This window comes from Peromyscus eremicus, chromosome 14, assembly GCF_949786415.1.
Source record: "Peromyscus eremicus chromosome 14, PerEre_H2_v1, whole genome shotgun sequence".
Classification (NCBI taxonomy): domain Eukaryota; kingdom Metazoa; phylum Chordata; class Mammalia; order Rodentia; family Cricetidae; genus Peromyscus; species Peromyscus eremicus.
Window position 1 is genome coordinate 51,804,604 of NC_081430.1, and position 60,948 is coordinate 51,865,551.

The 60,948-nt window shown below is 46.0% G+C and overlaps 4 protein-coding genes across 4 annotated transcripts; all 4 read left to right on the plus strand.

Annotated features, from left to right (window-relative positions):
- The first annotated feature begins 65 nt into the window (after positions 1-65).
- Positions 66-5,360, plus strand: LOC131924239 (serine protease inhibitor A3N-like). Its single transcript, XM_059279500.1, has 4 exons — positions 66-702; positions 2,876-3,149; positions 4,072-4,222; positions 5,135-5,360. Exons 1-4 carry the CDS (start codon positions 66-68, stop codon positions 5,333-5,335), a joined length of 1,263 nt encoding a protein of 420 aa, XP_059135483.1. The 3' UTR covers positions 5,336-5,360.
- A 10,500-nt stretch (positions 5,361-15,860) lies between these two features.
- Positions 15,861-21,700, plus strand: LOC131924189 (serine protease inhibitor A3N-like). Its single transcript, XM_059279422.1, has 4 exons — positions 15,861-16,507; positions 18,768-19,041; positions 20,141-20,291; positions 21,247-21,700. Exons 1-4 carry the CDS (start codon positions 15,871-15,873, stop codon positions 21,445-21,447), a joined length of 1,263 nt encoding a protein of 420 aa, XP_059135405.1. The 5' UTR covers positions 15,861-15,870; the 3' UTR covers positions 21,448-21,700.
- Positions 21,701-33,522: 11,822 nt separating this feature from the next.
- LOC131924240 (serine protease inhibitor A3N-like) lies at positions 33,523-43,131 on the plus strand. Its single transcript, XM_059279501.1, has 4 exons — positions 33,523-34,159; positions 40,277-40,550; positions 41,480-41,630; positions 42,576-43,131. The coding sequence occupies exons 1-4, from the start codon at positions 33,523-33,525 to the stop codon at positions 42,774-42,776; spliced, it is 1,263 nt and encodes a 420-aa protein (XP_059135484.1). The 3' UTR covers positions 42,777-43,131.
- A 2,151-nt stretch (positions 43,132-45,282) lies between these two features.
- Positions 45,283-58,288, plus strand: LOC131924104 (serine protease inhibitor A3N-like). Its single transcript, XM_059279327.1, has 6 exons — positions 45,283-45,383; positions 50,523-50,609; positions 52,360-53,013; positions 54,781-55,054; positions 56,263-56,413; positions 57,356-58,288. Exons 2-6 carry the CDS (start codon positions 50,555-50,557, stop codon positions 57,554-57,556), a joined length of 1,335 nt encoding a protein of 444 aa, XP_059135310.1. The 5' UTR covers positions 45,283-45,383; positions 50,523-50,554; the 3' UTR covers positions 57,557-58,288.
- The last annotated feature ends 2,660 nt before the right edge of the window (positions 58,289-60,948 follow it).

Consider the following 60,948-nt stretch of genomic DNA (forward strand, 5'->3'; position numbering starts at 1 on the left):
TCAGGTTATCACCTGACCCTCCCAGACTCAAAAGATCTTTCTTTTCAGGCAGGAGAGCAGAGAAGATGGCCCTCCTTGTAGCTCTTGGGCTCTGGATGGCTGGGTTCTGCCCTGCTGTTGTCTGTGAACCAGATGGTACATTGGGAAGAAACACTGAAGTCCAGGAAGACCAAAACAAAGGCACACAAATGGACAGTCTGACACTGGCCTCCATCAACACTGACTTTGCCTTCAGCCTGTACAAAGAGTTGGCTTTGAAGAATCCAGATAAAAATGTTGTCTTCTCCCCACTCAGCATCTCAGCTGCATTGGCCTTCTTGTCCTTGGGAGCCAGCAACAATACCCTGGAAGAGATTCTAGAAGGTCTCAAGTTCAATCTCACAGAGATCCCTGAGGCAGACATCCACCGGGGCTTTGGGCAACTCCTCCACATGCTCAGTCAGCCCGATGACCAGGTGAAGATCAGCATAGGCAGCATGATGTTTGTTGAAAAGCGCCTGCAGATCCTGGCAGAGTTCAAGGAGAAGGCAAGGGTGGTGTACCAGGCTGAGGCCTCTGTGACTGACTTCCAACAGCCTCATGAGGCCAAAAAGCTCATCAATGACTATGTGAGGAAACAGACCCAGGGGAAGATCAAGGAACTGATCTCAGACTTGGATGAGAAAACGTTAATGGTGCTGGTGAATTACATCTACTTTAAAGGTAAGGATGGTGGCTGTTTGAGGGGTGGAAGCAGAGGGTGCTGGATGGGCACCTTGTGTCCATAAACTGACCCCTGGAAAGGAGGTGTTCATGGCCTTGGAGACATGGGTGCCTAACCTCTTATTACCAGCAGGCCTTACTTCTCCGTTGGAATTTTTTGGATATACTTGAGGTCCCTAGGATATACTCCACAGAATCTCTTGGCTCTCAGTCTAAAGGCTGAATTTCCTGTGACTTAAACTTACTGACTGGCAGAATGCATAGCTCACGCATCAAGTCCTACCTGAGTGTGTAGAAGCCCTGGCTTCTCCCTTCAGAGACTGTGTCTAGGTAGGTGTTCTATTGCTGTGAGGAGACACCATGACTACCACAACTCTTATAAAGGAAAACATTTAATTGGGGTGGCTCACTTGCAGTTCAGAGTTTCAGTCCATTATCAACATGGTGGAACATGGCAGTTTGCAGGTGACATGGCTCTATAGCAGTGTCTGAGAGTCCTACATCTGGTAAGCGATAGGAAGTGGACTGTGACTCTGGGCAGTATCTTGAGCATTTACAAGACCTCATAGCCTGCCTCCACAATGACACACTTCCTCGAATAAGACCACACCTACTCTAACAAAGCCACACCTCCTGATAATGACACTCCCTATGAGATTATGGGGGCAGTTGCATTCAAACTACCACAAAGGAGTCCCTCATCCAGCCCACTCCAACATTTCTAATATTCTCCTACAGAATCCATCTGCTAGAGAACCTCCATCTCCAGGAGGCCCCAGCTGGTCATGGACTTCTTGACCTAAGGAGCCTGGCTACCCAATCTAAAGGGGGAAGTAGCAGATGCCATAGCTAGTGAAGAGCCCTTCATGAATTCCTATGCAGGACCTGTCCCCTGATCCTTTCTGCATCAAGCTGGACCTGGGCATGGAAAAGCAGGGACTGGGGCAAAGCCATTAGTGAGAAGAAAGACCAGCCATACAGGGTTCAGTGTTTAGTGTCTGGCTGCTTCGTGGAATTTTAGTTTGTAAAATTAGTAGCCAAGGCAGCCTTCAGGGTCACAGTGCTGAAGACACACACCTGGGACAGGGGATCTAGGTTTGGGTGGCAAGAGAGTTGGGAGACTGGGCTGGAATTGCTGTGGGTAGTTGTTAGTGGGAACACATCCAGAGCCTACATCCACAAAACCCTGCCTGATAGACCAAGGAGTGAGGCAATGGCCCACAGAATGATTCCTGATAAAACCTGATGTGGCTAGATCTGGGATCGATCTGGGACTCTGGACTCTGTATAGGATAGAACAGAGGAGGGTAGGCTCTGATAGTATAGACAGAAAACCAATTGGCTGTGAACAGAAGATGATAGGAGAACAGAGGACAGGAGTACATGATGACCCAGGAGAGGCTGTGCTCTGAAAAGAGGGGAAGCAGAGTGATGGATGGCCTGAAGGATTAAACTGCAGGGCCCAGGACCTAAACTCCACGGCTAATTGACTGTAAGGTAGGGATGTGTGTTTATTCTGCTTGATCCTGAGACAAAGAAATTGTGAATGTATCAAGCCCTGCAGGGTGTATTACAGATAGCCACAGGCACTTTGGATGTCGGGTAAGTCTGAGTAGGACATCTTTGATTCATGGAGATGAAATGGATGATATGAGAGAAGAGGAATCATTATTCATGTCTCAGCCAACCAACTATGGGATCCTGGTAATCCAACTTTGGGAAGTTGCAGATCTCATGAGCTTCAATCTAAATCCACTCATGTCTCTGGGAACTGACTTCCATTAAGGTGGTTCACACTGAGGGGCAACATGGACAGATCACAGTGTGGGAGAACACAGTCTCTCTTGTCCTGTTTCCCCTAAAACCGGTCCCACTTTCAATCTGATCTCTCTGTTACACATCCCAACCTCAGATTCCTGGCTCTTTTTCTGATATCTCATGTAGGGAACCTTTGGTTTTGAGTTCCCCTATCCAAACCATGCCTGTGGATCAGTTCCCATTCATAGTTCTACACTTGCCAAGGTTTTTTCTAATCTGGATTATGCAACCAGTAAGGAACACTCTGTTGTTGAAGATGGATTGATTCCTGTCAAGAGTGATAATCTGGGCAGAAATGGGGTGGAGGTGGGTCTCTCTGCTGATGGCACAATCTGATGACCTGCTCCACATTTAGGGAAATGGGAGAGGCCATTTGAGCCTCATTTCACACGTGAGTCTGACTTCTACTTGGACGAGAAGAGGACTGTGAAGGTGCCCATGATGAAAGATAAATTTCTAACCACACCCTACTTCCGGGATGAGGATCTGAACTGCTCTGTGGTGGAGATAAAGTACAGAGGCAATGCCAGTGCCCTGTTCATCCTCCCTGACATGGGCATGATGCAGCAGGTGGAAGCCAATTTGCAACCAGAGACCCTGAAGAAGTGGAAGGACTCTCTGAGGTCCAGGTGTGTGTGCACAGGAACCAGAGCTGATCCTGCTCCCCATCCTGCTGTTGGCCCAAGGCCCAGTGTCCTTGTCCCTTAGAGTCTCACCAGTACCCAGTGGAATGGTTGGAGAGTCAGCAGGGACAGGTGGAGTGGAGGTGACTTTCCCTCCATTGACTCGGTAGTTTGGGGCCTGATTTTACTGTCATTTTGTTGTTTACAAGACGACATCAGCTAGAGCAGAAGCTGAGGATTTCTCTGTGTCTAACAGGCTGTAATTACAGGGAATCTTGAATGGGTTTTGGAAGGCAGAGGGGAGTGAGGTTGAGATGAGATCAGCTCTGAGAATCAGCTCTGCCCTGTGTAGCCATCTCATCCCCTCATTCATTGACCATTCGTGGAATGATGACTTGAAGACCTCCTATGTGCTGTGCTCTGATTTAGACCCTGAGAGTATATCAGAGACTAAAGCACAAAATTTTTTACCCTTAAGAACACATCTTGTAATTAAGGAAGAGAGAATGTGGGAAATGCAACTAATCATTATTTGATTAGTTAAACATGAGGAGGGGTGAGATTTAAATGGGGAGGATTCAAGGATAAGGAAAGCTGAAGTCAGATGGAGTGTGCAATTTTAAATAGAAGGATCAGTAGATGAAGTTTGAGGGTCCACATGACAGGGAAGGACTGCATTTTCTGGATCTGGAAGAAAAGCATTTTGGATAAGGGAAGAGCTGGTATCAAGCTTCATTGCCTGCCCTTGTAAACACTCTCAGGCATTGATGGATAATTGATGCAATAGGAAAAGCAAAATCATGTGATGTAGGGCCACATAGAAAGAGGGATTCTCTCTGGTAAGGGGTCTGTCTGTGGAGAGCTGCCCTAGCTACAATTGGATTTGAGGGGTTCCAATGACTCTTACATTTCTTTTTTTCATTCTCAGGATGATTGACGAGCTCTACATGCCCAAGTTCTCCATCTCCAGTGACTACAGCATAGAGGGCATCCTTCAACAGCTGGGTATCAGGGAAGTCTTCTCCACACAGGCTGATCTGTCTGGGATCACAGGGGCCAAGGACCTGACAGTCTCTAAGGTAAGCCAACACACACTGCGTGGTTCTTATTGGCACCTGAATGTAGCTGGTGAAGGCCAGGTGGCAAGGGAGAATGGTAAATGTGTGAGAAAGCCTGCATTTCTGAGATTCCCTCATCCTGGGAGAGAGGATTACAATCTAGATATTCCTGCTGAAGCCAATCGCTCCTCTACCTCACACCCAGGAACCCACCATGGAGGAAAAGCCTGTGCTTTGTGTCAGGCATGACCCTGTGCTGCAGTGTGGGTGCCACCCATAATCTACTGCAAGACAAAGCAATTCCAGTCTCAGCTTCTTCACTGCAGACTAGCCAGTGCTTATCCAACAGCACTCAGATTAGTAGCAGTAAAGGAAAAAACAAGGGATAAATGGCAGTTGGGATGAAAGGCTTAAGAATGCGGGTGATTATGTCTCAGGACTTCACCCTACCTTCCTAGATGCACAGCCTGGCAATGCCTAGTAGTCTGTCCAGTGCCTACTGAGAGGCCTGGGCTCAGATATGTACCAGCAGGTCATGGCAGTCTGTGCAAGAGAAGCCATGCATTGTGCATTGTGGTTGTATGTCCCAAGGAGGCTGGAGCAGAGGGATATGGAAGCCCATACTGGCTGCCAGCACCCTGGCTGTTCCCTGTGGGTCTCCTGAGAAAATGCCATTGAGTAAAGACTGGCATTGCCTATACTCATCTTCCAGTTTGTAGTGGGTTTGAGAGCAACACAGATTCTCAGAGACTGAGCAGACCCAGGGCATGCCTCATCTCACACCCTGAGCAGAGACTTGGAAACACCAGGGGTAGAGTTCACTGTAGGAACAAACAACCTCACCAGCAGCTGAGGCCAGCAGTGGATGCTTGCTCCAGGAATCTCCTCTCCTGCCCTCTCTGGTCTCCAGTGAGTGATGTCTTTCTCTTACAGGTGGTCCACAAGGCTGTGCTGGATGTGGCTGAGACAGGCACAGAAGCAGCAGCTGCCACGGGACTCATTCCTCTTGGATCGGCTCTAATTTTGAACCCTCTGGAAGTGAATTTAAACAGGGCATTTCTGATGATTATCTTTGACAGGAATACACAGACTCCACTCTTTATGGCCAAAGTCTCAAATCCCAATGAAAAGTAGAACTTCCCAAGTGGTGAAGCTTCTTTCCAGCAGCCAGGGATTAAGCCTATATATGGCTCTCTATATGCATTTTGGCTTCCATGTTCTGATTGGCTGTGACATACCTGTATTGACAGTGACTGTGACTAATCGTATGTCTCAGACACACAGAGGAGACTATTGGCAGGGGCTCCTTACCCTCCCTACATATAACACAATGTTGGATCCCTCATTCCTGCAGCTGCATGGAGCTGGTTTTCCAGACCAGCTTCCTTCGCCTAGTACACCTACTTAGGGCAGAGGAGTCTTTTTTTTTTGGTTCCCAGCTGACCAACGTCACACAAGAGATGGACACCTCCACCTTCCTCACCCAAATGCAGGGCTTTGAGCAAAGGATCAATAAACCTACAACTGTACAGAATGTGTCCAGGCATTGTTCACTGAGCTCCTGTGGTTGGGGGTGTGGCCTCTAGTGACCACAGGATAATAGAGATTGTCACTCACACTCTGTGACTCCTGTGGTGGATCTGTGACCTATGTGTTATTTTCAGTCCTTTTTAAGGAGGAGAAAATGAGGCTCAGAGAAGGTTAATCATTTCCCATGACCTCACAGCTAAGCATTATGACTGGTGAGATGTTCTTCCAAGTGTCCTGATGCCAGAGGAACAGTTTTCATCAAGCAGGAGTTCTGTGCACAGACATCACTATGGTGGTGTGCAGGTTGATCATAAAACAAGGCTCTGGATGCTTCACAGAGAGCACCCAAAAGAGTCTATGGATCATGTGACCTCTGTGCTGAGGTCAGAGTAGGATGAGAAGGTGGTCAGATGACCAAAAAGAATGTTCTGTGCAGGGGACACAGCAATGGAGGCATTTCTAAGAATCATTTTAGGTTTAGGAAAAAGACAAAACAGCCATGGATTGCCATGAGCCTGGCTCTTTCAGGATTCTCAAATGACTCAGAAGTACAGGGAACTTTGAAATGGTGAATCACTGTTCCAGTCTTGGGAACCTCATAACTCTGTGTGGCTATAAGACATAGAACTACTCTAGACAGATGTGGGGATTGTCACTGAGGGGACTCTTCAGGAACATCATGCCTCATCTGCAGAGGAGAGTAGATGATTCACCTCAAGGATTAGTTGGTTTAGTGGCTAGATAGAGGACCAGAGGAGGCCATGGTGAATTTAGAATGGTGTACTGGGTGTCCATGGTGAATTTGTAAGCCTGGGCATACTGCTGGAGGCCTGTACAGAGAGGAAAAAGTTGTTCATTCAATTTGAGACATGCTTGAGACTCTAGGCTCCTAAGAGCACACATTGAGCAGGTGGACATGTGGTTGCAGGGCATTATAGCCTGGAGAATCACACTCAGGATTCTCTTTCCCGGTGCACACTAAGGTACCCCTCCATGAGGACAATGGAGAGATAAGAATGGGACCCATGCATTGAAAACAGCCATGTCCCAACAAATCCAATGTATCCTGTAGAGAGCCGTGCACGGCCGTGCCTCAAAGATGGTGCGGCGTCTGGTTTCTGCCTTCCCGATGGCAGATGCTCCTTATTTGGCTAAGGCTAGGATCTGGCTTGCTTCTGCACACCTGGACCTAATCTGGCTTGCTTGCATATGTCTGACCCCAGTGGCATTGTCCACGTGGCACCACGGGGTTGATTGCCCAGTGGCTATAAAGGGCGTGGGCTGACTTTCCCGATGAGTGACTGTGAGAGTGACTGGGAGGGTGACTGTGAGAGTGACTGTGAGTGAGAATGAGAGAGAGAATGGGAGAGTGAGTTTGAGTGAGAGAGAGAGTATAAGTGAGAGAGAAGAAGAAAATGACTTTCCCCGGGGTCAGAAGATTGTTCAAGGTTCCTGAATAAACTGCTTGGAGAAGAGCCTGGCGTCGCGTCTTCCTTGCTGGTCGAGGCGGACGCGACAGTATCCAACAGTCAGTCAAGGCCCTGAGTGTTAGTAGTCTGACCTGCCCCTGGTGACCCACACCACGTCCTGATGTCATCTTACCTTAAAGCCCAGTTATGAAAACCCTCTCCCTCTCTCTCTTCTCCTCTAGACAGAGGTACTGCACACCCCCTCTTTCTCACTCTCCCCCTCTGTCACTCTCTTTCTGTCCCTCATTCTGTCTCCCTCTGTCCTCTCTCCCTTTAATAATAAAACTTCCCATGAGGATGACTCCTCTGCAGTGTGAGTAACTTTCCACCATGCCATGCCATTGTCTGCCACACACGCATGCCATGTCTCACACACCAGTGAGGGGCACTATGGCGCAAACCTGCTAAGGCCTCTCGAGTGCCATTTCACAATATTGACATTGGTGCTTCAAGATTCAGATAGGCCCTCCTGGCAGCCCCTCCCATGCCAGGATCCTACACCCAGTCTACCCACAACAGGCTCCATCTCACCTAATCACTCACCGGTGACCCCATCCACTAGGGGCAATATTGTAAGTTTCAATTGGATTGTCACACCCACTTTGGACCTGCCCACCACTCTTTTAGGCCCTTCTGGCTTTTGTAACACAATCCCTCACCTTTCCCTATATATGAGATTTCCACGGAGCTCAGATTTTGTTCTTGCTGGTCTCCTTGAAAATCCCAGTATTAGTGCTGAGACTCCTCTGGCTTTGTCAGGCTAAGCCTGACCCCCATTGAGTGTGGTGATGGCCCACTTTGACAGCACGGTCCTGGTTCTCTCCTCCCTCTACCTCTGGGGATGCCCAAGGCTGTATGTAGTGCCTCCTTTTCCCCATCTCATCCATGGGAACCGTGCTGTACATTTATGGCTAAGGTGAGCGATCAGGGCCTGCCCCTCCCAAGCCCTCACTCTGACACAGTCTTTCACTCTTGCTTTCCTCCTTCCTCAAACCTCTTCCACTAATTCCGCAGCATGTGGCGTGTTTGTTTGCTTGGTGGCATACCTTGGCAGGGCCTGCCAAAGGTTCCCACTTACTTGCCTCCACCCATGGCAGATCTTCTCCCTCCTGCCTGCAACAAGTCTGCTTTCTCATTCAACAGTGTCTTTGCCTTCCATTCAATACCACCACTCAGGTCTCTGATGGAGCTACCCGCCTGTGCCCATCCCCCTGGATGTGAGACTGGCCTCAGTATTTCTTGGGCTAGACAGTCAGGGAACTGAGAAAAAAATTCTCCACTTTCTTCCTTCTCCCTTCCTTTTGACTTAGATTTACCTGTTTAGGAAAAAAAAAGTGTTTTGCACAGCAACCACATGGCTGTCCTCCATCTTGGCTGGTGACCTCATCATGATGCAGACAGCCATGTGGCTGGCAACCATCTTTTACTAAGGTTTACTAAGATCAGAAACACATTTAGTCTTGATGACCTCTCTGTTCATTTAGTCTCCTTCTAGAGTAAGGAAGCAACAAACCTCAAAGATTTGGATTGATATGGACTTTTGTATGAGGATAGACATGTAAAACTATATTTGATTCAACACTGGTTTATACTATACTCCATATTATAATATAAATTTAAATTTATAAAGAATAATTCAGATTAACAAAAGGTAACTTGCAGATTTACACCCATTTTTTCTAGAAAATTTAAATAAATGATGTCATAGGTTTGACAAGTGGGGTATCTAATAAACAAGATATATATTCTGTGATGGAGTTTCTAGTCCCCCAAGAGGGTCCTTATCTTAGATTTGAGCTGCACCTGGCTCACAAGTCCCTTTTCTTCTGTTCCCATTCGGCCCTATGATCTTTCCCCTATCACTCTTCTTTGCCTTCTCAGGAACAGTAAGACCTAGCCTTGGAGAATTAGGGAATAGTAGCTGATAATCAGTCATTCATGCCTAACGAACAGACAGCCCTTCAATGCTCAGAGATCTGCAGAATATGACATTTAAAATGTTGATATAAAAGACTCCCAGATCCTAGCAATGACACAAGGTCCCCAAAGAAGATTACGAGGCACCACAATGTCTCCACCTGGATTATGGCAATGCTGACCTCTGGGCACAATGCCCCAATGCAAGACCTGCCACCACGACCTGGCCCAGACTGTGGACAAACAGCAGGACATCAGAGAATTGATTGCACCTCTTTTGCCTAGACAAAGTATGATCAGTCTTCTCTATGTCTCTCTTCCATTGAAAAAACGCCCACCTTATGGGCCTGGAGGCTGAAGACTGATACTGTTCTGATACTTCTGCCTCTAACAATGTTTAGTTCTGGCTATGGCTAACTGAGTATGGACTGGTCCCTGTCATTTTTAATAGATTTAAAAGCTGCTTGGTCTGCACTCAGATACAATTTATCCTTCTCAGATCTCTGAGTCCATTTGACGTCCAGGCTTTGCTTCAGCTGCCTTCTCATTTCTCTATATAAAATTCACAGGTCCCCCTCTCCTAGGGCTACTACTAGGTAGACACAATTTACCTTGTTACCAGATCAGATAAACTCATAAAATAGATTTTTTTTCTTTTTTTTAACTAAGGAAAAAATTTTGTTCATTTTACATACCAATCAAAGATCCCCTCTTTCCTCCTCCCAGCCCTCCACCCTCTTCTTCCCAAACCACACCTTCCATTCCCTCCTACAAGAAGGTAATTCCTCCCATGGGAAGGTACCTTTAGTAGAGGCAGGTCCAAACCCCTCCCTGTGCCTCAAGGCTATAAGAGATGTCCCATCATAGGTAATGGGCTGTAAAAAGCCTGCTCATGCACCAGGGATGGACTTTGATCCCACTACCAGGGGACCCCCAAGCACATCAAGCCACATAACTGTCTTGATATGCAGAGGGCCTAGTCCAGTCTCATGTGGGCTCCACAGCTGTTCATCCAAATTTCATGAGTTCTGACTAGTTTGGTTTGGTTGCATAGAAGAGATTTCAACGTAACTTTTTACTATTGACTGCTCTCAGTATTTTCCCTTTTGAGTTCCTGTCCTAACTTTCTTTCATGATGAACAGCAATATGGAAGTGTAAGCCATATAAGCACTTTCCTCTCCAAGTTGATCTTTGGTCATAATGTTATGTCCCAGCAATAAAAAACCCTAACTGAGACAACTTGGTAACTGTATAGTGAGATACTGCTATGACCGTCCTAGTATTGTTTGAGGAGGATTGTGAAGGACTTTGAAACTTTGGGGTAGAAAAGCCACTGAATGTTGGGAGCTCAGTGGGATGTTCTGTGGGATCTCGGTAGAGATGAACCTTAAGAGCAATGTGGAGGATGGGATCTGTTATGTGATGTTTCTGAGGGAAGTTTAAAAACTGTATCAGCACCCACAGAGGGGCCATGTCCTATATTTCAAAGCTGAAAGGAGAAGGACTGAGGGCTCCAGGTTCTGATGAGCTTTAGGAGGAGGCTGGTCATTGTCAAGAGAATCTGGTGAGGATATCAAAAGGCACAGAGGGAGGAGAGAGAAATGAGACCAAAGAAAGTGTGAACATAGAGGGTGTCAGACCACTTGCCTGTGCATTGGCAGAATTTGTGCAGATCAGTCAGTGAGAATCAGGTTGTTGAATATGTGGTTACTGACCATGGAGAATGAGTGTCAAGTTTATATTACAGCCAGGCCATATTGCAGAAAAAAATAAGGTAGTGAGCCTTACTGAGATCTGTAAGTGTGAGGTGGGAAAGAGACTTAAGGATAGAAGCAAGTGGAGTTGAGGAGTCATGTTTAGAATGGAAAAAGCCCAAGATCGATCAAGTGAGAGAGACAGAGCAAGCAGGAAGAAAGACAACCTTGAAAGGGCAGCAGTAGAAGACTTCAGAGTGAGTAGGAAGTGGGAGGGACTTAGAGAAGAGGGTGGAGGAATCCCACCAGGAGGAGGCTCCCAACAGCACAGGAACAAAGGCACAGGGAGGGATGCAGTGAGTGATGTAGGGACAGAATCTCAGTCTGAGGGTGTCTCCATAGAGAAAGAGACTCCTCAGAAAGATGCTCAGCCTCCTAGTAAACAGACATCCCTTTACAGAGGATGGGGTGCCCAAGAGTGCATAGAGGTGCTACCTGATGAACAGCAGGACTTTTGTCCCATACACGTCAGGAGTTCAGAAAGACAGAGAGACATCAGGCTCCAGTGATGCAATGAGAGACACAGACACAGAGGAGGAAGTTCCAAATGTCACTTAAGCAAGAAAGGGTGTGAGAGGGCCCACATAGTCTCCCTGGTAAGGCCTTACTCAAGATCAGAGAATCTGAGCTTGCTTTCCCCAGCAGGGCTGCATAATAGGATGATTTGGCCAAGGGTGCAGTTACAAGATGTTTTGAAGAGTCTACACCTGGTTGTATATTGTGCTTTGATCTTAAAGGGGGGAGGTCTTTTGTTCCCCCCTTGCTGATGTGTCTCACATTCCACGGCACTGTTCGTCATTTCAAGAATTCAGGACAGGAACCCAAACATGGCAGCCTCCTGAAGTCAGGAGATGATGTTGAGGCCAGGAGGGGTGCTTCTCACTGGCTTTCTGTTGCTGGATCCTACTGGTTGTCTTGAGAGAAGGAGTGAGAAGGTACAGCATCAATGACACAGACACCAGGAGTCAAATGAAGACAAACAACGAACTCCTTTGTTTACAACAGGGAAGGCCTTGTACACCCTCCTCCCATCACCCAGTCTGTGTTGCCGTCTGGTGGCAATGCATAGTTGTCACTCATTGGCTGGGCATGTTCAAGAATTCTGACAGTGCCTTTAACTAGGCCCTCAGGCAGACTCCAGATTGGTTCATAAGGAATTACATTATGTGCATGCCTTGGCAACTGGTCATAGCCAATTTCCTGGACCCTGTGGGCATGTTCTACTATAGCATTCTTAGCATGGTTTACTTAGCCTGCTTTCATACAGAACCCAGAAGCACCAGACCTGGGGTCACACCATTCACCATGGACTGGGACCTCCCCATCCACAAGTAATTAAGAAACTTCTCTAAGGTTGATCCACAGTCTCCAGTTATGTATGCATTTTCTCAAGTGAGGTTCCCCCCTCTAATATGACTATAGACGATGTCAAGTTGACATGTATCTATCCAGCACAGTGGAGAGAGAAACAGCTGGAAAGGCAGACTCTAAAATTTACACTTGTAAATTTACTAGGCTAGGGTAAGGGGAGTGGTGGGATCCAGCAGGAGCAAGTGATTGGCACACAGGAGTGTCAAAAACCAAGCACTCCCACTCAGTTAGAGGTGCCCAGTGCTCTCTCCATGGTTGCAAAACTAAATGTAAGCCAGTGTGGGAAAAAAAACCACAGAGATTTATTGAGGATTAAATTATCAAGGTGTCTCTCTCTCTCTCTCTCTCTCTCTCTCTCTCTCTCTCTCTCTCTCTCTCTCTCTCTCTCTCCTCTCTGGGATGGCAAAGTAAATAAGCAAATTGGCAGAAAAGGAAACATATTTTATAGGATTGCAGGGTAGGGATCTTTGAGCTGATTCAGCCTGTCTGGATTGAAGGGCAAGTGTATGCTCTTGCTGAGGTAACAGATGTTTGTGGGAAGGTTAGGGTGGCTCCTGGCAAATCTAAATGCACCGTGGGTGATCTGCTTCTCTGAAACACAGAGACTGGCTTTTAAGCTTCTGTTTATTCAGCCAATATTTTTCTTGTTAAGATCAGTGCCTCCATTTCAAGGACAGCAGCTTTGGACCTCACTCCTGCCTGCTAAGTCTCTCACTACACTGTTGACACAAACACCACAGTTCTCCCTAAAGGGCCCAAGAGATAATTTATTCTGGAGCCATTTTGAGTGGCAATGATCTAAAAACACAGACTCACATTACCCAAATTCCATGTTCCAATGTGGAAGCAGGCTCATTAAAACTTGATAGCTTAACAAAGAAAGAAAGTCACAAATCAAGGCAAGTTTAAGAGAACCTCAGAGGGGCAGGTGCATCAAGATTGGGGAGCTTCTCTACATTCTCAAGATGTTAGCTGCTGGTATTCTTAGCTTTTGGATTGCAGCTAGTTGTCTGCTAAGTGAATAGACTCTATTGTCACAAGGTTTAGTTGTGACACAGAGGGAGGAAACATGGCTGTTCCTGAGAGGCAGCACTTAGTCCATGAGAAGTTAATTATCCTCTGACCCTGCAATGTTCTCATCTCTCTACAGTACTGAAATTCAGATCAGCCAGCCAGGATCTGCAGACACAGATTCCTTTAGGAGTTTTCCTTCACTGCCAGACAGGGCAGCTTCCCTTCAGAAGTCTGATAGCAAAAAAGGGGAGATGGAGTCTCTATTGAGAATATGCGAAGTGATACTGGACAGGATGGTTACACCAATACAGATGGAATTTTTCTATTTGTCTCCAACTCCTCCCCAGTTCCACACTGAACCTTGAACCATTGGAGAAACAGAAGCTGTGACCTTGAAATCCAGCTGCAGCTGCCTCATTGATTGGAACACAGTGACAGGTGTTTCAGCTAGTTAGATTTTCTAAATTCATGTTACCAGAAATCATCTTGTCTGACCACTTCCAGTTTGATCACAGAGCACACCTTGTACGTGCCAGCATTTCCTAAGAGGTGGGAGGTGTCCCTGGTGTGGATAAATAGGCATCAGTGTGTGGTGGGAGAACGACACCCCAGGAGGGCAGCAACCCCAAACATTAGGACTCACCTAACACAAATGCTTGCAGCTGGCTTCAGCTCTTCAGGTAAGGCTCAGGATATCTTCTCTGGGGACAGAGGGAAGAGCCTTTCCAAGACTGTGGTATTGGCAATGACCTGAATTATTGGTTTCAGAGGTGGTGAGGACTTTTTCCTGGGGCACTGTGTTAGAGTCAGTGGACATTTCTGGGTTGCATATGAATCTTCTCTCCAGTCCGTGTCTTCATGTCTGTGGAAGATACGATTGGCATTGGCTATGCTCCTGGAGAGTGAATGGAGCCTGCTCCTTCTGACCCTGCACAAGGAGGAAGTATTGAGACCTTGTTTAGTCTGGGTACTGCTGTCATAGCTAAGAGGAGACAGGACAGTTGCAGATTCCCTCTGGGGCAGGAGGCTTGGGATCAGGGATCCCACTTACCCAACAGATCCCATGGCCACCACTATGAGGGGCTCCACCTTCTCATAGCCAGGAAAAGAAGACAAGCACTCAGCCACTTAGCCAAGTCTTCTCTGGTACAAACAGACTAGCCTGTTTTCTGTGAAAATAATTTTGATGTAAAAAAGGTTAATGCTCTTTAAAGAAATGGATGCATCAGTCTGACAATAAACACAGGATAAAGGCAGCTGAAGTCCCTGGACCCTCTGTAGGCATGTCACAGGCCTGGGCACATGTGGATCAGCTCCAGCACCTTTCTCCCCTGCTCCTTCCATTCTTCTCCTACACTCTTCTGCGCTCTCTCCCCTCCATTTCCCCTTGGCTCCCTCATTTGATGGCCCTTCTTCCCTCATCTCATCCCCCTCCCTCCCTCATCAGATCCCCTACCCTTCCTCCTCCTGCCTCCACTTTTCTCCACTTTCTCACTCCTCATCTTTTCCCATCTTGTCCTCTCTCCTCTCTATCCATCTTCCCCATCATCCCTTCCCTCTACCACCTACATTCTCCTCTGAACTCACCTATACAGCAGACAGAGGCTAAACTTGGGCACACATGTTTACCATGACCACAGGCTTTCAAATGTGGTCTTTAGCATGCTTGTGGCCCCCACTCCAGGGGTGTATAGAGCAGATGGTTCTCTGAACATTGCCTACAAATACCCCCACATTCCCATAATAAGCCAGACACTTTTACTAATAATACAACCTAGGCAACTCACCAGGCTGCCCAAAGAGGGCCACCCATTTTGCTTGTTACCACCATACAGCCATCCTGACAACCAAAATGAAATCTGGTTCAGGCGTCAGAGACTAGGACACTACTCATTTTTCTTCCTGTCAGGAAGCCTTCCAAGACTGAGAAACAAACCACCATGTGGTATCCTAGCAGAGCAGAAAGAACCATCCTCTATTGGTTCTCCTAATACCTGTTCTTGGGGATGCCAAGGCTTGAGGACTGCATCAGATGTCTGCAGTGCTTCCTCTCAATTAACCCACCTCATGCCCAGACACAGGAACCAGATGCATCCCAGGGCAGTGAGATGTCATGAACTTGTCATTGGAGGTTGAGATGGGGCATTTGCTGCTGATCTAACTCATGGATTCTTTAGAGTTCTGACTAGAAGTTGTGGTGGTAGGTGGGGGACAAGTGCAAATTAAGAGTATTCCCTGATTTCTAAGCAGAATTTATGACAAGTGAGAAAGGAAAAGAAGAAATTAAGATGATATAAGGCTTTTGCCTATCCCCAGGGCCATCTCTTTCTTACATTGTGACCCTGGAATGTCTTTTTATCTCTATGGATCCTGATTTTCTAGCAGGATAATTGGTTACTACAGCATCACTTCCTCCGGTGGAAACGGTGCATGGGATCTAGTAGTGCCATCTGAGGGGCCAGAGCACTTCCTGTGCATTGTCACAGAAGCAGAAAGGGGCAGCAGAGCCTGGAAACAATACAGGCAAGGTTGAAGCACAAGGAGATGATCAGGTTACCACCTGACCCTCCCAGACTCAAAAGATCTTTCTTTTCAGGCAGGAGAGCAGAGAAGATGGCCCTCCTTGTAGCTCTGGTGCTCTTGATGGCTGGGTTCTGCCCTGCTGTTCTCTGTCAATCAGATGGCACATTGGGAAGAAACACCGAAGTTCATGAAGACCAAAACAATGGGACACAAATGGACAGTCTGACACTGGCCTCCACCAACACTGACTTTGCCTTCACCCTCTACAAGGAGTTGGCTTTGAAGAATCCAAATAAAAATGTCATCTTCTCCCCAGTCAGCATCTCAGCTGCCTTGGCCATCCTGTCCCTAGGAGCAAGCAGCAACACCCTGGAAGAGATTCTAGAAGGTCTCAAGTTCAATCTCACAGAGATCCCTGAGGCAGACATCCACAGGGGCTTTGGGCACCTCCTCCACATGCTCAGTCAGCCAGGGGACCAGGTGCAGATCAGCATAGGCAACATGATGTTTATTGAAAAGCGCCTGCAGATCCTGGCAGAGTTCAAGGAGAAGGCAAGGGCGCTGTACCAGGCTGAGGCCTCCACAGCTGACTTCCAGCAGCCTCATGAGGCCAAAAAGCTCATCAATGACTATGTGAGCAAACAGACCCAAGGGAAGATCAAGGAACTGATCTCAGACCTGGATGAGAGTTCATTAATGGTGCTGGTGAATTACATCTACTTTAAAGGTAAGGATGGTCTCTCTTTCAGAGGTGACTACAGAGGGTATTAACTGGGCACCTTGTGTCCATAAGCTGACCACTAGAAAGGAGGTGTTCATTGCCTTGGAGACATGGGTGCCTAAATTATTATTACTAGCAGGACTTGTCTTTTGGGATTTTTTAGATATACTTGTGATTCCTGGTACATACTCCACAGAATCCCTGAGTTCTCAGCCTAAGAGTGTTGTATTTGGATGTGACCTAAACTTACTGACTAGCAGATTGCACAGATTACGTGCTCAGTCCTACCTGAGTGTGATGAAGCCATAGCTTCTCCCTGCAGAGATGGTGTCTTAGTCAGTGTTCCATTACTGTGAAGGGACACCATGACCATGGCAATTCTTAAAGGAAAATGGTTAATGGGGGTGGCTCACCCAAAATTCAGAGGTTCAGTCCATTCTCATCATGGTGGGACATGACAATGTACAGGCAGACATGGTACTAGAACAGTATCTGAGAGTCCTACATCTTGCAGACAAGAGGAAGTGTTCTGGGGCTCTGGGAGTTATCTTGAGAATTTATGAGACCTCATAGTCTGCCTCCACAATGACATACTTCCTGCAACAAGACCATACCTACTCTAAAAAAGCTACATCTCCTAATAATGCCATTCCTTATGAGCTTATGGGAGACAACTGCATTCAAACTACCTCAAAAGAAGTCCCTCATTTAGCCTATTCCAGCATTTCCAATATGCTCCTACATAATCCATCTGCTAGAGAACCCATGTCTCTAGGAGGACTCAGGTAGTCTGGGACTTCTTGACCTAAGGAGCCTGGCTACCCTGTCTTAAAGGGGGAAAGTAGAATGTCCCATGACTACTGAAGAGCCTTTCACACATTCTTATGCAGGACCTCTCCATGAGCCTTTTCTGTAATGCTCCATTTGAACATGGAAAAGCAGGGACTGAGGAGAAGCCATTAGTGAGAGGTCAGCCAGGCAGTGTTCTGTGTTTAGTGTCTGGCTGATTGATGGAATTTTAGTTTTTAAAATTAGTAGTCAAGGCAGCCTATGGGGTCACAGTGCTGAAGATATACTCCTGGGATAAGGAGTCTGGGATTAGGGATCAGGAGAGTTTGGAAAATGAGTTCGAATTGCAGTGGGTAAGGGCTAGTAGGGAGACATCCAGAGCCCAAACCCAGCAAACCCTGCCTGATACACCAAGGAGTGAGGCAATGGCCCGCAGGATGATTCCTGAAAAAACCTGATGCGGCTGGATCTGGGGTGGATCTGGGACCCTGGACTCTGGATAGGCCAGGGCAGAGGAGGGTAGGCTCTGAGACTATACACAGAAAACCAATTGGCTGTGGACAGAAGAGAATAGGAGGACAGAGGACAGGAGTCCAGGATGACCCGAGAGCAGCTGTGTTCTGAAGGGAGGGGAAGCAGAGTGATGGCCTGAAGGATTAGACTGCAGGGCGTGGCTCTCTATGCTGGGCCAGGACATAAACTCCAAGGCTGCTTGACCCTGAGGTGGGGATGTGTGTTTATGCTGCTGGATCCTGAGCACAAGAAATTGTCAAAGTACCAAGTTGTCCAGGGTGCATTGCAGATGGTCACATGCACTTGGGATGTGGGGCAAGTCTAAGTAGGATATTTTTTATTTATGGAGGTGAACATAGCTCATGTAGTAGAAGAAGACTCATTACTCATATCTTAGTCAACCAACTATGGGATCCTGGTAATCCAACTCTGGGGAGTTGCAGATCTCATCAACTCCAATCTAAACCCACTCATGGCTCTGGGAACTGACTTCCATTAAGGTGGTTCACACTGATTGGCACCATGGACAGATCACTGTGTGGGAGAACACAGTCTCTCTTGTCCTGTTTCCCCTAAAACCTGTCCCACAAGACATTGCCTTCTAGACATGGCTCCTCCTGAGGAAGAAGGGATCCTCAACTCCCCAGGCTCCAGGCTCCCCACTCTCACTTTCATCTCTGTTACACACCCCACCCTAAGACCCCTGGCTGTTTTTCAGATATCTCATGTAGGGAAGCTTTAGTTTTGAGTTCCCCTTTCCAAACCAAGCTTGTGGATCACTTCTCATTCATAGTTCTACATCTGCCAGGGTTATTCCTAATCTAGATTATGCAACCAGTAAGGGACACTCTGTGTAGTTGAAGATGGATTGACTCCTGTCAAGAGTGAGAATTTGGGGCAGAAATGGGGTAGAGGTGGGGTCTCTCTGTTGATGGTACAATCTGATGATCTGCTTCACATTTAGGGAAATGGAAGAGGCCCTTTGACGCTCGTTTTACTTTTGAGTCTCACTTCTACTTGGACCAAAAGAGGACTGTGAAGGTGCCCATGATGAAAATTAAGGACTTGACTACACCCTACTTCCGGGATGAAGATCTGAACTGCTCTGTGGTGGAGCTGAAGTACAGAGGCAATGCCAGTGCCCTGTTCATCCTCCCTGATGAGGGCAGTATGCAGCAGGTGGAAGCTAGCTTGCAACCAGAGACCCTGAAGAAGTGGAAGGACTCTCTGTGTCCCAGGTGGGTATCCACAGGAACCAGAACATCCTGCTGTTTGCCTGAGGCCCAGTTTCCCTGTCCCTCAGAGTCTTACTAGTACCCAGTGTAATGGTTGGAAAGTCAGCAGGGACAGATGGAGTGGAGGTGAATTTCCATCTTCTTACTCAGTAGTTTGGGGTCACATTTTGCTGTCACGTTGTTGTTCACAAGAGGAAATCAGCTAGAGCAGGAGCTGATGATTCCTCTCTGTCTAACAGGCTGTAATTACAGGAAATCTTGAATGAGTTTGAATGGCAGTGGGAAGTGAGGCTGAGATGAGATCAGCTCTGAGAATCAGCTATGCCCTGTGTAGCCATCTCATCCCCTCATCACTCATCCATTCTCCATTCATGGGATGATGACTTGAAGACCTATGTGCTGTGCTCAAATTTAGACCCTGAGAGGGTATCAGAAACTTAAGGACAAAATTTCTTTTTTTTTTTTTTTTTTTTTTTTGGTTTTTCGAGACAGGGTTTCTCTGTGTAGCTTTGCGCCTTTCCCGGAACTCACTTGGTAGTCCAGGCTGGCCTCGAACTCACAGAGATCCGCCTGACTCTGCCTCCCGAGTGCTGGGATTAAAGGCGTGCGCCACCACCGCCCGGCTAGGACAAAATTTCTTACACTTAAGCAGTCATCTTGTAATGAGGAAGAAAGAGCGGGGACATGAAAAAATAACTAATCATTATTTGATTAAAGGTGAGTATCAGTGAGATTGAGAAGTTGGAGGATCCAAGGATAAGGAAAGCTGGAGTCGGATGGAGTGAGCAATTTTAACTAGAAGGATCATTAGATGAAGTCTGGGGGTCCACATGACAGGGAAGAACTGCATTTTCTGGGTCTGGGAGAAAAGCATTTTGGATAGGGGAAAAGCTGGTACCAAGCTTCATTGCCTGCCCCTGCAAAGCATCTTATGCGTCAATGGATATTTAATGCATTAGGAAAGGCAAAATCATGTGATGTAGGCTCAGATGGAAAGAGGGCTTCTCTCTAGTAATGGGCTGTGTGTGATGTGCCCTAGCTGCAATGTCATTTGAGAGGAACACAGTCCAGTGAGGCTTATATTTCTCTTTTTCATTCTCAGGAAGATCGACCAGCTCTACATGCCCAAGTTCTCCATCACCACTGACTACAGCCTGGAGAACATCCTTCCACAGCTTGGCATCAGGGAAGTCTTCTCCACACAGGCTGACCTGTCTCGTATCACAGGGGCCAAGGACCTGAGAGTCTCTCAGGTAAGCCAAGACACACTGGGTAGTTCACCTTGGTGCCTGAATGTGGATGGTGAAGGCCAAGTGGTGTGTGGGGAAATGGCAAATGTGTGAGAAAGCCTGCATTTCTGAGATTCTTCCATCCCAGCAGAGCTGGATTACAGCCTAAATACTCCTGCTGGATACCATGCAGCCAATCACTCCTCTATCCCCTGAACATAACTTCACCCAGGAGCCAGGGGTGGAAAAGAGCCTCTGCTCAGTCTTCAACAACCATAGGCACCAACCTGTGCTGTATGTGCATGCCACCCACAATCCACTGCAGGGCAAAGCGTTTCAGCCTCAGCCTTTTCACTGCAGAGCTGACCCAGTACTTCTCACTAGCACACAGAACAGTAGCTGTAAAAGAAAAAAAAAACAAGGGATGAATGGCAGCTGGGATGAAAAGATTAAGAATAGGAGAGAAGATGCCTTAGAATCCCACACTACATTCCCAGATGCACAGCCTGACAATGCCTAGTGTTCTGTCCAGTGCCCACTCAGAGGCCTGGGCTCAGATCTGTCCCAGCAGGGCATGGAGTCTGAGAATGAGAAGCCATGCCCTGTGTATTGAGGTTGTGTGTCCCTCAATGCACAGGGCTGGAGCAGGAGGGATGCTGAAGCCCGCTCTTGCTGCCGGCACCCAGGCTGTTCACTGTGGGGCTCCTGAGCAGAAGCCTGTGGAGGAAGGACTGGCATTGCCTACACCCATACCCCAGTTTGTCATGAGTTTGAGAGCAACACAGATCCTCAGAGACTGAGCAGACCCAGGGCATGTCTCATCTCACATCCTGAGAAGAGACTTGGAAACACCAGGGGTAGAGCTCACGGTAGGAACAAATAACTTCACCAGCCGCTGAGGCCAGCAGTGAATGCTTGCTCCAGGAATCTCCTCTCCTGCCCTCTCTGGTCTCCAGTGAGTGATGTCTTTCTCTTACAGGTGGTCCACAAGGCTGTGCTGGATGTGGCTGAGACAGGCACAGAAGCAGCTGCTGCCACAAAAGTCATGGCTGTGGGATCGGCTCTAATTTTGAACCCTCTGAGAGTGTATTTCAACAGGGCATTCCTGATGATTATCTCTGACACAAATACTCAGATTCCACTCTTTATGGCCAAAGTCACAAATCCCAAGGGAAACTAGCACTCCCAAGTGGTGAGGCTTCTTCCTGTGGGCCAGAGATTAAGCCTGTATGTGGGTCTCTATGTGTATTTTTATTTCCATGCTCTGATTGGCTGTGGCATGTTTTGATTGACATGTGACGTACTGTATGACTCAAACATGCACAGGGCACTTGGACAGTCAGTGTCAGGCTCCCAGTCCTCCTGGCAGCACTAGTTCATGTTCCTGAGCCTGAACTCTGTCTTTGTGTTCCTCCCTGCTGCCTCTCCTTATCTGCATCTACCCAAATCCTGGGCCCTGGCAGTAGACTTGGTCCCTATCTAGGCTTAGGTTATGTCTGCCTTCAGCTTCCGCTGGCTGGATAAAACTATGCAAGCTTATAGTTCAAACATGTGAACCTCAGCCCCAGCACTGAGAAGGCAACCTGCTGCCCGGAGTCTGTTTCCAGAAACTAGGGCCACAGTGTACCAAGTTCCTGTCTCACACTTTTCCTCTTCTAGACTCTGCCACCCACTGTCCCTTACAGGGGCTCCTGACCCTCCCCACATCTAGCACAGTTTTGGATCCCTTATTCCTGAAGCTCATGGAGTCAGTTGGTCAGACCAGCTCCTTTCCCCCTAGTACACAAACCTAGGGCAGTGGAGTCCTTTTCTAGGTTCCCCACTGACCAACCTCATACAACAGATGGACATGTCCACCTTCCTCACCCAAAATGCAGGGCTTTGAGCAAAGAATCAATAAATGTATAACTGCACAGAAAATGTTCAGGCAGTGTTCACTCAGCTCCTGTTGGCAGGGGTATGCCCTCTAGTGACCAGGGGGTAGAAGAAATTGTCATTCACACTCTATGACTCCTGTGATGGACCTCTGACCTACATGTTATTTTCAGTCCTTCTTATAGATGAGAAAAGTGAGGCACAGAGAAGCTTAGTCCTTTCCCATGGCCTCACAGCTAGATATTATGACTGGCAGGATGTTTGTCAAGTGTCCTGATGTCAGAAGAACAGTTTTCACCAAGCTGGGGTTCTGTGCACAGGCATCACCATGGTGGTGTGCAGGTGGATCATAAAACAAGCCTCTAGATGCTTTCTAGAGAGCTCCGAAAATAGTCTATGGATCATGTGACCTCTGTGTTGAGATCAGAGGAGGGTGAGAAGGTGGTCAGATGTCCAGAAAGAATGCTTTGTGCAAGGCACACAGCAATCAAGGAATGCCTAAGAATCATGGGCTGGGGTTAGGAAAAAAATAAACAGTCACCAGATGTCAAAGAGCCTGGACCTGTGAGGATTCTCAAATGACTGAGAACTACCGGGAGCTCTAAAGGGGTGAGTCACTATTCCTGTCTTTGGAAACTCATAACTTTGTGTGGCTATAAAGCAGAGAACTGCTCTGGGCAAATGTGGGGACTGACACTGAGTGCAGTTTCAGGGAACATCAGGCCACATCTGGAGAGGAGAGTAGGTGATTCACCTCAAGGATTATCTGGTTTAGTGCTTAGATGGGGGACCAGAAGAGGCCATGGTGGATTTAGGTTGGGGTTCTGGGTGTACATGGAGAATCTGTGAGCCAGGAAACACTTCTGGAGGCCTGCACACAGAGGGAAGGTTGTTCATTCAATTTGAGGCATACTTGAGTCTCCAGGTTCCTAAGAACACACATTGAGCAGGTGGACAGGTGGTTGCAGAAAACTACACTCTGGAGGGTCACTCACAGGATTTCCTTCTGCAGAGTGCACCAAGGTACCACTCCATGAGGACCACAAAGCAGTAAGAACAGGACCCAGGTATTGAAAACAGTCATGTCCGAACAAATTCTATGTGTCCAACAGTCAGCCAAGGCCCTGCAGTGGCCACTTCATGCACTCCACGAGCACTGGCAGGTCTCCGCTGCATCCCTGCTTCCTTCCTGGCTTCAGACCAGGTATCTAAGGAGCCTGGTGCTGAGTACATCTCAGGCTGCCTATGAGCTGGATCCACAAGTTGTTGGCAATATTTGAGTCTACCTCTTAATAGAGTCTAGGACATAGATGTCATGGTTTCATTTTGCCCATTCTATGAGGGTTCCCTCAGGATTTGACCACCAAATGTTGCCCTGGTAATGAACATCTTACAGGGACAGTCTCATTATGTAATTTAGGTAGCTGACTGTGGAGGAAGAAGAGGGTTACAGTAGTGATCTCAGACACCTGTGCTCCAAACTAAGGCCAGAACAAAGTATTTAAGGGTAGCCACTTCTGATGTTAGGGTCCCCAAGGTGTAGCCACTGTAAACTGCCTGATTTGCAGATCATAGTGTGACTCCAGGGCCTTCTGAGAGGATGCTGAGATGCCATTCAGCTGGCTGCCTCTATCTCTTTTCTGTTGTTGGTACTGAGGCCACAGAGCAGACAGTAGACAGAGGGGTGTGTCAGTGAGCCTTATGTGACTGGGACAGCACATCTGAGATAACCCACTGAGGGAAGCAAAGGTTTGGTTTGAATCACAGTTTCAGAGAGTTCAGGCCGAGGTCTGCTGGCTTCTTTGCTTTGGGTTTGAGGCAAGTCAATCTTTGTGCATCTAAAGACACTATCAAGAGGAAGAGGGCTGGGGACATGGCCAGGTGAGTAGAGTGTTCCCACTCCACCCTTCAAACATACACATAAGGGTCAGATTTTTTTTGCCCTGAAACAAAAGTGAAAAAGCAAAGTGTGGTAACATGAACATGTGATCCCATCTCTGGGGAGGTGGAGACAGGTGGATCCTTGGGACTCTCTGGGGAGCCAACCTAGGCAATTCAGTGTGTTCCAGGCCTATAAAGAGACCCAATCCTAAAATCAAGGTGGATGAGGAATGACAGTTGAAGTTGACCTCAGACCTTCATATTGATGTGCACATGGATGTACACATACACATTCACAAACACACAGAACCACATAAAGTAAGTCTTCAAAGAGAAAGAGAAGAGGGTTGGGGAGCTAGCTTAGTGGTGGAATGCTGGCTTGGATTATATATGTGAAGTTTAGGGTCCCCAGTACTGTGAGTGTGAGGAGAAACCCCCCAGGATGGGAGGAAATATCTGCAGCTCAGGTATCTGTACCTAGAATTCTGATGAACTCAAATATTTGGATAACAAAGCCATCCTTCATACTACCAGAAGGCTGTACCCTTTTTCATCTGTTACATTAGTGAGCCCTATAGCCAGGCTGGGTATGGGTCATCAAGGACCAAAGCTTTGTTGATGAAGAGAATGGACACCATTGAGCTGGTCTGGAGCACACTCCAGGCTTGGCTCAGTGTTAACATGTGTCTGGCCCTGGTATCCTCCACAGTAGGCAGTCAACACCAGGGCTCACCTCCAAAGATGCTGGTGAGGATGCAACAGGGTCTTAGGCCTGAAGGACAGAGCATCAGCGGTGACCTTTGTGGTCACTATGGGGAGAAAAAAGAAGGGCAGGGTGGAAGGCTCCTGCCTAGGGAAGAATCCACTGTGAGACAATGCTGTGATATTGAAATGATCCACATGAGATAGTTATTGACAACAATGCTATTAAGTCAAATAATGTCTTATGTACTATTATTAATGATCACACCAAGAGTGGGCTTATGCCTCAGAAAAGTCTGTAGGTGCCCAAACGGAAGAGCACAGCATGTTTAAAGGCAAACCCCACAAATACCATAATATACATCCAAGTTAGATGTAGGACAAATTAATTTGAAATATTCTTTCCTGGCAGAGCAGAATATTTATCTCAATCATAGAATGACAATGAGTGCTGACTTGTAGTTTCTCTGTGTATTGTGGTTTCCTTACTTACTCAGGTTGATTCATCTGCACCATGGATGTGTCCATGGAAATCTCAAATACATGTGAAGGCAGACATGACTGTGGTGGGGAACAGAGAGAGCCAAGAACTGTATGAGCATACACAAGATGGAGTTAGAGCATGAAGGACTTCTCTTAGTTATTTCAGTGTGCGCCTGCATGTTTTCTTACATGTCAGCTTTACTCTCTCCTTTGGTCCTAGGACTAACAGGGAGACTGGTCTCTTCTTATACATCTGCTGGTGCAGAAGAAATTGTCCCTAAATGTACAGCTTGAAACAATAAACATGGGATATCTCACAGTGTCAGGCACCCACGAGGAGCCAGGCTGGATGGTTCTTCCTCAGGGCTTCTCATGAGTCACATTGTTGGCTGAAGACTTGACACATGCTGGAGGTTCCATGTCCAAGTTCAGTCTCATGACCATCTTGGTTTTCTTTTTCCTCTGGTACTGTGGACTGAACTCAGGGTCTTATGCTTGCTGGGCAAGCCCTCTACCACTGAGCAAACTTCCAGCCCTCTTAGAACTGACCAAAACACCAATGGGTAGGAGCAAAAGGTGCGTCTGTCTTTTTCTGACTTAAGCCTGTGATGCTCTCCCTGTTTGCTGCCCACATTCTATCCATAAGATGAAAATTGTAACTGACGCTCTCAATGAAAAGCCACCAAGAAGTGAAGAGTCTACTTGGCTCTTTGATGAAAACCTCATGATTATGCAGGTAAAATGCTCCTTACCAAAGCTAAATTATCTGCAACTATTACATAGTCCCCTTAAATACCTGTTCATCATTAAACATAGTAAGTGAATGGACTATTAAGTTTCAAGTGTTGGAGTTTTCTAGACAAACAAAATTTATACAATAAATCATTATATAAAGAAAGGGGATATATTAAAATGGCTTATACAATGTGATCCAATTAGTCCAGAAATGGCTATCTACCAACAGAAGGTCTAAGAAGCCAGTACTTGTTCAGTCCACAGGCCTAGATGTATCACGTCACAGTCTTCAGTATGTGCTGGAATCCTGAAGAATTAGGCTCTGATGCCAGTGAAGGAATGGACTTGCCAGTGAGAGTGAGAACAAGCAGGCAAAGAGAGCAAGCATTTTTCTTCCATGTCCTTTATATAGGCTGTCTGTAGAAAGTGTGTCTCAGATCCAAGGTGGTTGTTCCCACCTCAAAATATCCAGATTAAAAGTGCCTCTTCTCACTTAAAAGTATTTAATTAAGAAAAATTTCTTCACCAGGTGGTGGTGTCTCCTGCCTTTAGTCCAGGACTCAGGAGGCAGAGGCATGCAAATCTCTGAGTTTGAGGCCATCCTGGGCTACAGAATGAGTTCTAGGATAACTAGGGCTACACAGAGAAACCCTAACTCAAACAAACATTACAAAGAAAAATTTTTCACAGGTATACCCAGCTCCTTGGGTTTTGTTAAATCCAGATGAAATAAAGTTTACAATCAATAACAGACATCACAAGTCTACCCATTGTCCACTTGACACACAATCATATTTCCCTAAGTCATGTTTAATTTCCAATTGAAAACAATACCCAGGTCTTAGCTATGTCTTACATGGCTTAACTATCCCAGGCAAAATTGCAAATGCATTATATATTTAATCAGATCATAATTACACCAAACCTGTTATAACTGTCATTTATCAGACCACAGATGCATTATTAATTTTATAAAAGGTGGCTATGTTTCTTGGTATTTATACTTATGTTCCTCTATTACACATTGTGTATTTCCTGTACACTCAACAAGCACCTCACCTGGTCTTTGTTCTTTCCTGGAGAAGTGACCCATGCCTTCATGCCCTTTGTCATCCTGACTGAATTAGGTTCTTGTAGTTTCCCCTGACTTTAATCTCAGAACACAGTAACACAAAGAGATGTCCTAAAGATCACCTAACCACCAGATATAACCATTCTTCCATCCATTGTGGAGAAACAATCTAATTCTGCTTGGTAAATAGAACCAACCTCTCCAACTAACATAGTTATTCCATTCTTAGACTGTTGGATAAAAGGTATCAGAAGCCCAAAGTGGCCAGGAAGAAGTCTGAGCTTTCAGCTCAGTGGAATGTTTGTTGTGTCTCTTGGCAGGAGACATCCCTCCTTTACAACCAAAACTTATAGGCCAGCAGAATTTAAAATTTGTGGAATAAGAATAAAACAATCTTTATAATAGCTCACTAGGGATGATAGCAAAGGGAACCATTCACTTTTCACCTCTTAACTCCTGGACCTATTGATTCTGGCTAAGGAGAAAACATACCACACAGTAGACAATGATTTGAAGCATGTATCACTTTCTAAAAAATGCTTCTCCAGCCATCCAGACTGCTCCTGCCTCACTGGTACTGCAACTGTGTCATTAAAAGATCACCCATCTCTCTATCAGGACAGCTGATTCAGGATGGTGGGGAGTGGTAAGACCAGGGAAATCCATGATTGTGGATCCACTGTTATATTCTGTGGCTGTGAAGTGAATTTGTTGACCAGAAGTAATTCTGTGTGGAATAGCATGTCAGTGGGTAAGTCATTCTTTAAATCCACAGATGATGGTTTTGGAAGAAGCATTACACATAGAAAGGCAAATCAATAACCAGAATAAGTGTCTGCTAGTAAGGACAAAGCATTGTTCATCCCATAGAGGAAGTGATCCAATGTAGTTAGCCTGCTACCAGGTCCTTGCTTAGTTATCCAGGAGAATGGTGTCATATCTAAGGCTCAGTGTTGGTCTCTGCTGCTGGAAGATTTGGCAATCAGCAGCATATACAGCCAGGTCAGCTTTGCTGTGGTCCCTAGTATCAAATCCATGCATAACTACCATCTCTGTTACCATTACTACTTTGTTCATGGCCCCTGTACTTACTGGTCTTATGTCAACTCGACACACAAACTAGAGTTTATTGAAAGAATGGAATCTTAATTGAGACTATACTTCCATGATATCTGGCTGTAAGGCATTTTCCTAATTAGTTATCAATTGGGTAGAGCCCAGCCCATTGTGGGTGGTGCCATCCCTGGGCTGGTGGTTCTATAAGAAAGCAGACTGTACAAGAAAGGGAAAGCAAGCCAGCAAGCAACACCCCTCCTCTCCATGGCCTCTGCATCAGCTCCTTAAGAGACAAACCTTAAGAGCAATGTGGAGGATGGGGGCCTAGCACTTGATGTTTCTGAGGGAAGTTTAAAGACTACATCAGCACCCACAGAGGGGCCATGTTCTGTATTTCAAAGCTGAAAGGAGAGGGACTGAGGGCTCCAGGTTCTGATGAGCTTTAGGAGGAGGTTGGTCATTGCCACAAGAATCTGGTGAGCATAGCAAGGGGCACAGAGGGAGGAGGGAGAAATGAGACCAAAGAAAGTGTGAACATAGAGGGTGTCAGACCACTTGCCTGTGCACTGGCAGAATTTGTTCAGATCAGTGAGAATCGGGTAGTTGAACATGTCACTTATTGAACACTGAGAATGAGTGTCAAGTTTATATTACAGCCAGGCCATATTGCAGTAAAAAATAAGGTAGTGAGACTTACTGAGATCTGTAAGTGTGAGGTGAGAAAGAGACTTAAGAATAGAAGCAAGTGGAACTGGGGAGTCACTTTTGGAATGGAAAGGGCCCATGATTGATCAAGTGAGAGAGACAGAGCAAGCAGGAAGAAAGACAACCTTGAAAAGGCAGCAGTTGAGAACTTCACAGTGATGTAGAAGTGGGAGAGACTTAGAGAAGAGGGTGGAGGAATCCCACCAGGAGGAGGATTCCAATAGCACAGGAACAAAGCACAGGGAGGGATGCAGTGAGTGATGTAGGGACAGAGTCTCAGTCTGAGGGTGTCTCCATAGAGAAAGAGACTCCTCAGAAAGATGCTCAGCCTCTCATTGAACAGACATCCCTTTACAGAGGATGTGGTACCCAGGAATGCATGGGGCAGCTACCTGATGAACAGCGGGACTTTTGTCCAATACACTTTAGGAGTTCAGAAAGACAGAGGGACAGCAGGCTCCCGTGATGCAATGAGTAAGACAGACACAGAGGAGGAAGTTCCAAAATGTCATTTAAACAAGCAGGGGTTTTGGGGGCCCACAGAGGCTCCATAGTCAGGCCTTACTCAAGGTCAGAGAATCTGAGCTTGCTTTACCCAGCACGACTGCATAATAAGATTATTTGGCTAAGAGAGTAGTTAGAACGTGTTTTGAAGGATCTATACTTGGTTGTACACTGTGCTTTGATCTTGAAGGGGGAGGTCTTTTGTTCCCCCCCTTGCTGGTGGATGAAAAGCCCATCATGATTAAACTTGGGGAGACTGGGTATTGACCCAGGGCCCTCCTGAAGCATTCCTGTGTCTCTGTCTTTTTTTTTCATCTAGGCCTATATTGCTATCTAAAACTTCCTCATTCCTCACTTCTCCCCCCAAGAACCTTTCAACAGTTCAGAGTGGGTCTCCTATAGGGGTGGACAGAGGAGTGGGCACAATAGGGGGATGTCTTAGATAGGGTTTCTAGTTCTGTGATGAAGGAAACACCAAGATTAAACAGCGAGTTGGGGAGGAAAGAGTTTCTGTTTCTCACATTCCACAGCACTGTTCATCATTTCAAGAATTCAGAACAGGAACCCAAACAAGGCAACATCCTGAAGTCAGGAGCTGATGTTGAGGCTGTGGAGGGCTGCTTCTTACTGGCTTTCTTAAAATGGTGTGCTTAGCCTGCCTTTTTACAGAACCCAGGACACCAGCCCAGGGATCACACTACACACCATGGGCTGGGCCCTCTCCGTTCATAACTAATTCAAAAACTATTCTACAGGTTGGTCCACAGTGTCCACTTATGGAGGCATTTTCTTTATTTCTCAAAAAGGAAGGTTCCCTCTTCTCAGATGACTATAGACTGTGTCAAGTTGACATAAATCTATCCAGCACAGAGGAGGAGAGATACGACTGGAAAGGCAGACTCAAATTTAGACTTGAATACTTGACAGGGCATGGGAGAGCTGCAGGAACCAGCAGAAGCAAGTGATTGGCACACAGGAGTGTCAACAAATAAGCACTTCAGTTCAGTTAGGATGGGTAGGGCCCTTTTTAAAATGCCCTGTGCTCTCTCCATGGTTACAGACCAATATTAAGCCAGTAGGGAGAAACAAAAACTTATTGAAAATTAAACTGTCAAGCCTCTCTCTGGGGTGGCAGAGAAAATAAGGAAATGGGCAGAAAAGAAAACAGATTTTATATGACAACGGGGTGGATCTTGGGCAGATTCAGGCTGTCTGGATTGAAGGGGAACTGGGTGCCCATGCCTGAGGTAGCAGATGTTTGTGGGAAGGTTAGGGTGGCTCCTGGTAAACAGAAATGCACCATGGTGATCTGCTTCTCTGGAACACAGAGACCTTAAACTACTGTTTACTCAGCCAAAATCCTTCTTGTTAGGACCAGCACCTCAACGTTGGGGACAGCTGCTTTGGAATAACACCTGCCTGCTTGATCTCTAACATGACATTGACACAAACACCACAGCTCTCATCCTAAAGGGAATAACAGACACTTTGTACGAGCTATTTTGAGCAGCAACGACCTGAGAACACAGATTTAGGTTACCAAAATTCTATGTTCCAGTTGGAAGCAATTTCATGAAAACTTGACATCTTAGCCACAAAAAGAAAATCACAAATCAAGGCAAGTTTAAAATGCAGGATGGGAACCTCGGAGAGTCAGGTGGATCAATATGGAGGAGCTTCTCTACATTCTCAAGATGTTATCTGCTGGCATTCTTAGCTTTTGGATTGAAGCTGGTTGTCTGCTAAGTGAATAGACTCTATTGTCACAAGGTTGAGTTCTGACACAGAGAGGAAACATGGCTGTTCCTGAGAGCAGCACTTAGTCCATGAGAAGGTCATTAGCCCCTGACCTGCAGTGTTCCCATCTCTCTACAGTGCTGAAATTCAGATCAGCCAGCCAGGCTCTGCAGACACAGATTCCTCTAGTTTTCCTTCACTGCCAGACACGGCAGCTTGCCTATCAAGTCTGATAGCCAAAGAGAGGAGAACAAGTCTCTTTAGAATATGCCCATTGCCTCCAACTACTCCCCAGCTCCACGCTGAACTTTGAACCATTGGAGAAACAGAAGTTGCAACCTTGAAATCCAGCTGCAGCTGCCTTATTGATTGGAACACAGTGACAGGTGTTTCTGCTAGATAGATTTTCTAAATTCATGTTACCAGAAATCATCTGGTCTGCCCACTTCAAATCTGATCACAGAGCACACCTTGTACATGCCAGCCTTTCCTAAGAGGTGGGAGATGGCACCGGTGTGGATAAATAGGCATCAGTGTGCAGTGGGAGAGCAGCACCCCAGGAGAACAGCAACCCCAAACATCAGGGCTCATCTAAAACAGATGCTGGCAGCTGGCTTCAGCTATCCAGGTAATGGTCAGGATTCCTTCTCTCTGGGGACAGTGAAAGGAACCTTTCCAAGACTGTGGTAAATTGGCAGTTACCTGGGTTATTGGTTTGGAGGGGGGTGAGGAGTTGTTGCTGTAGTACTGGGTTGGAGTCAGAGGACAATTCTGTGGTGCATATGAATCTTCTCTCAGTCAGGGTCTTCATGTCTACAGTAGATGTGGGTGCCTTGGGCTATGCTCCTGGAGAGTAAATGGAGCCTGCTCCTTGTGACCCTGCACAAGGAGGAAGTATTAAGATCTTGTCTATTCTAGGTGCTGCTGTCATAGCTAAGGGGAGACAGGAGAGTTGCAGAGTCCCTCTGGGGCAGGAAGCATGAGGTCTGGGATCCCACTTCCCCAACACATCTCATGGCCAAGAAGAGAAGCTCCAACATCTCATAGCCAGGGAGAAAAGAAAATCACTCAGCCAAATTTTCTCCTGTACAGACAGACTGGCCTGTTTTCTGGGGAAATAATTGTACAGTAATACATAGTTGAATGCTTTTAAAAGAAATGGATGCATCAGTTTGACAGTAAACACAGAGTAATGGTTACTGAAGTCCCTGGCCCCTTTGCAGGCATGTCACAGGCCTGGGCAAATGTGGATCAGCTTCCAGCACATTTCTCCCCTGCTCCCTCCATTCTCCTCCTACACTCTTCTTGTCTTCTCTACCCTCTGTCTTCCCCTTGACTCCCTCATCTGATCCCTCCTTCCCCTCCTGTCCTCTTGCCCCCACTTCCCTCCACTTTCTCACTCCTCATCCTTTCTCACCTTGTCCTCTCTCCTCTCTATCCATCTTCCCCATCATCCCTTCCCTGTATGAACTACATTCTCCTCTGAACTCACCTATACAGTGGACAGATGCTAAAGTTTGGTTCCCATGTTTACCATGATCACAGGCTTTCAAATGTGGTCTTTAGAATGCTTGTGTCCCCCACTCTAGGGGTGTATGGAGGAGATGACTCTGTGGACATTCCCTACAATCATCCCAATACCCATAATAAGTCAGACACATTTACTAATAATGTAACCTGGGCCACTCACTGGGCTGCCAAGAATGATCCACCTATTTGCTTTCTACCACCACACAGCCATCCCGACAACCAAAATGAAATCTGGTTCAGTCATCAGAGACTGGGACACCATTTATTTTTCTTCCTGTCAGGAAGCCTTCCAAGCCTGAGATAGAAACCACCATACGCTATCCTGGCAGAGCTGCAAGAATCATTCTCTACTGGTCTTTCTAATACCTGTTCTCGGGCATGCCAAGCCTTTAGTACTGCATCAGATGTCTGATGTGCTTCCTCTCAATTGTCCCACCTCACATCCAGACACAGGAACCCGGTGCATCCTAGGGCAGTGAGATGTCATGAACTTGTCATCTGGAGGTTGGGATGGGGCGTTTGCTGCTGATCTAATTCAAGGGTCCTTCTCTGAGTCCTCACTAGAAGTTGGTGATGGTGAGTGGGGGACAAGTGTAAATTAAGAGTATTCCCTTATTTCCAGTGAGCTCTTATGCCAAGCAAAAAGTGGAAAGAAGTTAAGATTACAGAAGGCTTTTGCCCATCCTCAGTTCCTTTGCTTCCTTACTTTGTTAGTCTGGCATGCCCCTTTATCTCTATGGATCCTGATTGTCTAGTAGGAAAATTGACTACTACAGCATCACTTCCTCCAGTGGAAACAGGCTATATGGGATCTGGTAGTGCCATTTGAGATGTCACAAAAGCAGAGAGTGGCAGCAGAGCCTGGATACAGTACAGCAGTATAGGCAAGGTTGAGGGACAAGGAGATGGTCAGGTCACCACGTGACCCTTCCAGACTCCAAAAAATCTTTCTTTTCAGACAGGAGAGCAGAGAAGATGGACCTCCTTGTAGCTCTGGGGCTCTTGATGGCTGGGTTCTGCCCTGCTGTTCTCTGCCAACCAGATGGCTCATTGGGAAGAAACACCGAAGTTCAGGAAGACCAAAACAATGGGACACGAGTGAACAGTCTAACAATGGCCTCTATCAACACTGACTTTGCCTTCACCCTCTACAAGGAGTTGGTTTTGAAGAATCCAAATAAAAATGTCATATTCTCCCCACTCAGCATCTCAGTAGCTTTGGCCATCTTGTCCCTGGGAGCAAGCAACAATACCCTGGAAGAGATTCTAGAAGGTCTCAAGTTCAATCTAACAGAGAGCCCTGAGGCAGATATCCACCTGGGATTTGAGCACCTCCTCAACATGCTTAGTCAGCCAGGGGACCAGGTGAAAATCAGCATAGGCAGCAACATGTTTATTAAAAAGCATCTGGATATCCTGGCAGAGTTCAAGGAGAAGGCAAGGGTACTCTACCAGGTTGAGGCCTCTGTGACTGACTTCCAGTCACCTCATCAGGCCAAAAAACTCATCAATGACTATGTAAGCCAACAGACCCAGGGGAAGATCAAGGAACTAATCTCACACCTGGATGAGAGTTCATTAGTGGTACTTGTCAACTACGTCTACTTTAAAGGTGAGTATGGCCGGGTGGTGGTGGCGCATGCCTTTAATCCCAGCACTCGGGAGGCAGAGCCAGGTGGATCTCTGTGAGTTCGTGGCCAGCCTGGTCTCCCAAGCGAGTTCCAGGAAAGGCACAAAGCTGCACAGAGAAACCCTGTCTCGAAAAACCAAAAAAAAAAAAAAAAAAAAGGTGAGTATGGTCACTGTTTCAGGGGTGGATGGAGAGGGTGTTGGCTGGGCACCTTGTGTCTATACTCTGATCCCTAGAAAGGAGATGCCCATGGCCTTGGAGACATGGGTGCCTAACTTCTTATTACTAGCAGGCTTTACTTGTCCTTTGGGGTTTTTGAGATATAGTTGTGATTCCTGGTACATACTGCACAGAACCCCCGAGCTCTCAGTCTAAGAGGGTTGTGTTGGATGTGACTTTAACTTGCTGACTGTCAGATTGCATCGCTTATGTGTCCAGTCCTACCTGACTGTGCTGAAGCCATGGCTTCTCCCTGCAGAGATGGTGTCTTAGTCAGGGTCCTATTCCTGTGAAGAGACACTATGACCATGCAACTCTTATAAAGGAAAACATTTAATTGGGGTGGCTCACTTAAAATTCAGATGTTCCATCCATTATCATCATGATGGGACATGGTAGTGTGCAGGCAGACATGATGATAGAGCCATATCTGAGAGTACTACATCTAGCTGGCAAGAGGAAGTAGTCTGGTGTGGAGGCCCACAAAGGTTTTCTAGTGAGATCTCAACTTCTTTTACCTAACAGCTCTGCATTAGAGGATTGCTTGACCATATGCATGGTTACAAAGTGATTGGAAGGGTCTATACTTGGTTGAGTGAGGGGGAGTTCTTTTGCTCCACCCCTTGGCATTCCTATAAATAGCCCTTTAGAAGGGACAGGAAGGACTGGTGGATAAGGATCCAGGCCTTCCTGAGGCTATCATGTGTTTCTATCTTTTTGTCTCCCCTCTATCCTTCTATCTAGTATCTCTTATCCCTCTCTCCTCAAGAGTACCCTGTCATAAAATGTAGGAGCAGGTCTCCCAGCTGGGTTCCCACAAATGGCACCAGGAACAGGGACCACAGCCTTGGCAAAAGGAGAGAGAGGGAGTTGCAATTGTAAGGAGGCATGCCCTATAAGGAATTAAAAATGAAGGCAGTGATTTTTTTATTCTTGGGAGCGAAAATAAGGTGGCTGAATGCCAAAATTGAAAAGTGAGGCTTTGGTGAATATTTATCTCTTTCTAGGTTTCTTTCTTTTTCTCTCTCTCTTAATTTCTATCTATAAAATTAAGGAAAAATAAGGTAGAATATAGAAATATAGTATAGAAAAAACTTAGGGTAAGAAGGAAAAAATATAAGGTAGAATATAGGGATATAGTGTAAAAAAAACTTAGGATAAGATAAGCAACAAGACAGAGGAACTATGTCTTTGATTTTTGAACTATGGGAATATGAATCCAAATTCCTGGGGAAGAAACAGAGAAAAATCTATCTAAGATGAGAAAAACAGGCAGAAAAAGATTCCTATGGAAGCTTTTGGCCTGTGAAGATCTTAGGTTTAAGTCCTGAGCAGTAGAGGAAAGAGTTTTTCTGAGGTAGCTGTGGGTGAAATAAAACTCTTCACTTCACTGACATTGTGACTGTATGATAACATCATACCATCAGAATTAGTTTCCTTGGTCATAAAACCAATAATAGGAAATAGAAGTCTTGGGGAAATTTTAGTAATCTTTCTCTCAAAAGCTGAAAAGTTTCTTTGGAAAACTTCATAATTTCTCTCTAAAATCTGGAAGCTCTTCAGGTCTTTCTCAGATTTTTATTCTCTTTCTGTAATGGCAAAAATTTAAGTCACCTGGAAATAACATCTATCAGTATGGGAAAATCACCTGTAATTGCTCTAGAAAACAAACAAACAAACAAAAACCTCTTGGAACAGGACAAATCCTCTCTGCTACTCCTATCTTTCCTTCAAACTGGTATTAGGGGGGAAAAGCTGAGAAGCTCTTTTTTTCTTTTCATATCAAAGAAAAGGTCTCTCTGAAAAAGCTCTTTGTCTTCTGGGAAAAAAAATTCTGTCTAAAAAAACTCTATTTTCAAGTACTGTCTTTACTTTTTCATTGACCCAATAAGGCAGGGGAACAAAGGGTTACCAAAATGCCTGTCTGAGTGTGAGCAGACAGACAGATGCAGCCCACTCTAGAGGACAATGCCAGGTGAAGGAAATGTACCTATCAATGCCAGCTCAGGAAGAACAGAAATTTACCCTGGTAAGAGAACAAAATTTTGACTGAAAAACTTCCCATGGTATAAGCAAAAGCTTGAATACAGTGTGAACAGAAGTTTTCTCCCAGACCCAGAAAGGCAGCATGGGAAATGTAGTTCATTTGTAACAGTGTGATGATATAGAGAAGGGCAGCTTGGGAAATATAGTATGTAACGTGGGTTGTAATAGCATGACAATATAGAGAAAGGCAGCTTGGGAAATGAAGTCCATAAAAGAGATACCAGTGCATCATTGACCAAAAACTCTGTTTCTTTGTTTTGTTTTGTTTTGTTTTGTTTTTTTTCAGCTCAAAATGCTATTTTCTTCACAAGCTCTGTTAGCTTGCCTCTCAAGAACTAGAAACAGGCAAACAGCTTGCCAGTCAAGAGGCAATTAATATGCTAATACTGTTTGTCAAGAAGTCACTTTGAAACCCTTTAGAAAACTAGGGAAAGAGGTCCATACAGTTGGAAATTGCTTTGGATGTGAAAAAAAGAAAAATCTTACAGGCAAATAAAAAAAATAAGAAGCTTGGGTTGTGCTTGAAATGCAAGAGAAAAACATTGGCATTATTGAAATGCTCATGATAGTCTTAAAAAGTAGCTTTAAAAAATTAAGAAGAAAGAAAATTTCACTCAGTCAAGCTTAGAGCCACTGATGAATTAGCCTCTGACTTCAAACTGTCAGGAAAACTTTTAGAATGACATCAAATCTGACTATAAACTCCGAACTTTAAAAATGATTTCCATACTTCCTATCTTGTTAATAGTTCTGTTACGAAATCTCTTCTAGATGTTTGCTAATAGAGTTTGATTTTGAATGTAAATTAGTTCTATTAAGAGATTCTTCTAGATATGTGGTAAGTTTATAAAGTAGTTCTACAAAGTTTCCATTTGAATATAAGATTGTAAAAAGTAAAGTATGTATAGTGATATGCTACTTGTAAATATGTTGAATGTAAGTTTTCAAACAGTGTAAATATTGAATATAAAAAGTGTAAATGTTAAATAGTAGTTTGTGAAAAGTGTAAATTCAATATTTGTCTAGTCCAGACAAGTTAAGTAACACCATTTTTTAAAAGATAAACCATATCAAATTAGAATCATCTTAAAGGTTTTATTACTCTTTTACCTTCAGATATATTTGAATACTTTTTATGATAGCTTAAAACATAATTTTGTGATCTCAGTGGGCTCTGGAAAAGTTAAGCAAAGGTATCATAATTGGGGTAGTTTTTCTGTCTTCTTTCAAGAAATTTCCACTCCTTCTTTTTAGAAAGGGGTACGCCTTCCACAAATGGATAAGCTTCCAACAATCAAGTTAGTTTGCAAAAGTGTCTTTATAATTAGCATGGGTTTTTGTTTACATCAGTGGATACTTTGTAGTGATTCGAAATGACTTTTCTCCTGGTAATCAAAATAGTCTCTTGAAAAATTTATTGAGCATCTGTTAGGAGAGAGTTTTGATTTAGAAAAGGGCTTGGTTCAACTAAGACTGCTGTAATCACCTTAGACCCAAAAAGTATATTGTATTTTTATTATTCTCTATTCCTTTACTGGGAGGTATGGCTGCTATGGAAATCACTGTGGATGATTCTAAGCTCTTAGTAGGGACCTAGGTCACAGATGAGTTAAGCTCTGTACCCCCTCTTGCCAGAGGCTGGTAGCCAAAGCTGGGCAACTGTCTTCTTGATAACTTCTTGATGTATGTATGTAAAATTAATCAAGAAGAACAACCTAAGACAGGCACAGTTTGAGAGGTCTGGGGAGCCCTTTATTATATCAAGAAGGGGGAGTTGTGGAGGCCCATAAAGATTTCCTTGTTAGATCTGAGCTTGCTTTACCCAGCAGGGATACATGAGAGGATTGCTTGACCATGTGAATGGTTACAAGGTGATTGGAAGAGTCTATACTTGGTTGAGCTGAGGGGAGGTCCTTTGCTCCGCCCCTTGGCATTCCTATAAATAGTCCTTTAGAAGAGACAGGAGGGACTGGTGGATAAGGATCCAAGCCCTCCCAAGGACATCCTGTGTTTCTATGTTTCTTTCCTCTCTATCCTTCAATCTAATATTTCTTATCCCTCTCTCCTCATGAGTACCCTGTGCTAAAATGTGGGGCCAGTCTCCCAGCTGGTCTCCCACAGTCTGGGACTCTGGGCTGTATCTTGAGCATTTATGAGACCTCAAAGCCTGCCTCAACAGTGATGCACTTCCTACAACAAGACCACACCTACTTTAACAAAGCCACACCTCCTAATAATGCCACTCCCTATGAGCTTATGGGGGCCAATTACATTCAAACTACCACAAAAGTAGACTCTCATTCAGGCCATTCCAGCATTTCTGATATTCCTACAGAATCCATCTGCTACAGAACCTATGTCTCTAGGAGGTCTCAGGTGGTCTGGGATTTCTTCACCTAAGGAGCCTGGCTACCCAATTTTAAAGGGAGAAAGTAGCATGTCCCATGACTATTGAAGAGCCTTTCACACATTCTTATGCAGGACCTCTCCCTGAACCTTTCTGTAATGCTGGACATGGACATGGAAAAGCAGGGACTGAGGAAAAGCCAGTAGTGAGAAGGAAGTGTCAACCAGGCAGTGTTCTGTGTTTAGTGTCTGGCTGATTCATGAATTTTAGTTTGTAGAATTAGTAGCCAAGTCAGTCTATAGGGTCACAGTGCTGAAGACACAATCCTGGGATGAGGAATGTGGGGTTGAGGCTCAGGAGATTTGGGAGAGTGGGATGGAATTGCTGTGGGTGAGGGTTAGTGGGAAAGTATCTAGAGCCAATACCCATAAATCCCTGCCTGATAGAACAGAGTGAGACAATGGATCACAGAATGATTACTGATAAAAATGTTGATGTGATTAGATCTGGGGTGGTTCAGGACTCTGGACTCTGGATAGGCCAGAGAAGAAGACAGACAATAACAGAAAACCAATTGGCCATGGACAGAAGAGGATGGAAGGACAGAGGACAGGAGTCCAGGATGACCACAGAGCAGCTTTCTCTGAAGAGAGGGGAAGCAGAGTGATGGCCTGAAGGATTAGACTGAAGGGCTTGGCTCTCTATGATGGGCCAGGACCTAAACTCCAAGGCTGCTTGACCCTGAGGTGGGGATGTGTGTTTATGCTGCTGGATCCTGAGCACAAGAAATTGTCAAAGTATCAAGTCATCCAGGGTGTATTGCAGATGGTCACATGCACTTGGGATGTGGGGCAAGTCTAAGTAGGATATTTTTTATTTATGGAGGTGAACATAGCTCATGTAGTAGAAGAAGACTCATTACTCATATCTTAGTCAACCAGCTATGGGATCCTGGTAATCCAACTCTGGGAAGTTGCAGATCTCACCAGCTTCAATCTAAACCCACTCATGGCTCTGGGAATGGACTTCCATTAAGGTGGTTCACACTGAGGGGCACCATGGTGTGGGAGAACACAGTCTCTCTTGTCCTGTTTCCCCTAAAACCTGTCCCACAAGACATTGCCTTCTAGACATGGCTCCTCCTGAGGAAGAAGGGATCCTCAGCTTCCCAAGCTCCAGTCTTCCCACTTTCAGTCTCATCTCTGTTACACACCCCACCCTAAGACCCCTGACTATTTTTCAGGTATCTCATGTAGGGAGGCTATGGTTTTGAGTTCCCCTTTGCAAACCAAGCCTGTGGACTACTTCTCATCCATAGTTCCACATCTGCCAAGGTTTTTTATAGTCTATATTATGCGACTAGTAAGGAACACTCTGTGTTATTGAAAATGGATTGATTCCTGTCGAGAGTGAGATACTGGGAGAAATGGGGTGGAGGTAGGGTCTCTCTGCAGATGGTACAATCTGATGACCTGCTCCACATTTAGGGAAATGGGAGAGGCCATTTGACCCTTGTTTTGCATTTGAATCTATCTTCTACTTGGACGAGAAGAGGACCATGAGGGTGCCCATAATGAACATTAAGAACCTAACCACACCCTACTTCCGGGATGAGGATCTGTCCTGCTCTGTGGTGGAGCTGAAGTACAGAGGCAATGCCAGTGCCCTGTTCATCCTCCCTGACATGGGCAAGATGCAGCAAGTGGAAGCCAATTTGCAACCAGAGACCCTGAAGAAGTGGAAGGACTCTCTGAGGTCCAGGTGTGTGTGCACAGGAACCAGAGCTGATCCTGCTCCCCATCCTGCTGTTGGCCTGAGTCCCAGTGTCCCTGTCCCTCAGAGTCTCTCCAGTACCCAGTGGAATGGTTGGAGAGTCAGCAGGAACAGGTGAAGTGGAGGTGACTTTCCCTCCACTGACTCGGTAGTTTAGGGGCAGATTTTACTGCCATTTTGTTGTTCACATGATGACATCAGCTAGAGCAGGAGCTGAGGATTGTTCTGTGTCTAACAGGCTGTAATTACAGGGAATCTTGAATGGGTTTTGGAAGGCAGAGGGAAGTGAGGTTGAGATGAGATCAGCTCTGAGAATCAGCTCTGCCCTTTGTAGCCATCTCATCCCCTCATTCATTGACCATTCATGGAATGATGACTTGAAGACCTACTATGTGCTGTGCTCTGATTTAGACCCTGAGAGTATATCAGAGACTAAAGCACAAAATTTTTTACCCTTAAGAACACATCTTGTAATTGAGGAAGAGAGAATGTGGGAAATGCAACTAATCGTTATTTGATTAGTTAAACATGAGGAGGGGTGAGATTTAAATGGGGAGGATTCAAGGATAAGGAAAGCTGAAGTCAGATGGAGTGTGCAATTTTAAATAGAAGGATCAGTAGATGAAGTCTGAGGGTCCACATGACAGGGAAGGACTGCATTTTCTGGATCTGGCAAAAAAGCATTTTGGGTAAGGGAAGAGCTAGTACCAAGATTCATTACCTGCCCCTGTAAACACTTTCAGGCATTGATGGGTAATAAATGCAATAGGAAAAGCAAAATCATGTGATGTATGCCTGCATGGAAAGAGGACTTCTCTCTGGTAAAAGGTCTGTCTGTGGAGAGCTGCCCTAGCTATAATGTGGTTTGAAAGGAACACACAGTATAGTGACTCTTACATTTCTCCTTTCATTCTCAGGATGATTGATGAGCTCTACATACCCAAGTTCTCCATCTCCAGTGACTACAGCATAGAGGACATCCTTCAACAGCTGGGCATCAGGGAAGTCTTCTCTACACAGGCTGACCTCTCTGGGATCACAGGGACCAAGGACCTGAGAGTCTCTCAGGTAAGCCAAAAAACACTGGGTGGTTCTCATTGGGTGCCTAAATGAGGATAGTGAAAGCCAGGTGTCAAGGGGGAATGGTAAATGTGTGAGAAAGCCTGCATTTCTGAGATTCCCTCATCCTGGGAGAGCTGGATTACAATCTAGATACTCCTGCTGGAGAGCATGCAGCCAATCCCTCCTCTACCCATTGAACATAATCTCACCCAGGAACCCGGGATGGGAAAGAGCCTGTGCTTGGTCTTCGACAACCATAGGTCCAACCTGTGCTGTGTGTGGATGCCACCCTCAATTCCTTGAAGGGTAAGGCATTTCAGCCTCAGCTTCTTTACTGTAGAGCTGGTCCAGTACTTCTTGACTAGCACACAGAACAGCAGCAGTAAAGGAAATAAGAAGAGATGAATGACAATTGGGATGAAAAGCTTAAGAATAGCAGAAAAGATGCCTTAGAATCCCACACTACATTCCCAGATGCACAGCCTGACAATGCCTAGTGTTCTGTCCAGTGCCCACTCAGAGGCCTGGGCTCAGATATGTATTAGTTGGGCATGGCAGTCTTGGAATGAGAAGTTATACCATTTGCATTGAGGTTGTGTGTCCCAAGGAGGCTAGAGCAGGAGGGATGCTGAAGCCTGCACTTGATGCCAGCACCCAGGCTTTTCCCTGTGTGTACTCTGAGAATACTCCTGTGGATTAATGATTGATGTTGCCTATACCCACGCTCCAGTTGGTAGTGGGTTTGAGGGCAACACAGATTCTCAGAGACTGAGCAGACCCAGGGCATGCCTCATCTCACACCCTGAGCAGAGACTTGGAAACACCAGGAGTAGAGCTCACAGTAGGAACAAACAACCTCACCAGCAGCTGAGGCCAGCAGTGGATGCTTGCTCCAGGACTCTGCTCTGCTGCCCTCCCTGGTCTCCAGTGAGTGATGTCTTTCTCCTACAGGTGGTCCACAAGGCTGTGCTGGACGTGGCTGAGACAGGCACAGAAGCAGTTGCTGCCACAGAAGTCAGAGCTATGGGATCAGCTCTAATTTTGAACCCTCTGAAAATGAATTTCAGCAGTGTATTCCTGATGATTGTCTCTGACACAAACATTCAGACTCCACTCTTTATGGCCAGAGTCATAAATCCTAAGGGAAACTAGAACTTTCCAAGTGGTGAGGCTTCTTCCTAGGAATAGGGATTAAGCCTGTTTGTGGGTGTCTATGTGCATTTTGGCCTCCATGCTGATTGGCTGTGGCATTCCAGGATGGACAGTAACAGTGACTAACTGTATGACTCCCACATGCACAGGAATCCTTGGACAATCAGTGTCAGGCTCCCAGTCCTCTCGGTAACACTGGCTCAATGTTCCTGACCCTGAAAATTGTCTTTGTGGCCTCTCCCTGCTGCCAAAGTATCTGCCTCTGTCCAAAAGCCTGGGCAGATAGGCTCAGTCTCTATCTAGGCTCTGGTTATGTCTGCCTTCAGCTTCCACAGGCTTAATGGAACTAGGCAAATGTATAGGCCAATCATATGGACCTCAGCCCCAGTCCTTGAGATGAGAACCTGCCACTCAGAGTCTATTTCCAGAACTGGGGCCACTGCATGCCCAGTTCCTGCCTCACACTTTGCCTCTTCCAGGCTCTGCCACCTACTGTCCCTTGCAGGGGCTCCTCACCCTGCCCACATCTGGCACAGTTTTGTGTCTCTCACTCCTGCAGCTCATGGAGTCGGTTGGTCAGACCAGCTTCTTTCCCCCTAGTACACCAATGTAGGGCAGAGGAGCCTTTTTTCTAGGTTCCCCCCTGACCAACATCACACAAGAGATGGACACCTCTGCCTTCCTTACCCAAAATGCAGGGCTTGGAGCAAAGCATCAATAAATATATAACTGTACAGAAAGTACCCAGGCAGTGTTCACTCAGCTCCTGTTGGCCCTCTAGTGAACCCAGGATAGTAGAGATTGTCACTCACTATCTGTAACTTTTGTGATATGCCTCTGACCTCTGTGTTATTATCAGTCCTTTTTAATGGATGAGAAAACTGAGACACAGAGAATCTTAGTCATTTCCCATGTCCTCACAGCTAGACATTATGACTGGAGGGATGTTCTTCCAAGTGTCCTGATGCCAGAGGAACAGTGTTTACCAAGCTGACATTCTGTGCCTGGGGCATCACCTTGGTGTGTGCAGGTGGATCATAAAACATGGCTCTGGGTGCTTCACAGAGTGCTCCCAAAAGAGTCTGTGGCTCATGTGACCTCTGTGCTGATGTCAGAGTAGAATGAGAAGGTGGTCAGATGAACAGAAAGAATGCTTTAGGCATGGCACACCTCAACTGAGTTATTTCTGATAATAATTGGGGGTGTTAGTAAAAGAATAAACAGTCACCAGGTGTGAAAGCACCTGGCCCTGTGAGGATTCTCAAATGGCTGAGAACTACAGGCAGTTTTGGATGGGTTAATGCCAAGGGCCATGTCATAGAACAGCAGATGGATAGTAATATTCAAGGTGTCAGCCCACCAGATGAATAATTCTCTGTTGGGAAATCTCATTAGGCATGGCCATGAGAACACAGACTCTGGAATAATGTTTGCTTCTCTCAGTAATTTTCACATGTGCTATTGCAATTTTTCCCTAAATGGCTATGGGAATTCCCCCACTGATGTGTATTTATCTCATGAATATATTCCAATTACCTGGATCATTTATATCTGTAGATTTTCAGGAAGGTGATTTCTCCTTAATCTGTATACTTTTGATGAATAAAAATATGTTTCTTTTGAGATTTCCTTTGTGACCAAGTATGTGGTCAATTTTAGAGAAGGTTTTGTGGGGTGCTGAGAAGAAGGTATATTCTTTTGTGTTTGGGTGGAATGTTCTACAGATGGCTATTAAGTCCATTTGAGTTATAATATGTGTTAGTTCCCTTATTTCTCTGTTAAGTTTCTAACTGGCAAACCTGTCCATTGGTGAGAGTGGGCTGTTGAAGTCTCCTACTCTTAGTGTGTGGGGTTTGATGTGAAATTTAAGCTTTAGTAATGTTTCTTTTACATATGTGGGTGCCCTTGTATTTGGGGCATAAATGTTCAGAATTGAGACTTCAACTTGAGGATTTTTCCTTTGATTAATATATAATGTCCTTCTCAATCTCTTTTGATTGATTTTAGTTTGAAGTCTATTTTGGTTTAGGATAGCTACACCAGCATGCTTCTTAAGTCCAGTTGACTGGAAAGTCTTTTCCCAACCCTTTACTCTGAAGTAGTGTCTGTCTTTGAAGTTGAGATTTGTTTCTTGTGTGCAGCAGAAGGATGAATCCTGATTTCTAATCCATTCTGTTAGCCTGTGTTTTTATATGCAAATTGAGTCCATTGATATTAAGGGATGTGGTGATATTGTGTTCCCCAATATATTGTGCACCTTAATAAATTTATCTGGGGTCAAAGACCAGAACAGTCGCTAGATAGACATAGAGGCCAGAAAATTGTGACACATACACCTTTAATCCTACCTAGCATTCTGGAGTTAGAGATCCATCCGGATCTCTGTGAGTTCAAAGCCACACTGGAAATAGCCAGGCATGGTGACACACACCTTTAATCCCAGGAAGTGATAGCAGGAAGCAGAAAGGTATATAAGGCATGAGGACCAGGAACTAGAGCCTGGTTAAGCTTTTAGGCTTTTAGCAGCAGTTCAGCTGAGATTCATTCCAGATGAGGACTCAGAGGCTTCCAGTTTGAGGAAACAGGATCGGCTGAGAAGTTAGTGAGGTGAGGTTAGCTGTGGCCTCTTCTGTCTCTCTGATCTTTCAGCATTCACCCCAATACCTGGCTCCAGGCTTGATTTTATTAATAAGACCTTCTAACAATTTGTGCTACAAAAGGATATTAATGAACAGTGATTGCTAATTCCTGTTATTTTGGGTGGTAGTGTATGTGTGTTTCCCTTCTTTGGGATTTGTTGGTGTGGGATTATCGATTGCCTGTGTTTTCGTGTGTGCATCTGACTTCCTCAGGTTGGATTTTTCCTTCTAATGCTTTCTGTAGGGTTGGATTTCTGGATAGGTGGTTTTTAAATCTGTTGTTGTCATGCAATATGTTTACTCCATCTATGTTGATTGAGAACTTTGCTGGGTATAATTGTCTGGGCTTGCATCCATGATCTCTTAGTGTCTGCATGTCTGTCCAAGACTGTCTGGCTATCAGAGTCTCCATTAAGAAGTGGGGTGTTATTCTGATGGGACTGCCTTTATATGTTACTTGGCCTTTTTCCTCTGCAGCTCCTAATATTCTTTCTTTATTCTCTATGTTTAGTGGTTTGATTATTATGTGGTGAGGGAACTTTTCAGGGCTGGGGGTCCAGTCTATTTGATGTTCTGTAAGCATCTTGTTGCTTCACAGGCATTTCCTTCTTACGTTGGGAAAGTTTACTTCTATTATTTTGTTAAATATATTTTCTGTGCCTTTGAGTTGGTATCCTTCTTCTCCTTCTCCTTCTCCTTCTCCTTCTCCTTCTCCTTCTCCTTCTCCTTCTCCTTCTCCTTCTCCTTCTCCTTCTCCTTCTCCTTCTTCTTCTTCTTCTTCTTCTTCTTCTTCTTCTTCTTCTTCTATACCTATTATTCTTAGGTTTGATTTTTTTCATGGTGTCTCAGATTTCCTAGATGTTTTGTATTATGGCTTTGTCACCTTTAATGTTTTTTTTTTTTTTTTACTGACAAATATATTTTCTCTATCATATCTTCAATTCCAGAGATTCTCTCTTCCAACTCTTGCATTCTGTTGGATATGCTTGCATCTGTAGTTCCTGTTTGTTTACTCAGATTTTGCATTTTCAGCATCTCCTTGGTTTGTGTCTTCTTTACTGCCTCTATTTCAATTTTCAAGTCTTGAACTGTTTCCTTCAGCTGTTTGATTGCTTTTTCTTGACTTTCTTTAAGGGATTTTCTGATTTCTTCCAAGTTTGTGTTAGATTTTTCCTTGGCTTCTTTAAGGAATTTTTCAATTTCCTCTTTAAAGGCCTCTATCAACTTCATAAAGTCATTTTTAAGGTCGTTTTCTTCTGCTTCTTCTATGATGGGATGTTCAGGTCTTGCTGTTGTAGGACCGCTAGGTTCTGGTACTGCCATATTACTCTTTATGTTATTGAATGTATTCTTACTCTGGTGGTTTTTGTTTCTCAGGGAGCACTTGGTCCAATCATAGCTCTTGTTCCATTTAGAACTGGAGGAGTCTGTGTCTCAGGGAGTAGCTGCAGTCTTGTCGTATGGGTAGGTTTGGGGGATGGAGTGGGGCTTGTAGATTATTAAATCTGACAGAGGGGTGGTGGTGGTCAGGCCTGTCAGCACTTACCTGCTGGCCTGCAACTGGGGCAGCAATGGGTGGGGGTATGGGGGCATGGGTTGTGCCCCTGGGCCTAAGGCTTAGAGGCTGGATGACTGTCTGGGAGAACAGTGACTCACCTCTTGATCTGTCAGAGCTGGCCCTAACTTGAGTATTATATTCACTGGTATTCTCTAAATTGATACTACATTTCATGATAAAGAAATTGAGGAAAGAAAACACCAATATATGTACAAATAAATTCTTAACCAAAAAAAAATGACAAAAACACTTCTGTCAGTCATAATCCTTATTTCTAGAACTGGTCACACAGCCTTCACTGATATTTATAACTATGTTTCTCTGTTGGCCATTCTGTATTTCCTGCATACTCAACAAGGACCTCACCTGACTTTGCTCTTTCCTGGAGAAGTGACCCACACCTTCATTCCCTTTGTCCCCTTACCTGGACTAGATTCTTGTAGTTTCTCATACTTTTAATCTCAGGAGATAGTAACAGAAAAAGACTCCCTAAAGGATCCCCTAACCTCCTGATATATTCTTTCTTCTCTCCACTGTGGAGAAGCAATCTAATTCTGCTTGGTAATCTGAACCAACCTCTCCACCTAACAGAATTATTCCACTCAGAGACTGTTGGATAAAAGGAATCAGAAGCCCAAAGTGGCCAGGAAGAAGTCTGAGTTTTCAGTTCAGTGGAATGTCTGTTGTGTCTCCTGGCAAGAGCAATCCGACCCCTAGAAACAAAACTTCTAGGCCAGCAGAATTTATGTCATGGAAATGGGAGGAGTAACAAACCTTCAATTAGATCACTAGGGGTGATATTGAGTGCATCCCTTCCCTTGTATCTCTTAACTCCTAGACCTGTGTGAATCCTGGCTGTGGGAGAAACCATACCATATACAGGACAATGATTTGAAGCATGTATCACCTTCTGGAGAATGCTGCCATAGCCCTCTGGACTGTTGCCACATTATTGGCACTGTAACTGTATCTTCAAAGAGTCATCCCATCTCTCTATCAGGCCAGACACAGTACAGCAGAGAAGCTGAGATTTCTACATCTTGATCTGCAGACAGCAGAAGTGAACTGAGACACACTTCCTCCAACAATGCCACACCGAATAGTGCCACTCCCTGTGGGCCAAGCATTCAGACACATGAGTCTATTGGGGCCAACCACCATATCCAGTACAGACAAACCATTTTCCTATTCAAGAAGGAAGTGATCCAATGTAGTTAACTTACCGCCTAGACCTTGGCTGGTTATCCAGAAAAAATGGTACTGTATCTGGGACTCAGTGTTGGAGTACGTTGCTGACAGATCTGGCACTCAGTGGCAGATGTAGCCAGGTTAGCCTTGCTGACTGGTGGTCCACGTTATCAAACTTATGCATAACCCTCCTCTCTATCACCACGACCACTTTGTTCATGGGCACCAGGAGGGCTGCTCTTATGTCACCTCGGCACATGCACAGAAAAAAAGGAGTTAAATTAAAGAATGGAACCTTAATTTAGAATATGCTTCCATAAGATCTAGCTCTAAGGAATTTTCTTAATTAGTTATTGATGAAGGAGGGCCCAGCCTTCTGTGGCTGGTGGCATTCCTGGCCTGGTGGGTCTGTAAGAAAGCAAACTGAGCAAGCTAGGGAAGCAAGTCAGTAAGCAGCACCCCTCCATTGACCTCTGATTTAGCTCCTGCTTCCATGTTCTTTCCCTTTTGAGTTCCTCCTAACTTTTTTCAATGACGAACAGCAATATGGAGGTAACAGCCATATATACCTTTTCCTCCGCAACTTGCTTTTTGGTCATACTGTTTCATCACAGCAACAGAAAACCCTAAATAAGACACGATGGTACCAGTGTACTGTGGTATTGCTGTGACAGATCTACTATATTTGGGGAAGGATTGTAGAAGGACTTTGGAACTTTGGGTTAGAAAAGCCATTGAGTGTTGGTAGCTCAGTGGGATGTTCTGTGGGGGCTTGGAAGACAAGAATGCTGAGAGCAGTGTGGAGGATGTACATGTGATGTTTCAAAAGGAAGTTTGAAGACTTTATGGAGCCCACGAAGGGGCAAAATGACAGAAAAGAAAACAGATTTTATATGACAGCAGGGTAGGGATCTTTGAGTGGATTCAGCCCATCTGAATTGAAGGAGAGCTGGGTGCCCTTGCCTGAAGTAGCTGACATTTGTGGGATATTTGGATGGCTCCTGGTAAAGAGGAATGAACCATGGGTGATCTGCTTCTCTGGTACACAGAGACCTGCCTTTGGGCTTCTGTTTGCTCAGCCAAAATCCTTCTTTTTAGGACCAGCACATCCATTTTGGGAACAGCGGCTTTGAACCTAATACCTCCCCATTGAGTCTCTAACCACACTGTTGACACAAACACCACAGCTCTCATCTTATGGGGAATAACAGACACTTTATAAGAACCATTTTGAGCAATAATGAGCTGAGAACACAGATTTAAGTTACCCAAATATCATGTTCCAATATGGAAACAGTTACACAAAAACTTGGTAGTTTAACCAAACAAAGTCCCAAATCAAGGCTAGTTTAAAATGCAGGAGTGGGAACCTCGGAGAGTCAGGTGGATCAATATGGAGGAGCTTCTCTTACAGGCTCAAGATGTCATCTGCTGGCATTCTTAGCTTTTGGATTGAAGCTGGTTGTCTGCTAAGTGAATAGACTCTATTGTCACAAGGTTTAGCTGTGACACAGAGGGAGGAAACATGGATGTTCCAGAGAGTCAGCACTTAGCCCATGAGAAGGTCATTAGCCTCTGACCTGCAGTGTTCCCATCTCTCTACAGTGCTGAAATTCAGATCAGCCAGCCAGGCTCTGCAGACACAGATTCCTTTAGGAGTTTTCCTTCACTGCCAGACAAGGCAGCTTCCCTCCAGAAGTCTGAGAGCCAAAGAGGGGAGAGCGAGTCTCTATTGAGAATATGCCCATTGCTGCCAGACAGGATGGTTACACAGATGAAGACAGGGTTCTGTCAGTTTGAGGCATGTGTTTATTACTGTGTGAATTTCCCTAAAGAAATTGGTGATCAGAGAGTTGCTGAATTCTTTTCAAAGTGACTTAGAAAGTACAGGACAAATGTTTGCTGTAGTCCTACTTGGTGAGAAATAGACAGGGGTTGTGCACAGTCTTTTTTGCTTCTGACTTCTCCCTGTTTCCACACAGACTCATTTTGCTTCTGACTTTACTTCTGCATTAGATAAACAAAAGATACACCCAGGAGATCCAGGAGGCTTCTTTAGGACCCAGTTGGGCATTTTCACATCAGGAGGTGGTTCTGCTAGCAGGAGCCTCTATATCCACGCTATAAGAAATATTCCTGTCTGTCATTTCCAGTCTGAGCACAGAGCACAGCTTTTATGTGCAAGCATTTCCTAAGAAAAGGGAAGAGACCCTGGGGTGGGGATAAATAAGCATCAGTGTGCTTGGGGAGAACAACATACCAGGCAAGCAAGCATCAACTCTGAACACCAGGACTCAGCTGTCACAGACACTCGCAATGGGAATCAGCTCCACAGGTAATGCCAGGATTCTCTCTCTCCAGGGACAGAGGAGGAGCCTTCCCAGGACTGTGTGATGCTGATGATGACCAGGAGTCTTGGTATGGGAGGAGTTGTTCGTGGAGCACAAGGTTGGAATCAGGGGACATTTCTTGGTGCATATAAATCGCCTCTCCAGTTTGAATCTTTATATCTATGAAAGATGCAGGAGCCATGGACTAGGCTCATGGAGAGTGAAGGGAACCTGCTTCTTCTCACCCTACACAGGGAGGAAGTATTGAGACCTTGTCTAGCCTGGGTGCTGCTGTAGGAGCTTAGGTGAGATAGGAAAGTTGCAGAGTCCCTCTGAGGGAGGTGGCAGTCCTGCCATGCTTACAGCTGACAGGAGCTGCCTGGGGATCAGAAACCCACTTCCCCCATAGATCCCATGGCTGAGCAGAGGAGCCTCACCCTCAACTAGAGAAGCAAAGAAGGCCATAGCTCAGCCCCTGAGCCAGGTCTCCTGCTGCACACACCGTGCAGCCCCTTTCCTCTGGAACCTATCCTGGCACAAAATATTGCTCAGTGCTTTGCCAAAGAAATGCTTGCATCAGTCTGAAAGCAAATACTGGGTAAAGGCAGATGAAGTCCCTGTCTCCTCTGCAGGCATGTGACAGCCGTGGGGACAAGCAGCTTAGCTCCAGCATTCCCTCCTCTTCTCCCTGCGATTTTTGCTGTGCTCTTCTAGTGCTTTCTCCCCTCCATCCTCCCTTTGGCTCCTCCTCCTTTCCTTCCCCTTCCCTCCTCCTATCTACCTTTTCTTCCACTTTCTCACTCCTTCTTGACCTCTCCAAGCCCCTGCTGTCCCCTCCCTCCTCTTCCTTACCCTCCCACTCATTTACCATCCACTTTTACCTTTGGACACTTGCACAATAGTTCACGGCTAGTTGTGGGTGCCTTTGTTTACCATGATCACAAACCCTCAACTGTAGTCCTTTAGGATGCTTGTGGCCCCCACTCCAGAGGTGGATGGAAGAGATAGCCCTCTAGACATTCCCTACAACTAACCCCCATCGTTCCCATAATAAGCCAGACACTTACCAATAGTGCAACCTGGGTCACTCACCAAGCTTCCCAGAGAGGTCCACCCATTTGCTTGCTACCACACAGCCATCCCAAGAGCCAAAACAAAATCTGGTCCAGGGGTCAGAGACTGACATCACTCACCTTTCTTCCCACCAGGAGGCCTCCCAAGCCTGAGGTGCAAACCATCATGTGGTTCCCTGGCAGGACTGAAAGAACCTTCCCCTGTTTGACCTCCCATGACCTGCTCTGGGGGTGCCAAGGCTCTGGCACAACACCAGATGTCTCTGGTGCTGCCTCTCAATTATTCCTCCCCAGGTCCAGCTTCATGCACCAGATTCTGTCAAGGGCCTTGAGATTTCCCAGACTTGTCATCAAGAGGCAAATTTAGGGCCTGTGCTAGCAACTACTCCATGGATCTTAAGTTCTGCCTACAGGGTGGTAGGGGGTGAGTGCAAAGGAAGAGGGTCCCCAGCTTTCTAATGAATCCTTCTGCAGGAGAGAATGAGAGGAGACAATCTGACCAGACAGGGCTCGGCCCACCCCTCCACTCCTCTTCCGGCTTCTCTGTGGACCTGGCGTGTCCATTCCCCTCTCTGGGTCTTGGTTCTCTGTGAGGAGACTGGGCTACTGCAACGCTTCCTCCAGTGCTGATAACAGGAGCACATTCTGTGGGACTGCCATCTGAGTGACCAGAGCACCTCCCATGCACAGTCACAGAAGCAGCAAAGGGCAGCAGAGCAGGGACACAGTACAGCCCTGTGGGAGGACAAGGACACCACCTGGTCCTCCCAGACTCAAAAGATCTTTACTTTTCAGCCTGGAGAACAAAGAAGATGGCCCTCCTTGTAGCTCTGGGGCTCTTGATAGCAGGGATCTGCATTGTTGTTCTCTGCCTAAAATATGGCACAGTGGAAAGGGACACTGAAGTCCAGGAAAACCAAAACAATGGGACACAAATGGACAGTCTGACACTGGCCTCCATCAACACTGACTTTGCCTTCACCCTCTACAAGGAGCTGGCTTTGAAGAATCCAAATAAAAATATTCTCTTCTCCCCATTCAGTATCTCAGCTGCCTTGGCCATCCTATCCCTAGGAGCCAGCAGCAACACCCTGGAAGAGATTCTAGAAGGTCTCAAGTTCAGTCTCACAGAGACCCCCGAGGCAGACATCCACAGGGGCTTTGGGCACCTCCTCCACGTGCTCAGTCAGCCAGGAGACCAGGTGAATATCAGCATAGGCAGCATGATATTTGTTGAAAAGCGCCTGCAGATCCTGGCAGAGTTCAAGGAGAAGGCAAGGGCACTGTACCAGGCTGAGGCCTCCACAGCTGACTTCAAGCAGCCTCATGAGGCCAAAAAGCTCATCAATGACTATGTGAGGAAACAGACCCAGGGGAAGATCAAGGAACTGATCTCAGATCTGGATGTGAGGACAGTAATGGTGCTGGTGAACTACATCTACTTTAAAGGTGAGCATGGTCACTGGTTAGGGCATGGAGGGAGAGGATGCTGGCTGGGTGCCTTGTGTCTTTATACTGACCACTTGAAAGGAGGTGTTCATGGCCTTGGAGATATGGGTGCCTAACTTCTTATTACCCACAAGCCTTACTTCTCCTTAGGGATTTTTTTTTATGTAGTTGTAGTCCCTGGTTCATTTCCAAAAGAACCCCTGTTCTCTCAGTGTAAGAGTTCTAATTTTGGCAGTGACTTAAACATACTACGAGAATGCATAGCTTACATACCTAGTCCTTCCTGAGTAGCCAGAAGCCATGGTTTTTCTCTGCAAAGACTGGGTCCCTCTGTCTCTCCTCTCCAGCATTTCTAATACTCTCCTGTAGTAGGTGTTTATCCTCGCTGAAGAGCCTCTGTCTCTAGGAGGGTAGAGAGAAGCTGGGGAATTGACCTGAAGATTGTGCCTCCTCTATCTTAAGGGGGAAAGTAGCATGTCTGGTAACTACTGAAGAGCCCTGTGGGCAATTCCTGTTCAGGACCTCTCCCTTGAGCCATTTTGGTAATGAGCTGGACCTGGACATGTGAAAACAGGGAAGCAGAAGCAGACACTAATGATAGGGAGGTGTCAGCCATGCAGTGTTCTGTGTTTAGGGTATGGCTGCCTCATGGAATTTTGCTTTTGTAAAATTTCTATCCCAAACATCCTGAAGGTTAGAATGCCCAAGACATACTCCAGGGCCATTGGGTCTGATGAAAGTTGGGTGCAAGAGAGTTGGGAGACTCAGTTGGAAATGTAATCAGTAAAGGTAGTGGGGGGACTTGCAGAGCCCACACCCACAACACCCTGCCTGACAGAGACCAGGGAGTTAGGAGACAGCCCAGAACTTGGTGCCTGAAAGAAGTCATGATGTAATCAGATCTGGGTTGAATTAAGGATAGTGTAGGGCAGAGGGAGGGCAGGATCTGAGACAATGAACAAAATCTCAAGGTGGCCATGGACAGAAAAAGAGGCTAGGAGGACAGAGGACAGGAGGACAGGAGGACAGGAGGACAGGATGGCTGCAGAGCTGCTGTGGGCTGGGAATGGTGGAAGCAGAGTTATGGCCTGAAGGATGGCTGGGCATGGCTCTCTAGCCTCAGGACAGAAGCTCCAATGCTGCTTGGCTGTGAAGTAGGGGTGCATGTTTAGGCTGCTAGATCCCAAGCCCAAGAAATTGTTTCAGTACCAAGTTCTGTAGAGATCTGGGGTAAGTCTGAATGGGATATCTGTGATTTGTGGAGGTGGAGACCATGTGTGAGTTGAGGACGTGTTACTCACATTTTAGTCAGCAATCTATGGGACCATGGACTGCTTACAGTGTGGGAGAATTCAGTCTCTCTTGTCTTGTTTCCCCTAAAGCCTGCTCCACAAGACATTGTCTTCTAGACATGGTTCATCCTGAGGAAGAAGGGATCCTTAACTCTCCCCAGGCTCCAGTCTCCCCACTTTCACTCTCATTTCTCTCTAATATACCCCCACCCTAAGATCCCAGATTGTTTCTCAGGTAGATTAAGTATCCAGGCTTTGTTTTGAGTTTCTCCTTTCCAAACCAAGCTTGGAGTCTCTTTTCATCTCTAGGAGACTGTCTACCTACAAGGTTTTATTCCCCCCCAATCCAGCATTTTCCACCTCTGTCTTGTCGAAGTTGGACTGATTGCTGTCACAACACAGCAGCTGGACAGAAATGGGACAGAGGTGGGGTCCCTCAAGTGATGTTACAAACTGAGGATCTGTTCATCTTTAGGAAAATGGAAGACGCCCTTTGACCCTGAAGATACTTTTGAGTCTGAGTTCCACTTGGGCAAGATGAGGTCTGTGAAGGTGCCCATGATGAACATTGAGGATCTGACCACACCCTACTTCTGGGATGAGGAGCTTTCTTGCTCTGTGGTAGAGCTGAAGTACACAGGCAATGCCAGCGCCCTGTTCATCCTCCCTGATGAGGACAGGATGCAGCAGGTGGAAGCCAGCTTACAACCAGAGACTCTGAGGAAGTGGAAGGACTCTCTGAGGCCCAGGTGGGTGTCCACAGAAACCAGAGCTGGTCTGGCTCCCCATCCTGCTATTGGCCTGAGGCCCAGTATCCCTGTGACTCAGAGGCTCCATAGTATGATAGTAACTGTTGGAGAGTCACCAGGGACAAGTGAGGTGGAGTTGACTTTCCCTCCGCTGACTCGGTAGTTTGGGGCCTGATTTTACTGACATCTTGTTGTTCACAAGATGACATCAGCTAGAGCAGGAGCTGAGGATTCCTCTGTGTCTAACAGGCTGTAATTACAGGGAATCTTGAATGGGTTTTAGAATGCAGAAGGGAGTGAGGTTGGGATGAGATCAGCTCTGAGAATCAGCTCTGCCTTGTGTAGCCATCTCATCCCTCATCACTCATTCACTCACCATTAGTGCAATTGATGACTTGAATACTTACTATGTCCAAGCTGTGATTTAGACCCAGAGAGGCTATCCAAGACTCAAGCACATTATTTCTTATCATTGGACAATCATAATATGACAATGGAAGAGAGAGTAAGAGCATGAAAATACAATGGAGTATTATATGATTAATTAAAAAATAGGGTGGAAGCCAGGTAGTGGTGGTGCATGCCTTTAATCCCAGCATGCAGGGGACATATATCTGATTTTGAGGCCAGCCAGGTTTACAGAGCTTGCTCCAGGACAGCCAGAGTTACATAAAGAATCCTTGTCTTGAAGAAAAGCAGAAAAACAAATCAAAGAAACAAGAAAAGAAGGAAAGAAAGAAAGAAAGAAAGAAAGAAAGAAAGAAAGAAAGAAAGAAGGAAGAGGGGAGGAAGGAAGGAGGAAAGGTGAGAGGAGTTGAGGTAAAGGAAGGGAAGGTTCTGGGACATGGAAAGCTGGACTCAGATGGCATGTGCAGATTTAACTAGAATGCTCATTAGATGAAGTCTGAGGGTCCACATGACAGGGAGGAACTGCATTTTGTGGACCTGGGAGAAAAGCATTCTCAGCAGAGGAAGACCTGGTACCAAGCCTCTTTGTCTTGGCCCTGTACACTCTCAGGCACTGATAGATAAATACTGCAATAAAAATCACTGCAACAATATAATAATTACTGCAAAAGGGAGAACAAATCACATGGTCTAGGCATGGATGCAAAGAGGGCTTTGTGAGTTTCTCTTCCAGTGAGAGAAACAAGGTGGATTGATGGGGAATGGAGGCCAGTGATCTTATGTGCCTTTGTTATTCTCAGGAAGATCAACAAGCTCTACATGCCCAAGTTCTCCATCTCCACTGACTACAGCCTGGAAAAAATCCTTCCACAGCTGGGCATCAGGGAAGTCTTCTCCGAAGAGGCTGACCTGTCTAGGATCACAGGGGCCAAGAACCTGAGAGTCTCTAAGGTAAGCCAACATTCAGTCGTTCACCTTGGTGCCTAAATGTGGGTGGTGAAGGCCAGGTGGTGTGTGGGGAATGGTAAATGTGTGAAGAAGCCTACATTTCTGAGATTCCCTCATCCTGGGAGAGCTGAATTACAGCCTAGATACTCCTGCTGGATACTATGCAGCCAATCCCTCTTCTACCCTATGAACATAACTTCACCTAGGAGTCCATGATGGGCAAGAGCCTGTACTTGGTCTTAGACCACCTTAGGCACTGACCTGTGCTGTAGTATGGATGCCACTCACAATCCACTGCAGGGCAAATCACTTCCAACCTCAGCTTATTCACTGCAGAGCTGGTCCAGTACTCCTTCACTAGCACACAGAACAGGAGTAGTAAAGGAAATAACAAGGGATGAATGGCAGTTGGGATGAAAAGCTTAAGAATAGGAGAGAAGAAGCCTTAGGACCCCACACTACATTCCCAGATGCACAGCCTGGCAATGCCTAGCATTCTGTCCAGTGCCCACTCAGAGGCTTGGGCTCAGATCTGTACCAGGAGGGCACAGCAGTCTTGAATGAGAAACCATGTCCTGTGTATTGCTATTGTATGTCCCAAGAAGGCTGGAGCAGGAGAGATGCTGAAGCCTGCACTGGCTGCCATCACACTGGATATTCCCGGTGGGTCTGCTGGGAAGCTGCCTTTGAGTAAGGACTGACATTGCCTACACCCATCCTCAAGTTTGTCATAAGTTTGAGAGAAACACAGATTCTCAGAGACTGAGCAGACCCAGGGCATGCCTCATCTCACACCCTGAGCAGAGACTTGGAAACACCAGGGGTAGAGCTCGCTGTAGGAACAAACCACTTCACCAGCAGCTGAGGCCAGCAGTGGATGCTTGCTCCAGGGATCTCCTCTCCTGCCCTCCCTGGTCTCCAGTGAGTGATGTCTTTCTCCTACAGGTGGTCCACAAAGCTGTGCTGGACGTGGCTGAGACAGGCACAGAAGCAGCTGCCGCCACAGGAGTCAAAATCATCCTTAAGTCTGGAAAATGGTACCAAATGACTGTCAACTTCAACAGGCCATTCCTGATGATTGTCTCTGACACAAATACTCAAATTGCACTCTTTATGGCCAAAGTCACAAATCCCAAGGAAAACTAGAACTTTCCAAGTGGTGAAACTTCTTCCTGAGGGCCAGGGATTAGGCCTATATGTGGATCTCTACGTGCATTTTGGCCTCAATGCTCTAAATAGCTGTGGCATGCCTGGATTGGACAGTGACAGTGACTAGCTGTATGACTCAAGCATGCGCAGGGCACTTGGACAGTCAGTGTCAGGCTTGATCCCAGTCATCCTGGCAGCACTAGTTCATGTTCCTGAGCCTGAACTCTGTCTTTGTGTTCCTCCCTGCTGCCTCTACTGTATCTGCCTCTACCCAAAAGCCTGGGCCCTGTCAGGTAGGCTCAGTCCCTATCTAGGCTCTGGTTATGTCCGCCTTCAGCGCCAGCAGGCTTGATTGAACTACGCAAACTTATAGGTCAATCATGTGGACCTCAATCCCAGCACTGAGAAGGAAACCTGCTGCCCTGAGTCTATTTCCAGCATCTGGGACCACTGAGTGCCCAGTTCCTGCCTCAAACTTTGCCTCTTCCAGACTGCCACCCACTGTCCCTTGCAGGGACTTCTGACCCTGCCAATATCTGGCACAGTGTTGGATATCTCTTTCCTGCAGCTCATGAAGTTCATTGGTCAGACAAGCTCCCTTTCCCCTAGTACACCTACTTATGGCAGAGGAGCCTTTTTCTAGGTTCCCCACTGACCAACTTCACACAACAGATGGACATGTCCACCTTCCTTACCCAAAATGCAGTGCTTTGAGCAAAGGATCAATAAACACATAACTGGGGTCGCTTGGCTCGGCCTGGGAGGAGGGGACTGGACCTACCTGGACTGAGTCCACCAGGTTGATCTCAGTCTGTGGGGAAGGCTTTGCCCTGGAGGAGATTGGAATGGGAGGCGGGCTGGGGGGAAGGTGAGGGGGGCGTGAGGGGGGAGAACAAGGGAATCTGTGCCTGTATGTAGAACTTAATTGTATTGCAAAATAAAATAAATAAATAAAAAAAAATAAAAAAAAATAAACACATAACTGTACAGGAAGTGTCCAGGCCATGTTCACTCAGCTCCTGCTGGCAGGGGTATGCCCTCTAGTGACCACAGGATAGTAGAGATTGTCACTCACACTCTGACTCTTGTGATGGACCTCTAACCTACATGTTACTATCAGTCCTTTTTATGGACAAGGAAACCGAGGCTCAGAGAAGCTTAGTCATTTCCCATGACCTCACAGCTAGACATTATGACTGGCGACATGTTCTTCAAGTGTCCTGATGCTAGAGAAACAGTTTTCACCAAGCAGGGGTTCTGTACTCAAGGCATCACCATGGTGGTGTGCAGGTGGATCACAAAACAAGGCTCTGGGTGCTTCACAGAGAACTGCCAAAACAGTCTATGGATCGTGTAACCTCTGTGCTGACATCAGAGGAGGATGAGACGGTAGTAAGATGACCAGAAAGAATGCTTTGGGCAGAGCAAAGAACAACAGAGGCATTTCTAAGAATCATGGGTATTTAGGAAAAGAAACAGTCACCAGATGTCAAAGAGTTTGACCCTGTGAGGATTCTCAAATGACTGAGAACTACAGGGAGCTTGGGAGGGGTGAATCACTGTTCCTGCCTTGGGAACTTCATATCTTTGTGTAGCTATAAAGCAGAGAACTGCTCTAGACAAATGTGGAGATTGTCACTAAGGACTGTTTCAAGGAACATCAGGCCACATCTGGAGAGGAGAGGAGATCATTCAGCTCATAGATTTGCTTTAGTGCTCAGATTGAGGACAAGAAGAGGCCATGTTGGGATTGGACTGAGTTTCTGGGTGTCCATGGAGAATCTGTGAGCCTGGAAACATTGCAGAAACCTGCACAGAGATGGAAAGTTATTCATTCAGTTTGAGACATACTTGAGTCTCAAGCTTCCTAAGAGCAGACAATGAACAGGTGGACATGTTGTTAAAAGAGAATTACAGCCTAGAGGGTCACACACAGGATTGTCTTCCCCATTGTGCACTAAGATACCACTCCATGAGGACTATGGAACAATAAGAACAGAACCCATATATTGAAAACAGGCAGGTCCCAACAAATATAATGTGCATAACAGTCATCCAGGGCCCTGAGATGCCACCTCATGCACTCCATGATCACTGACAGGCCTCAGCTGTATCTCTGCATCCTTTCTGGCTTCACACCAGGTGTCTAAGGAGTCTGGTGTTGAGTACATCTCATGCTGCCCAGGAGTTGGGTCCAGAAGTTGTTGGCAAAGTCTGAGTTTACCTCTTAATGGAGTCTATGACACAGATGTTAGGGTTTCACTTTTCCCCATTCTATGAGGGTTCCCCCAGGACCTGACCACCAAATGTTGCCCTGGTGATGAACCTCCTACAGGGACCACCTCGGTATGCAAGAGAGGTAGCAGACTGTGAAGCAGGAAAGATGGGCCTGGAAACAATGCAGTTCCCCAAGGTTGAACGTCTGGGAACTTTCTGAATGGCACAGTGATTTCTACAGACTGACAATCTATTTTATACAAATTTAACATTGGAAAGTGGCTATGGGGTGCAGTTGGTTAGGGGTCTCCAAATCACTGTGGATCTTGTCCTTTCTTGCCTCTGCCACATGGACTACCAGATATAATAATAGTCTGACATATTCATCCTGAGAATATGGTTAAATTACCTGTCAAAGGTAATTGCCAAGGTCTCATGTCTACACATCAATGATCACAAAATACCAATCATAGAGTTCTATGGGAGAGAGAGAAATAGCAGTGACAATGGTTTTAATGACTGAAAAGGCCAGGCTGCCTCTTCCTCCCACCCCTTCAGCCACATCAGAAACCCACTCCAATATTCAAGCACGGGAAGAGCACTTATCCCTCCAGGTTATATGTAGTTGGCACAGCCCAGGAGGGCACTGAAGCAGCTGCCACCAGGAATCAACAGTGACCTCCCTGCAGAGAACACTGCCAGCCACTGTGCATCATCAGAACCCATGGTATCCATGCTTACCCAGAATGGCAGCAACATCCTCTCTCAGAGAATAATCCTCGCCCCCAGGAAGGTTTGCTAGAGTAACTTGCTAAGCAGACTGCAGGAGATGTGCACTATAGAGCATTCATTCCTAGCCTGTGCCTTACAACATGTACAAAATCTGCAGCATGCATACAGCAGTGAGTTCAGAGACCTGTGCTCCAAACTAAGGCCAGGACAGAGTATCTAAGGTAACCCCACCAGATGCCAGCATCCCAAGGGGGAACCACTGTGAACTGCATGATCTGCAGATCTTCACCAAGGTTTCTCCCCCTAGAACAATCACAGCCAACTCCAGATTCTTTGAGAGAATGCTGAGCTGCCATCCAGCTGGCTGCCTCCATCTGTTCTCTGTTGTTGTTACTGAGGCCACAGAGCAGACAGCAGAGAGAGGAGTGTGTCAGTTAGCC

Coding starts and splice junctions, on each gene's coding strand:
- LOC131924104 (XM_059279327.1), top strand. CDS start 50,555: ATGCTGATGATGACCAGGAGTCTTGGTATGGGAGGAGTTGTTCGTGGA. Junction 55,055..56,262: donor AAGGACTCTCTGAGGCCCAG/GTGGGTGTCCAC, acceptor TGTTATTCTCAG/GAAGATCAACAAGCTCTACA. Junction 56,414..57,355: donor AGAACCTGAGAGTCTCTAAG/GTAAGCCAACAT, acceptor TTTCTCCTACAG/GTGGTCCACAAAGCTGTGCT.
- LOC131924240 (XM_059279501.1), top strand. CDS start 33,523: ATGGACCTCCTTGTAGCTCTGGGGCTCTTGATGGCTGGGTTCTGCCCT. Junction 40,551..41,479: donor AAGGACTCTCTGAGGTCCAG/GTGTGTGTGCAC, acceptor TTTCATTCTCAG/GATGATTGATGAGCTCTACA. Junction 41,631..42,575: donor AGGACCTGAGAGTCTCTCAG/GTAAGCCAAAAA, acceptor TTTCTCCTACAG/GTGGTCCACAAGGCTGTGCT.
- LOC131924189 (XM_059279422.1), top strand. CDS start 15,871: ATGGCCCTCCTTGTAGCTCTGGTGCTCTTGATGGCTGGGTTCTGCCCT. Junction 16,508..18,767: donor GAATTACATCTACTTTAAAG/GTAAGGATGGTC, acceptor CTTCACATTTAG/GGAAATGGAAGAGGCCCTTT. Junction 20,292..21,246: donor AGGACCTGAGAGTCTCTCAG/GTAAGCCAAGAC, acceptor TTTCTCTTACAG/GTGGTCCACAAGGCTGTGCT.
- LOC131924239 (XM_059279500.1), top strand. CDS start 66: ATGGCCCTCCTTGTAGCTCTTGGGCTCTGGATGGCTGGGTTCTGCCCT. Junction 703..2,875: donor GAATTACATCTACTTTAAAG/GTAAGGATGGTG, acceptor CTCCACATTTAG/GGAAATGGGAGAGGCCATTT. Junction 3,150..4,071: donor AAGGACTCTCTGAGGTCCAG/GTGTGTGTGCAC, acceptor TTTCATTCTCAG/GATGATTGACGAGCTCTACA.